This window comes from Acomys russatus, chromosome 11, assembly GCF_903995435.1.
Source record: "Acomys russatus chromosome 11, mAcoRus1.1, whole genome shotgun sequence".
NCBI lineage: Eukaryota > Metazoa > Chordata > Mammalia > Rodentia > Muridae > Acomys > Acomys russatus.
Window position 1 is genome coordinate 3,900,521 of NC_067147.1, and position 61,914 is coordinate 3,962,434.

Here is a 61,914-nt window from a genome sequence, read left to right on the forward strand (position 1 = left end):
GTTGCAGAAACATCAAATTACAGATATAAACAACACTTGACCTGGGTGTCTTTACCTGCTTAGATGTCATGGTTACCAGATGGATAATGGGTAGGAAGGAAGTGGGACTAACCTCCCATTTGCTTCTCCAGCCATGTTCCCAGTGTGCCTTGCTTATTTAATCACTTCCTAGGTCATACTGGAGTCCTCCACTCCAGATCAGCCCATGGTTGTATTTTTTGGGCCGTGTGCTGTGTGGTGACTGTCATAAGGTGAGCAAGATGTGAATCCTATATTTTCTTACAGACTTGGACACAACAGGCCTCTCTGTCTTTCAAGGGGATGGAAGAAACTCCATGGGCATTTTGACAGCTAGTGTGTTCCTTGGATGAGTGTGTGTGTGTGTGTGTGTGTGTGTGTGTGTGTGTGTTGAACTTGATATTTATACACCCTGAGGTCTCTATATATATGGTTTTTCTGAAGGTAGGACTACTCCACACAATAACTCAGTTTCCTCAGGCAGCCTAGCACTTTGCTAGCTCACACAGAGTCAACAGCACCCATCACTCAGTGTGTGGCCGATGATTCCTATGAATCTGCCCTACATAGAACCATCAGTTCCCTCAGAATGCCATGAGATTCGGGAATGGTTGGGTTTTGTCACTTGACTACATAGTTTCCAGCATGAACTTTATAGATGATACCATGTCACAGCACCAGAGGGTTGGGCGCATCTGGCTGTCATATGCCGTAGCTACTTCACTGCTTCATTGGCTCTTCCCATCACTCTCTCACGGCTGTAAGATGGAACCCTGAGGCCCACAGAGTCTCCAAAGCTTCCTCTGACAAGATACTTGGCTTTCTCCCTCATCTGCAAGACAGTCTTCGGAGCTCCTGCCTGGTAGCTCTGATAAGGTCTCAGCATGTGTGAAACATAGAAGAGAGTGCCTGACCTGTTGTACCTGTCCGGTAAGCATCATATATCATCATTGTTGATGTCAGCACAGCAATGAAAATAATAGTAGTGTAGTGGGGCTGATAATTATTACAGTGTGCAGGTGCAGTGTCACTAGCCTGGAAAGAATCTGCAGTGTTCTCAAACCTGCAACACCTTTCCACAGAAACAAAATTACCTGTGACAGAAAAGCCTGCCTGCCCTTGTAAAGTATGAAATCAAAATGAACTGAACACATAAAGTAAGTTACCTGGAGACCGTGTGTAGGAGGCATATATCAAACATAAATAAAATTCATTATCAGACTCAGGTCCAACCTCCAAGGTATCTCACTATGCATATTTAAATATTTAAGGCCCACCCCCAAAGATCAGAAGCCTTAAATAGGTAGCAACATGCAGGTATTTGAGCATTTATAGTGCATTTTCTTATAAGGTGTCAAGTGTGGTGTGCCTTAACAGAGGCAGTGTGGCTTGCCTGAGGAGAAATCCATTTTAGCTTAGAAAGTCTGCATAGTGGTGCTGCCTCTATTGTCTCCACAGATTAAGGGAAAGACATTCTTAGCCTGAAGTCCAGGAACCTTCTAGAAGCAGTGTGACCTGCCTGTCCACCCACTTGCAAAGCAGTCACCCCAGGAGCAGAAGTATTTCCATAATCGCCACGAGAGGGCACCACGGGGCCATAAAGAGGTACCAAGTGGAGTCTTCATTCTATTTTGACAAAGTAAGGCACGATTTTCTCCCTGACCTCCTTGTTTTTCTCTCTCAAGGCTCTTCACCCACGGACTGCTTCTATTTCCTCCTGATGTCATGCTTTTACACTGGCAGGAAATTGTGTTCACTGAAAAGCTGACTGGCCCCCAGTCAGATAACTAAAAGGTTACAAATAACATTGGTAAAGCAAACATTGTTCATGAAAACAAAGATACTAAAACAAAATAAAACAGAGAGCAGAGAACTTTTTGCTTTTTGTTTGTTTGTTTGTCCTCTGTTTGTGTGGAGATACTGTATTCAAAATAAAATGTGCATTTTCCCCATGCTTTTCACTGCAGTTTTAAGCCTGTTCCTCTCCAAGGTCCTTGTGGACAGCCAATGCCAGTGTGTAGGCTCAAACACAGAGTCTGGTGTCTGGCCTCTGTACCGCCCCATCGCCTCTGAGTCTTGCCAAGCTGCTGAGGTGACATCACTGCCAGGATACTAAAGTTCAGATAAAAAGGATCTGAATGTCCAAAAACCAGTTATTTGCTTGAAATAGAAATCGGTCCTGGCTTGCTTGCTTGACAAAAGTCACAATTTTTTTTTTCACATGCATGCCAGTCAAATAGCACGTTCACTTTTGTTTCCAAATGTGAGAATAAAATCTTATTTCAGGGACATCTGTCATCTCTCACAATTACAGTTTAAGTTGTCATTGAGGAAAAATAAGGAAAAGAAGAAGTGCGACCCTGTCCCAGATCCCCAGCAGACCCCAGGACCACAGTTCATGTGAAGGCTCCACATCCCTGCCCAGCCAGAGGATTTGAGGCAAGCAGGCAATGGCTGGAAGCAAGATGAACTGTGTGTCCACACTCCAAACCCAGTCTCCCCCTGCAGCAGGAAATAGTACACAAGAGAAAAGAGAGACAGAAAGGCCAGGTGTTTTGGAGTAAGCGCCTTGGTCACTTGTGCACAGCTCTGAGCACAGTTAGAGTCTGATGGAGACAAAGAAATGCTGCCTCTTTTCCTAGGATGCTTGGAGGCAGAGCTGCATGCACAGCTCAGGATGAGAGCAGGGAGTTCTGCCTCAGAGTCTAAGCCCTCCCACAGGCTAACACCTTGCCTCCTTTAGGAGCTGCCCCTTTCAAGAGTGGTTAGGCAACAGCAGTAAGCTAAGCAGTAGCAGGTGAAAGCCCAGGGAGAGAAACCCAGGGATCTGGGGCCCTTCCTGAATCAGGAGTCTGCTGTGGATAATCAGGGAGCTGTGGGCTTACTGCATTAATGCAGCCAGCAGGATCTCCAGGTGCATTCAGGGTAGGTGAGGGTCAGCATGTGTGCACTCAGTGTCCTAACCTTCAGTGACCCAGAAAAACAAGTTAATTTGGGATCAGACGGCCTTAACCATTGAGCTCCAACATTCAGCAGCATTCGATGTCAGGACATGAGACTGACGTTGTATATTTGTCATCCAAAGAACAGAAATTTTTCATGTTCTTCCCCTTTAAACACATACTGCTCCCACTCACCAGACAAGCATGTGTTGGGGAAAGTTTATAAACAGAAGGCAGGGCCAAGATCTGGGGAAAGGTCAGCTGTGACATGGAGGGAAACCATTGAATCACTGCAGGGTCACACACATGGATAGGAGAAACTCAGCTTGAGCTGTCACCTATAGCATCCCACTCCAGTCTCCCCATCATATCCCTGGCTCACATACATATATCCTGTTTGTCCTTTGTTTACGTTCTCCAGATAGGGCCTAACTATGTAACCAACTTGAGCCAGTAATCCTCCCACCTCAGCATCTCAGACAGTGGGATTACAGGCTGCATTATCACACTCAGCATACACACACACACACACACACACACACACACACACACACACAGTTGGTCTTTATAATGTTCCCCAGTAACATCTCAAGTCATTTTTATGAGCAGGCCATGGTGAAGAGACTGCAGAAAGTGGGTTTTATGGATGACTTAGTCACTACAGAGTAACATAGGGGCTCAGCACCTGTATTTCACCCTCTTTGATTTGCTCATCTCTCTCAGCCACAGGTCCAGTTCAGCTCCAGATGCACAGAGGTGTGTGTGTGTGTGTGTGTGTGTGTGTGTGTGTGTGTATGTGTGTGTGTGTGTGATGCATGTTGGAGCATCTGTGTGTGTGTGTGTGTGTGTGTGTGTGAGAGAGAGAGAGAGAGAGAGAGAGAGAGAGAGAGAGAGAGAGAGAGTAGGCTGTAGGACATATTTGTAGAGTCAGTCCTTTCCTTCTGTCCTACACTGGTTCTGCACTCAGGATGCCAGGCTTGCACATGAGCATCTTTACCCGTTGATTTGTCTTGCCAGCCCCACTTCTTCATCTTTACCATCTTGCTATGTGTTTAATTGCTGAAATGTATTTGTCTGGATAATTTTCAGTTAGCAAATAAAATAATGAGTTTCCTGCCAAGACAGAGCAAGCAATTCCTCAATAGTTCCTGCCTCACAAATATGTCTGTCAGATACATTGGGCCAGAAGGCTGAAGAAGATGCTCCAATGTTATAGAGAGTTTTAGTGACTATTCAGGTAGAAAACTGTCTCTGTCATCTTTTCATTTGGAAAGCTACTAACCTGCACTCCCGGTGTACTCAGATAATCAAGTTTACTCCTTCTCAAGTCTCAGAGGACATTGAAGACCAGGTAGCTTAGTTTAAGAATGAAGCTTAATTGTTTAGGGGTTAAGATATTTTTAGGTCTAGATAGGTGTTCTAAGTTGATAAGGACAATATGTGATGGAGATTGATTTACATTCAGAAATGTAGATACACCATGATAGGAAAGACGTCTTCCTCAAGGCTGTCAAATACAAATAGCCAAAACACTAAGAATGTAACATTTATATAATTCTAATTGTGTCACGGTTCTTCTTGCCTAAAATAATCTACTGTTTGTATGTGTAATAATATAAATGTATATTTACAAAAATATTTTTAGAAGCCAAAAAAAATAAAAACAAAATAATGAGTTTCATAGATGCAAAAATACTAAATAAAATACTTGCAAAACGAATACAGGAGCACATCAAAGATATCATTCATCATGACCAAGTAGGCTTCATTCCAGGCATGCAGGGATGGTTTAATATACGGAAATCCATCAATGTAATCCACCATATAAACAAACTGAAAATAAAAAACCACATGATCATCTCCTTGGATGCAGAGAAAGCATTTGATAAAATTCAACACCCATTCAAGTTTAAAGTTTTAGAGAGATCGGGGATACAAGGCACTTTCCTCAACATAATAAAGGCTATATACAGCAAGCCAATAGCCAAAATCAAAGTAAATGGTGAGATACTCAAGGAAATTCCTCTCAAATCGGGAACAAGGCAAGGCTGCCCACTCTATCCATATCTCTTCAATATAGTACTCGAAGTTCTAGCCAGAGCAATAAGACAACAAAAGGAGATCAAGGGTATCCAAATGGGAAAGGAGGAAGTCAAATTATCCCTTTTTGCAGATGATATGATAGTGTACATAAGTGAACCTCAAAACTCCACCAGAGAACTCCTAAAGCTGATAAACACCTTCAGCAAATTGGCTGGATACAAAATTAACTCAAAAAAGTCTGTAGCCTTCCTATACACAAATGACAAGCTTGCAGAGGAAGAAATTAGGAAAACCACACCCTTCACATTAGCCACAAGCAATATAAAATATCTAGGAGTTACCCTAACTAAGCAAGTGAAGGACTTGTATGAAAAAAATTTCAAAACTCTGAAGAAAGAGATTGAAGATGACCTGAGAAGATGGCGTGATCTTCCTTGCTCATGGATCGGGAGAATTAACATAGTAAAAATGGCCATCCTACCAAAAGCAATCTACAGATTCAATGCAATCCCTATTAAAATAACTACACAATTTTTTAAAGACATTGAAAGTTCAATTCTGAACTTCATATGGAAAAACAAAAAACCCAGAATAGCTAAAACAATCTTGTACAATAAAAGGTGCTCCGGAGGAATCTCCATACCTGATCTCAAACTGTACTATAAAGCAATAGTACTTAAAACAGCATGGTACTGGCACAGCAACAGGCTGGTTGATCAGTGGAATCGAATCGAAGACCCAGATATGAATCCACACACATATGGTCACTTGATTTTTGACAAAGAAGCCAAATCCATTCAATGGAAAAAGGATAGCATCTTCAACAAATGGTGCTGGTCTAACTGGAGGTCTATGTGTAAAAAAATGAAACTGGACCCATATTTGTCACCTTGCACAAAACTCAAATCCAAGTGGATTAAAGACCTCAACATAAAACCAGAGACACTAAGCCACTTAGAAGAAAAAGTGGGAAAGAGCCTGGAACATATTGGCACAGGAGACAACTTCCTGAACAGAACACCAACGGCCCAGGCCTTAATGTCAACCATTAATAAATGGGACCTCATGAGGCTGAGAAGCTTCTGTAAGGCAGGAGACACTGTCAAGAGAACAAAGCGACAGCCTACAGACTGGGAAATAATCTTCACCAACCCTACATCTGACAAAGGTCTAATATCCAAAATATATAAAGAACTCAAGAAATTAAACACCACCAAACCGAATAACCCAATTGAGAAATGGGGCTTGGAACTAAACAGAGAATTCTCAACAGAGGAGTATCAAATGGCTGAGAAACACTTAAAGAAATGCTCAACCTCCTTAGTCATCAGGGAAATGCAAATCAAAACAACTCTGAGATTCCATCTTACACCCATCAGAATGGCTAAGATCAAAAATTCAAGCGACACCACATGCTGGCGAGGATGTGGGGAGAGAGGAACACTCCTTCATTGCTGGTGGGAATGCAAACTAGTACAGCCACTTTGGAAATCTATCTGGTGCTATCTCAGAAAAATGAGAATAGGGCTTCCTCAAGACCCAGCTATTCCACTCCTTGGAATATACCCAGAAGATGCTCCAGCACACAACAAGAAAATTTGCTCAACCATGTTAATAGCAGCCTTATTCATAATAGCCAGAACATGGAGACAGCCTAAGTGTCCCTCAGTAGAAGAGTGGATAAAGAAACTGTGGTACATATACACTATGGAATACTACTCAGCTATTAAAAACAAGGAATTCCCGAAATTTGTGGATAAATGGATTGAGCTAGAAATGATCATAATGAGTGAGTTAACCCAGAAGCAGAAAGAATCAAATGGTATATACTCACTTATATCTGCATACTAGCCCAAGGGGCATGTCCCACGAAAGCCTTCACTTACCAGGAAACTGGGACAGAGGGGAAGGCATCCTATTGGGACTCTAAATGAGAGATGCATGGGAGAACAGCAAAATAAAAGGATCCAGAGGGTCCTAGAAATCTACAAGTAGAACAATATGATAGGCAGATTTGGGCCCAGGGGTCCCGCTCAAACTAAGGCACCAGCCAAGGACAATACAGGAGGTAAACTTTAAACCCCTTCCCAGATCTAGCCAATGGTCAGAATATTCTCCACAGTTGAGTGGAGAGTGTGATACGACTTTCTCACGTACTCTGGTGCCTCACATTTGACCATGTCCCCTGGAGGGGGAGACCTGGTGGCACTCAGAGGAAGGACAGCAAGTAGCCAAGAAGAGACTTGATACCCTATGAGAATATATAGGGGGACGTAATCCCCCTCAGGAACAGTCATAGGGGAGGGGAATAATGGGAAAATGGGAGGGGGGGAGGAATGGGAGGATACAAGGGATGGAATAAACATTGAGATGTAACAAGAATAAATTAATAAAAAAAATAATGAGTTTCATTATGGCATTTTCATGTATGTGTATCTTTACACTTTGCTCACAGTCACCATTGGGAACCCTCTTCTGTCCCCCCTCCTCTGCCTGCTAGTCACCGCTAAAGTACTACCCATTCTGATTTCATGTTGTATATTGTAAAGAATATTAATTCAGAGCATGGCTGTTCTGGCAAGAGATCACATCCAAACATCTCCTAGGTCTGTGTGATCTGACTGGAATATAAACACACTTTTAATTGAGGAGACCGAAGCAAACAGATCTGAGTTCAAACACAGTGTGGTATAGAGCAAGAATCAGGTAAAGAAAGTCTTATGTCTAGGTGTACTGATACATGTCTTAAATCCCAAACAAAGGTAAAATTAGTTGGTAGAAGGAAGCACTCATATTGAAAAGTGATTTCTAATTGAGTGGCAGAAAATGTGATGAATCAGAGAAGATTCAAAGGCTAGGATATGCCCAACTCTCACAAAAGGAGAGGAAGGGAAACTACTTAAGAGTCAGTTTAGGATGTGCAGCCAAGGAGAAGAGGAGAGGCAGAGAGAAAGCTGAGCAGAGTCTTCTGCCGGCCAACGAGCTCCACAGAACCCACTGTGCGCACCACTGAACAGCGGAGCAGAGCCTGCCGCCCGCCTGCACCCTGCTCCCAGTGTCACTATTCTTGAACCCCACAGCGATTTGGACACTGAGACTCACCTTCTAACATGGACTGCTGATTCCAAGATGGCAGCAACAAGGACACAAAGTGTCTGATCTGCAGGGAAGAGACAGCGGAAACTACAGGGAACCACGGACCACCGCAGGAGCTGGATATCGCTGGGTGAGAGGTATCTCACAGTGCAGACCACAGGCCCACTGGCAAGTCTGACTTCCAGAGGCACAGAGGAGGGTAGAAGAGTCCCCACAGCCTGGTCTGACCTCCTGTAAGTCACAGGCACATGAAAGAAGGCAGACCAGTCCCCAGAGCCTGGTCCAGATCCTGCCTACGAGCTGGGAGCTGTGGCATTGCTTGGCAGCCTGAACTTGCTTAATAGGACTGAAATCATCCCGGCAGTGAAGCATCAGAACACCTGGCCTAGGGAAATCTTGAAGAAATGGGTGAACTTGTCCTCAGACTCTCTCCACCCAACACCAGAAGCTACCTCCCAACATGAGAGATGGCAAAATGACTAAAGGCCAGTGTGAAAACATAAACAACAAAAACCAAAACAATATGGCATCTCCAGATCCCAACTATCCCAAAGAAAGCAACCCGGAGAACTCAAACACAATTGAAATACAAGAAAATGACCTCAAATCCTTAGTAATGAAGATGATAATGGAGGAAATTAATAAAATACATAATCAAATGCAGGAAGATGCAGACAAAGAGGTGGAAGACATAAAAAGAGGCCTATAGAGAAGTACTGGAAATTTTTTCAGGAAAATACAAGCAGCCAGATGAAGGAAATCAATAAAACAATTCAAGATCTGAACGCCTATAAAGAGGCATGGAAGAAACTCAGGAATACACAAACAAGCAGATGAAAGAAATCAATAAAAACAGTTCAAGACCTGAAAATGAAAACGGATACAATGATAAAGACACAGACAGAAAAAAAATGGGAATAAGAGAGCCTAGAGAGGAAGGCAAGCAACACAGAGGCGAGTTTCTCTAACAGAATCCAAGAGATGGAGGAACAAATCTTGGGGATAGAAGATACAATCATATATCTAGAAGCAATCATTAAAGAAAACACTAAATCTGACAAATTCCTGACACAAAGCATCCAAGAAATCAAGGACACTATGAAAAGAAAAAACCTGGGCATATAGGCATTGAGGAAAGAGAAGATGCCAGACTCCAAGGCCCAGAAAATAACTTCAACTAAATCATAGAAGAAAATTTCCCCAATTTAAAGAAAGAGATGCTTATAAACATACAAGAGGCCTACAGAACACCAAATAGAATAGACCAGAAAAGAAAGACTTCCCACCACATAATGATAAAAACACAAAATATACAGAAAAAAGAAAAAATAATCAAAGCAGCAAGGGAAAGGGGCCAAGTAGCATATAATGGCAAACCTATCAGGATTATACCCGACTTCTCAGCAGAGACCATAAAAGGCAGAAGGGTCTAGACATAGGCCCTGCAAACCCCTATGGGACCACAGATGCCAGGCCAGACTACTATACCCAGCAAAACTATCAATAACCATTTATGGAGAAAACAAAATATTCCATGACAAAAACAAATTCAAACAGTACCTATCCACAAATCCAGCTTTATAGAAGTTACTAGAAGGAAAACTCCATCTCAAAGGAACAAGCTGCAACCAAAACTACACAGGAAATAGATAACCACACCTTTGCAAAAACACAACCACACAAACTCTCTACTGGAACCAACACCAAAATTAAGGGATTTAACAGTCACTGGTCATCAATATCTCTCAACATCAATGGTCTCAATTCTCCAATAAAAAGACACAGACTAACCAAATGGGTGCATAGACAAGATCCAACATTATTCTGCCTTCAAGAAATACATCTCAGACACAAAGATAGACATTACCTCAGGGTCAAAGGCAGGAAAAAAAATTCCAAGCAAACGGTCATAAGAAGCAAGCTGGGGTAGCCATTTTAATATCTAATATAATAGACTTTAAAGCAAAATTAATCAAAATGGATAAGGAAAGACACTTCATACTCATCAAAGGTAAAGTCAATCAAGATGGCATCACAATTCTGAATATGCTCCCAAATAAAGGGCACCACATTTGTAAAAGAACTATTAATAAAACTTAAACCACACATCGATCTCCACACATTAACAGTGGGAGACTTCAACAGCCCATTTTCACTGAAGGACTGGTCATTGAAACAGAAACTAAGCTGAGAAATAAAAACATTAACCAACATCATGAATCAAATGGATCTAACAGATATCTGCAGAAAGTTTCACCCAAACACAAAAGATTATACCTTCTTCTCAGCACCCCATGGAACCTTCTTCAAATTGATTATATAGTAGGTCACAAAGCAAGGCTCAACAGATACAAGAGGATTGAAATAATACCTTGTATACTATCAGATCACCATGGTCTTAGGCTGCACTTCAACAACAACAGAAATAACAAAAGCCTACACATACATGGAAACTAAACAACTCTCTATTTAATGACACCTGGGTCAGGAAGAAATAAAGAAAGAAATTAAGGACTTCCTGAAATTCAATGAATGAAGGAACAACATACCCAAATTTGTGGGATACATTGAAAGCAGTGCTAAGAGGAAAATTCATAGCACTAAGTGCCTTTAAAAAGAAATTGGAAACATCCCACATAAGCAACTTAATGCCACAGCTGGAAGCCCTAGAAAAAAAGAAGCAGAAACACCTAAGAGGAGTAGACGTCTGGAAATAATCAAACTCAGGGCTGAAATTAACAAATTAGAAACTAAGAAAACAGTCCAAAGAATCAACAAGATAGACAAACTGTTAGCCAAACCAAGTAAAAGGCAGAGAGACAGTATCCAAATCAACAAAATCAGAAATGAAAAGGGAGACATAACAACAGACCCTGAAGAAATACTAAGAATCATAAAGTCCTACTTCAAAGGTATATATGCCACAAAATTTGAAAATCTAAGGGAAATGGATGATTTTCTTTATAAATCAACTTGCCAAAATTAATAAACAGATAAACAAGCTAAATAGTCTCATTTCCCCTATAGAAATAGAAGCAATCATTGATAGTCTCCTAACCAAAAAAAAAGCCCAGGGCAAGATCGTTTCAGTGCAGAATTCTACTAGACCTTCAAGGATGTGCTAATACCAATACTCTGTAAGCTACTCCAAAAGATAGAAATGGATGAAACATTACCAAATTCATTCTATGAGGCCATAGTCACATTGATACCTAAACCTCACAAAGACCCAAGAAAGAAAGAGAATTTCAGACCAATTTCTCTTATGAACATTGATGCAAAAATACTCAATAAAATATGTGCAAAACGAATACCAGAATATATCAAAGATATCATTCACCATGACCAGGTAGGCTTCATTCCAGGCATACAGGGATAGTTTAACATATGGAAATCTATCTATGTAATCCACCATATAAACGAACTGAAAATTTAAAAAACCACATGGTCATCTCCTTAGATAGAGAGAATGCATTCGATAAAACCCAACACCAATTCATGTTTAAAGTTTTGGAGAGATCAGGGATACAAGGCACATACCTCAACATAATAAAGGCTATATACAGCAAGCCAATAGCCAAATCAAATTAAATGGTGAGATACTTAAGGAAATTCCTCTAAAATCAGGGACAGGGCAAGGCTGCCCACTCTCTCTATATCTCTTCAATATAGTACTCGAAGTTCTAGCCAGAGAAATAAGACAACAAAAGGAGATCAAGGGAATCCAAATGGGAAATGAGGAAGTCAAATTATCTCTATTTGCAGATGATACGATAATGTACATAAGTGACCCCTAAAATTCCACCAGATAACTCCTACAGCTGATAAACAGCTTCAACAAAATGGCTGGATACATGATTAACTCAAAAAAGTCAGTATTCTTCCTATATACAAATGACAAACATGCAGAGGAAGAAATTAAGGAAACTACACCCTTCATGAGAGCCGCAAGCAATATAAACTATCTAGGAGTAACTCTAACCAAGTAAGTAAAGGACTTCTTTGAAAAAAGCTTCAGATCTCTGAAGAAAGAGATTGAAGCTGACATCAGAAGATGGAAAGATCTCCCTTGTTCATGGATTGGGAGAATTAACATAGTAAAAATGGCCATCTTACCAAAAGCAATTTACTGATTCAATCCAACCCCTATCAAAATACCTATCCAATTTTTTAAAGGCATTGAAAGATCAATTCTCAACTTCACATGGAAAAACAAAAAACCCAGAATAGCTAAAATAATCATGTACAATAAAAGATCCTCCAGAGGAGTCTCCATACCTGATCTCAAGCTGTCCTATAGAGCAACAGTAATTAAACAGCATGGTACTGGCACAGCAATATGTTGGTTGATCAACGGAATTGAATCAAAGACCCAGAAATGAATCTACACACATATGGTCACTTGAATTTTGACAAAGAAGCCAAATCTATTCAATTGAAAAAGGATAGCATCTTCAACAAATGGTGCTGGTCTAACTGGATGTTTACATGTAGAAAAATGCAAATATATCCATATTTATCGCCATGCACAAAACTCATGTCCAGATGGATTAAAGACCTCAATATAAAACCAGAGACACTAAATCGATTAGAAGAAAAAGTGGGGAAGAGCCTGGAATGCATAGGAGACAACTTACTGAATAGAACACCAACAGCCCAGGCCTTAACATCAACAATCAATAAATGGGACCTTATGAGGCTGAGAGTTTCTGTAAGGCAGAAGACCCTGTCAAAAGAACAAAGTGAAAGCCCACAGACTGAGAAATTATCTTCACCAACCTTACATTTGACAAAGGTCTAATATCCAAAATATATAAAGAACTCAAGAAATTAAACACCACCAAACCCAATAACCCAATTCAGTTCAGTAATGGGGCTCAGAACTAAACAGAGAATTCTCAACAGAGGATTATCGAACAGCTTAGAAACACTTTTTCAAATACTCAACATCTTTAATCATCAGAGAAATGCAAACCAAAATGACTCTGAGATTCCATCTTACACCCATCAGAATGGCTAAGACCAAAAACTCATGTGACAGCACATGCTGTCCAGGATGTGGAGAAAGAGGAACACTCCTTCATTGCTGGTGGAAATGCAAACTAGTACAGCCACTTTGGAAATCTATCTGCTACTATCTCAGAAAACTAAGAATGAGGCTTCCTCAAGACCCAGCTATTTCACTCCTTGGAATATACCCAGAAGATGCTCCACCCCACAACAAGGACATATGTTTAACAATGTTCATATCAGCCTTATTCATAATAGCCAGAGCCTGGAAACAACCTAAATGTCCCTCAGTTGAAGAATGGATAAAGAAACTGTGGTATTTACATAATGGAGTACTACTCAGCTATTTAAAAAAAAAAAAAAAAAAAACAAGGAAATCCCAAAATTTGTGGACAAATGGATGGAACAAGAAATGTGCATACTAAGTGAGTCAACTCAGAAGCAGAAATATTCACATAGTATATACTCACTTATAATTAGACACTAGTCTACGAGGCATGTCCCATGGAAGTCTTCACTTACCCAGAGATTGGGACAGTTGTAAGGATATCCTATTGGGACTCTAGATGAGAGATGTATGGGAGAATGGGGAAATAGAAGGGTCCCAAGGTTCCTAGAAACCTACAAAAAGAACATCATGATGGGTGGATCTGGGCCCAGGGGTTGAGCTCAAACTACTCTACCAAGCAAGGACAATACTTGCAGTAAACATCGAACCTCTTCTCATATCTAGCCAATGGACAAAACATTCTCCACAGCTAAGTGAAGAGCAGGGACTGACTTGGACACGAACTCTGGTGCCCCATATTTGAACACTTCCTCATGGTGGTGAGGCCTGGTGGCACTCAGAGAAAGAATAAGCAGGCTACCAAGATGTGGCTTGATAGCCTATGACAATTTAGTGGGAGAAGAGGTCCCCCTTGACCACAGACCTAGGGCAGGGAAATAGGATGAAAGCAGGAGGGATGGAGGAATGGGAGGATACAAGTGATGGGATAACAATAGAAATGTAATCTGAAGAAATTATATAATTTTTTTAAAGAGGAAGTTTTATCAGGACAGGAATAGAGAGATTGGTTGCAGAGAGAGAACTCAGGTGAAGATAGCACCAGCCATAAAATGAGAAGAAGCCAGAAGATTAGAGCAGATTGCTGAGTTAGTTTGAGGACAAGTGGAGTAGTTCCAGGCTGAGAAAAAGCCATCTATTTCTAAATGACAAGTTTTTCAGACTCATGGTGTATTTCTCAAGTCATTTCTATTGCTTCTGGCCAGCCACTAGCTGAGGAAAGTCAAGGAAGGCTCCTCAGCACCTCAGCACCCCTCCTGCCCAGCCCCATGTAAGTGAAGATGGTGGGCCTGACTGAAGACTCCTTGGCTCTTCCCACAACCAGGTACACAAACCCTGGGTCTGAAGACTCTTACAAAGAAGCAGAGCCTAAGCTTCCTTAGGTGAACTTTGATTGACTTCATGCTCTGTGTTTAAGCTTTGTCTCAGATATGTCTCCTAGGCATCTGTGCCAAGAGACAACTGACACACAACCTCACTCACTGATCCCATTCAACTTAAAAAATCCTTAGCACTTTGGGAAGCTGCATGATGCCTATGTTTTAAACCCCAAGTGCCCAAAAGAAAGCCAGGGTCATGATATGGACACACTGGTGTTGAATATCCTGCCTGGTGTGCTGGAGAACCAGTGTGGATATTAGTTATTTATATTTGTCGAGGATGAATTCCCTAGCCATGGTCAGCAGCTAACAAACCTAGCCAAGGTCAAGGGACAGCAATCCTAGACAAGGCTAAGGGCTACCAATCCTAGACAAAGAAAAGAACTAGCAATCCTAAGCAAGGATAAGGGATAGTAATCCCTAGGCAAAGCTAAGGGCAAGCAAACCTACCCAAGACTAACGGTTAGCAAGCCTGGCCAAGGCTAAGGGTTAGCAATCCAAGCCAAGGTGAAGAAGAATTGAATAAGGGTGAACACAGCAAAGTATTGACCGCTGTTTGGGCAGACATTGTGTGATCATCTCCTTGGTTAGGACAAGGAGACATGCAAAGAATATGTAGGCCTGCCATTGGCTCTGCCTATGGTACACCTCCAGAATTTACCAATCTTGATAGAAACCCTATCAATCTTTGTCCCATTTCTGGCATGAGCCTATAAAAGCAAAGCAAAACAGAAGAAGCTCCCAGCAAGGATCCTGATGGCACCTCTCTCAAGACCCTTCCCCCTCTGAAGCTTCAGTCCTTCCTGCCTTACTCTTCATACACTGGCTCCTGCTTGCTCACCCCTCTCTTTTCATTGTCTTTGTTTCTCATCTACATAAAGTAGCTACAGGAGAGTCACTATCTCAGGTGACCTGAATCGCCTGAGCCTGAATCTCTAGGTCACATTCAGGGGGCAAGAGAGGCCCCATCACTCTCAAAGGTCTGCACAATTACAACCAGGAGCTGGTGTCAGGGCCAGGAGGTCTGGCATACCTTCTGAGATCTAAACTCGTCAATGGTTTTCTGCTGTGGTGACTCAGGGTGTCCAGTCACTTCACGGTTCTGGGCCTCATTTTCACCCTTGATACACTGGGATAGCAGAAACAGAGTGTGAGCACCCTTATCTTTTCCTGCACGGCGTACACAGTCATGAGTACCCTATGGGACCAAGTTCTCAGCACACCTGGGGGCAGCACCATTGTCATCTTTCTTATCTTATCCTGTGTTCTGAGGCTTTTGTTACTCACAGTCAACTGAGGCATTGCATCATCTCACATCAGCATAGATGGACAAGTGTGCTTATCAGATGATAAGGGATTTTGATGAGGAGATTCCATGACCAAATATATATTTATGACTGTACATGTTTGACCTTGTTCTCACTATTGTTAATCTGTTTCAGAGGTATACATTAAATATGTACATCTAGGAAAAGTGTGTCATATATTGAGTTCAGCATTATCCATGGTTTGAGACACTTATCACCAGGTGGTCTTGGACCAACTCCACTAGAGATAATGGGGATTTGTCCCAGTAAATCTGGAACTCATTAATGACACACCCATTGGGGTTCTGTGATGGCTGACCAAACATGACTAAAAGTCAAGGCTGCTTTTTTACAATTAATTCTTAGGAAGAATCCAAATGACTCACTTCTTTATCCCTGGCCTACCACTCAGTCTCCTGTAAAAATTGTGCCATTGTGTGTTTAGTAAATACAAAACTAAAAGACGGTTTGGGGTGCAGGTCTTATGGGCCTGCTGTAAATCTCACTGAAAGGCTGTAAGAAACCCACCAAACTCCTGGAGGTCTAGTCATGATGGTATTACAATGTTCTCAAAAGTCACCATGGCTGTTATAAAATTATCAAAGCAAAGTTACTGCTAAAGATAGTAGACTTCCTGCTACAGAATGAGCTTTCTCCATCTTTAAAATATGAGTCTGTGTTTTCACAAATCCCACATCAAAGCAATCGCCTACAAGCAAGAATATACTCAACTCCAGAACACATGCCGAGTGCTCAAAATTAGGAGGTAGTAATTCCTTTGAGCAAAGGAGTCCTTGTGTCTTTTTTTTTGTTTTGTTTTGTTTTTTGTTGTTTGTTTGTTTATTTTTCTTTTTTTATTAATTTATTCTTGTTGCATCTCAATGTTTATCCCATCCCTTGTATCCTCCCATTCCTCCTCCCCCCTCCATTTTACCATTATTCCCCTCCCTTATGACTGTTCCTGAGGGGGATTACCTCCCCCTATATATTCTCATAGGGTATCAAGTCTCTTCTTGGCTACCTGCTGTCCTTCCTCTGAGTGCCACCAGGTCTCCCCCTCCAGGGGACATGGTCAAATGTGAGGCACCAGAGTACGTGAGAAAGTCATATCACACTCTCCACTCAACTGTGGAGAATATTCTGACCATTGGCTAGATCTGGGAAGGGGTTTAAAGTTTACCTCCTGTATTGTCCTTGGCTGGTGCCTTAGTTTGAGCGGGACCCCTGGGCCCAAATCTGCCTATCATATTGTTCTACTTGTAGATTTCTAGGACCCTCTGGATCCTTTTATTTTGCTATTCTCCCATGCGTCTCTCAATTTGGAGTCCCAATAGGATGCCTTCCCCTCTGGCCCAGTTTCCTGGTAAGTGAAGGCTTTCATGGGACATGCTCCTTGGGCTAGTATGCAGATATAAGTGAGTATATACCATTTGAGTCTTTCTGCTTCTGGGTTAACTCACTCATTATGATCATTTCTAGCTCAATCCATTTATCCACAAATTTCAGGAATTCCTTGTTTTTAGTAGCTGAGTAGTATTCCATAGTGTATATGTACCACAGTTTCTTTATCCACTCTTCTACTGAGGGGCACTTAGGCTGTTTCCATGTTCTGGCTATTATGAATAAGGCTGCTATTAACATGGTTGAGCAAATTTTCTTGTTGTGTGCTGGAGCATCTTCTGGGTATATTCCAAGGAGTGGAATAGCTGGGTCTTGAGGAAGCCCTATTCCCATTTTTCTGAGATAGCACCAGATAGATTTCCAAAGTGGCTGTACTAGTTTGCATTCCCACCAGCAATGAAGGAGTGTTCCTCTCTCCCCACATCCTCGCCAGCATGTGGTGTCAGTTGAGTTTTTGATCTTAGCCATTCTGATGGGTGTAAGATGGAATCTCAGAGTTGTTTTGATTTGCATTTCCCTGATGACTAAGGAGGTTGAGCATTTCTTTAAGTGTTTCTCAGCCATTTGATACTCCTCTGTTGAGAATTCTCTGTATAGTTTTCTTGGATGTTTTGTGTCAGGAGTTTCCAGATTTGGCATTTTCTTTAATGGTTGATTCAATATCTGTGATTGTATCTTCTAGCCCTGAGATTCGTTCTTCCATCTCTTGGATTCTGTTAGAAAAGCTCACCTCTGTGTTGCTCGCCTTCTTCTCTGAGGTCTCACGTTCTCGTTTTTCTTCTGTCTGTGTGTTTATCATTGAATCCATTTTCATTTTCAGATCTTGAACTGATTTTTTTATTTTTTTCATCTGATTTTTTGTATATTCCTGAGTTTCTTCCATTGCCTCTTTATAGGTCTTTAGAGCTTGAACCGTTTTATTTATTTCTTTCATCTGGTTGTTTGCATTTTCCTGCAATTTTTCCAGTTCCACTCTATGTGCTTCTTTTATGTCTCTCACCTGTTTGTCTGCGTCTTCCTGCATTTGATTACGAATTTTATTTGCTTCCTCCATTATCATCCTCATTACTAAGGATTTGAGGTCATTTTCTTGTATTTCCGTTGTATTTGAGTTCTCTGGGTTTTTTGCGTATGCTTTTTCGTTGTCCTTTAGACATCTTGCCGTCTTTGTTTTTGATGAAAGCTTCCAGAGTTGGATGGAGGGTGTCTGACGATAGATTCACTTGTTTTCTCACGATTTCCCTAGGCTGCGAGCTCAAAGCTTCACTGGTGTGGATGTTAGGAGGTTAGCCCTGTTGTTCTGGTCTCTCACAGCCAGTGATCTTCAGCCCCCATGTGCTGTGGATCCTGCGATGGTTCTGGGTCTCTGAATGAGCATTGGGTCAGGCCAAGGTATCCACAGCCTCCTGTGTTCCCTGTCAAGTCCAGCCAGGAACACTGGGCCCGAACCACGGGCTGAACTCAGCTAGATTCTCAGGGCCTGAATCGTCTGCCAAGCTCAGCTAGGGATTCTGGGCCCAAAATGCACACAGGGTCCAGTCAGAATTTTTGGGCTGGGACTACGCACCAAGCTCCGCTAGGGCCTTTTGGCCCAAAGTGCGTGCTGTGGTCAGTTATTGACTCAGGGCCCGAACTGACCACCAATCTCAGCCAGGAATTCTGGATTCAAACTGCACACTGTGTCCAACCAGAGTCTTAGAACTGGTGGAACCGAGCGCTCTGTCCAGCCTGCACCATAGCAGGAGAGCTGTGGCTGCTCTGAGTTAGCGCCAACTGCTCCGCCAGACTGTGTCACTGCAGGGGAGCTGCTGCTGAGCTGAGGTGGCGCCTAGGGTGGAACTGAGTGCTTGGCCCAGCCTGCACCACAGCAGGAGAACTGAGGCTGCTCTGAGTTAGCGCCTGTTTTGGAACCAAGTGCTCCGCCCAGACTGTGTCACAGCAGGGGAGCTGCCTCTGAGCTGAGGTGCTGCCTAGTGTGGAGCTGCGTGCTCAACTAAGCCTGTGCCACAGCAGGGGAGCTGTGGCCGAAGCTGAGTTAGTGCCTCGGGCAGAATTGCTTGCTGGGCTGGGCCAGTACCCGGGACTCTGGGGCCGAACTGTCCGCTGAGTCCAGTCTGGGTCCGAAGGGTCCACACGACCCAAATCCTGCCCTGAGTCCCCTCTCCCGCAGCAACTCCCACCAGCCACCACACCAATCACCTCCACCGGAAGGCTATGAGCTGCAAACCTCAGCCACCGCTGCTGGTGCTGCTGGTGCTGCTGCCTCTGCCGCTGCCACTCCGATCAGAGAAAATCCACGCTCCTCCCGTGTGCAGTGGCACGCATGTCCTCCGCACCCTGGTCCCTCCCGCTGCCGTGGAGCACTCCCGCTGCCGTGATGTTCGGACCTCGGTGTTCCTGGCTCAAAAATCTGTGCAATTCCCTGAATTGTTCACTGGAGCCTCCAAACGCGGTCCACACTGCTCGCTGCCATCTTGGATCCAGGCACACTCGAGTCCTTGTGTCTTATAAAATATACTTTATTTAAAAGTCAATGTGCTAATATAACACATCCACATTTTACCATCCATAGTACATTTCCAATAATTTTAATCAAAAGGAAAATTAAGGTCCGCCCCTAGGTTTCTCAAGCGTTGCTGACAGTTTCCAGGAATCAGCCAGGAGCAAAAACACATGAATGGAGGGGGGAGACAGGGGAGAGCCAGTCAGAGGCATCTCTTGGATGCAACAAACACTTTACTGTGCTTGAGCCAGCAAATCCTCAGGAGGAGTTACAGTTCCCATGGGGCAAAGAGAAATTGAAAGTCATATTTTACAAGTTTGGGCTTAGAGGAACCCTTAGTGAGCTGGCCATGCTGCAGGCATCCAGATGCATCTCTGTGCCTCTCACGCACTCTTGAGGAGGGAAAAAATGTCTTAAAGAGAAACAAAGACGAGTTATAATGATAAACAAAACAAAAACCGAATCTCATGGATGAACCTTGAGGGCACATGAGAGCTCTGTGGTGTGTGAGACAAGTCAGTCATAAGATGAGAAATACTGCACGTGTCTCTCATTGCAGTTCCTAGAATAGTCGGATGCACAGGGGTGGGAAGTGGAGGGATGGTTCCCAGGGGCTCAGAAGGGGGAGGATGGGGAGTCATTAGTTACTGAGAACAGAACTGCAGTTTGCAATGAATGGAAGGTTTTGGAAGAGGATGGTGATGATGATTGTATCAACATGAATGTCTTGAATGACCTTGAGTTGTCCACTTTAAAATGACTAATGGTGAACTTGGTGTTTGCATGTCTTAACATATTTAATTTTTTAATAGAAAATTATTAAACAAAGTAAAGATGTCCAGTGTGCAGTCAGGATGTTAGTGCCAGGATGTTGGGCTGCCTTGCTACATACTCACAACAGGGAGATGGGCTTCCCAGGAGGCCTTCAGCCTTCCCAGCTCTCCCTCCTGCTCCCTGTCCTGCCAGCCTCTCCCATCCTGCTGGTGGCCTAGAAGCGCCTCCTGTCCCCTCCTCAGTAAGGCTCAGTTACTCTGTCACAGTGTGTTTCTCTGCAGTTATCTCCTCCTACCTTCCTGGCTCCCTGTCCTCAGAGAGCCCAGAGTGGGAATCACAAGACCCTGAGCCATGGCCTTAGAGCAGAAACTGCTCTCAGGGGACGATGTTAAGTGGCTGCCCAGAGTTCTAGGGACTCAGCTGTCACCCACACTGTGTGGGCTGGTCCATGACGAGGCTGCCTTGGAGTCACCATGCTCTTCAAACTAAGTCCTCACTCATATTCCTGCAAGAAACCCCATAAACCTGCTGGTTCATCAACCTAGACATATACGGACTGGTTTTCACTGTCTGTGTCCTGGACCCTATGAGGGGCAGGGAGACGTTTTGTTCACCATTCCCCCAAGCTCACATGCGTGGTGTTAACCACAACTTGACAGAGTTGGATTGAACCTGAATTTCCCCAGGTTCAGCCTTGGGAAAAGGAGATGGTGTTTAGCAGCTCAGTTTGGCATTAAAACCCTGGATGAACTGAGCAGTCATAAGTTTCACTCTAAAAGGAGCACACACACTAACAAAGGCTCACATGGATTTACTGGGTTAGGATAGCCTCACACCAGTGCTGTGGTTCACACCTCTCAGATGTTCCTCAGAAATCTAGTGGACAAAGCACCTTCCTTAGTTTGTTTTGACAGATTATCCTTTAATGCTTGGGGCCCATCGGTCCAGGTGACGTGTAAGTGGCTTCCAGGGGCAACATGCTAGTACCATGGTTCATTCTCTGCAGGAGTAGCATGAAGGAGATTCAGACACAGTCTACACTGCCTGAGGACCAGATCCTGGTGGACACTGGACACTCAGAGTCATTGTGCTACTGTCCTGGCTGGCCCTCCCCAAGACTGCCCACTGGGTATTCTCAGATTGCCCAGCCTCCCATCTCAGGTGTGAGACAAGCATCCTGGCCACCAGTTCTGTCACCTTGACCATAATCTGTAAGGCCAAGAGGTGCAGGGGTATAATCACCCCATGTTCAGTAGAATATATGGGTGTTCAGGAGCCATGAAGACAACAGGAGTAATAAAGAATCAGCTATGATTAGAATCTCCCAAAACAACAAACAGAAAAAAAATAAAACGACAGAAAACAACAATGACAAGGGCAAGAACAAAGTCCCTCACTAGCACAAAAGAGTAAGCTGCATGGTAAACAGTTCAAAGAGGATGTAGCTGTGAGCTGCTGCACTCTAACCAGGCTCTGTCAGGAAGCTATGAGCCCTGTGGCAGCATCCCATTTGCCTGCTGTGCAGGTGCAGGGTGTTCGCCTCAGCAGCTCGACTGAGGCAGGGAGATGATATCTTCTAGGTGGCATATGGTACCTCACTTTCTTCCAGAATTTGGTCTTGGCACACTGCGGCTCCTCTGTGAAGTGCCCCTTGCACTGGATGGCCCCATGCTTCTGCCGGACATACTGAATTGACTCAGGCATGGTGCTATAGTCCTTGATCTTCCCCAGTTCAATCAGAATGACCTTCATGCCATCCTGGATGAGGGCATTGTAGACAGCGATTTGTTCTTCTGACATGGTCTTTAGAAAGCCGAAGCTGGATGACTCAGGTGTCATGAGCACAATCAGCCTCCTGCACAGTTTGACGTTTTCATCAATGATGTTGGCCACAGCTGGAATTGAGAAGAAGATTCAGAAGACCCAGCATGAACACAGCAGGGCTTAATGCTACAAGAAACCAGAGGACTGGACACTGGGTAACATCAAGGGACTTTTAAGTAGCAGATGCCCAGATGGATGAACACTTGGTACCCGCTGTTCTGGGCGGGGCTTGTTCTCTGGTCCTCTGCTGTCATCACTCTCCTCTTGTTGAGTCATTTACTGGTTGTGTTATTTCCTGTCATCTCATGTTATGTCTCTTTCCCTGACACTACTTCATGTGCTGTATTCCTAGAGTTGCACAGATTTGCTTGTATGCTAGGTAATGCATATATTTTAAAATCCAGAGCCACAGAGGGGACCCTTCCTTTAGCAGCCCACCTGGTTGGAGACTCCATGTTGGGTTGGGTTTACCAAGAGTGTCAGATACTTGAAACACTGAGCCCTTTGAGTGACAGGATTCCCAGGTAGCTGTTGTTGTGAAACTAGAGTGATGCCTGGACAGCCTGGTGATGCTCGAGCCTTTTATGTAACTTTTTACCAAGTCTTTGTGTATCTCTGCTTATTAATAAAGAAACAGAGAAATGCAAAAAAAATCTGTTTTTAATGAACAAGGAACCTTTCCCTATGTTCTTTACTGCTAGTTAAGCGATCAGGGTTAATATCCCTAATTGTAAAGCCAAATAGCACAACAGATGGTTTCTTAGGGAGAAGAAGGAAGAGACCATCAAGTATTAAGTCTACTTGTTCCATCTGGTCTGTGGTTGCCTCCTGTGATGGGCAGGAAGAGGGTACTATCTCTAAGGACAGGATCTTTTCTAGTTTGCTTACTTTGTATTTCTACTGTATATCTGCCCAGTGTCTAGAGATAGCTAGTACCTATTCTTTCAATAATAATTAAAAACACTTTCCTAGTGAGAAGAAAGTATGTTTTTGCTTTTAGTGTTCAGTTACTTTGCAATTGTAAGACAGGAGAGCAAAGAGGAAAGGGGGTGGAGGATTGTGCAAGCTGAGTCCTGTGATGGTATTTCCATGGCCAGGTCTCTCAAGCCAGGAACATAGTCATCTCTATTTCATCCATGCAAATAATGGTGCTCATCAACTGCCCTAAACCACATGCCTAGTAAACAGCGAAGATAGACGATTGATACATAGATAGATAGATAGGTACATAGATACATAGATGGATACATAGAGATAGATAGATGATAGATAGATAGATGATAAATGATAGAGAGAGAGACACAGGGAGAGAGAGAGACAGACAGACAGACAGGCAGACAGGCAGGCAGGCAGACAGACAGAGAGTTTAGAAAGGAGATGGTGTAATTTGAATAAAAAATATTAAATATTTCCCATGGGCTCCTTTGTTTGAGCATGGGTCCCCAGCTGGTGACACTGTTTCAGATAATGAGATGGGGACCCTGAATACAGAAAGTAAGACATTGGGGTTAGGCTTTCAGGTTTTATACCCTGGCCTTGCTTCCTGTTCTTTCTCTCTCTGCTTCCTATTCAGGTATAAATATGATCAGTGGGCTCCTGACCACCAGGCTGGCCTCTTGCTCTTGCAGCCATGCCCTCCTCACCTCACTGGACTGTAGTCCATTCTACCCTCTTGTATTTTTATCACAGTAACAGAAAAGTGCCTTATTAAGAGGAGGCACTGGTATCAATTGTAGTTTATAAAACCAGATGTAAACATAGTAGTATTTGCATACTCAAATGAGAAACTATACCATAGTTATGCTCAGGGACCATAAAATGGCCACATGACTTTTTTTAGTTTTGACCAAGACTGCTGCTTGTTCCCATGACCAGGGCCACTGTATCCTTATGCTGAAAAGACTCAAAGGACAGAAACCAGGATTCCCTAACGCTGTGTTGTAGCAGTAAGTGTAATGAAGCAAGAACCTAACTTCTGAATATAAGGGTAAAGGGACTAGGAGGCTCTGGGCATAGACTTTTGACAGTTCTATATATTAGGAGAGGAGAGAGGAAAGGAGGTGATGGAAAGAGAGGGGAGGGGAGGGGAGGAGACAGCAGAGGAGAGTTGTCTGCTTGTACATACATTGCCAACTGGGCCTGTATCCCTATTCATCCTGGTTCAGTATCCCCAGTGCTGGCATTACAGGCCTGGCCTCCCCCTTTTATTGTCTACTGCCTCAGTTAAAACATACCTTGCCCAGGGAATTCATCTCTGCCAAATATAAATAACTTATATCCACACTGGTTCTCCAGCACCTCTGGCAGGATCTTCAACACCAGTGTATCCACATCCTGGCCCTGGCTTTCTCGTGGGCTCTTGGGGTATAAGACGTAGGCATCATACAGCTTCCCATCTGAAAGGGAAAAGATTCAAGCTCATGGAATGACTGCACCAGATCCCCCACGTGAACAAAGAGAACCCTGGCTTGCTACGGTGACGCACTGCAGCCTGGGCTCACTGACCTCCACAGGCAACACTGGCTGAGTTGGCATTCAGTGGTACCACACTGCATTCTCACTGCTGAGCTGTGCGAGACATGCCTCATCCTAGCCACACAGGTGGGGCCCTTTCTGCAATTTCTAATGCACCATAAACCTCCCACTACCCATCACAGGCATGAAAATAAGACTTTGGAAGCCAGGACTTACTATTTACAGATGTGGGTTATGGATACCTATGTGAACTATGCCAAGCAAAATAGGCTGAGTCCCTCCTAATCTAGCACACCAGAAAACTCATCATTTAGAAAGAACAATGCCTCAATGTCCACATGCCCATAGTGGACAAGTCCTTCCTGGACAACCAGGAACTCCATTACCATGTCAACCAGGGCAACGAATAACCAGACACACCCTGTGACTGTGCACATGACTCTCATACACAGAATAAAATGGTATACGATATTTAAGTGACAACAGCCAAAAAAGAAAAACTTCTTGTTGTCTGGAGTTCTTGATAAGCAGTGTTCACCAAGGATACCTAAGGACTCTTGGGTGTGAAACCATGGGGAAGAGGAGCAGTGAGTGAGGATCCAAGAGCAGAGGCTAGTGCTGGTGCGAGGGAGAACCCTGCCAGCACAGGGGTTTCAGCCTCCCTGCCCACTGCCCTGCATGGAGCTGCTGCAGAGCTAAGTGAGGTCTTGGACAGGACAGGCCTCCATCAGTTCTCACCAAACATCTAGACAGTGACAATGAGACCTGGGGCAGAGGAAGAGGAATGTCTTGACCACAAGTAGATTCAGCTTTGGAATCACAGGCATGTGCTAAGAGGGGACTGATTTCTGTTTGGAGACAACCAAACCAGAGACAGCTAAAGCTCTTATGTTGCCTTAAAGGACAAGATCATGACTTCAGGAAATAGATAACTTTTCCATATAAAATCTAATGCTAAATATATGACTTTCCAAAGTTCAAGATTTTTCTGAGAGTGAAAGAAAAGAATAAAGAGATGAAGTAATGGAAATCTGGTAAGTTCTTATTTCTTGACTGTTTAAGGATTAAGTCTTCTGGTATAAGGGTTTAGAAGTGTTTAGCCTGGCATTCCTCGGGAAGTGTTGGCTGCCTGGTGCTCCACTTACAGCAAGGAGCATCCTCCTTGGCACATGTAGTTCCTTGCTTGGTTCCCAACTTTATCACTGCACAGGCCCTGGTATCTCTTCTCCCATCATTTCTCATTCTCCTACAACTGCTTCAATAGGAAACAGAAGGAATTACATTTGCCAGATGTTTTCTTTTTTGAGAGAAGGCCAGTTCTCTTTCAAAACAAGGCATCTGAAAAACACAAGTGCTCCTTGGTCTCCAGCTTGCTGTGCTTGGAACAGATGGAGACAGATCTGGGAGCACAAAGTCTCATGTGTTCTGAGAACTCAAAACAAAACAAGGCCCCAAAGTTTATGTCGTCTTCTCTAAGCTTGTTTTCTTTCTAGGATGGAGGCCAAGCCCAGGCGGTGAGTGTGCTTGACCACAGAGTTAGTTGACACCAGCCCTTAGCCTCGGATCTGCAGCAAAGGTATGTTTTGAGGACTTGGTCTCCACATGCATCGGCTTTCCACCACTTTCAAAGATATATTTGCAGTCCACATTTCACCTTTTGTTATAGTCCTTCAGTTTTAAAAAATTATTATTACTTAATTTCATATGTGTGGGTGGTTTGCCTGGATTTTTGTACCTTGTGTGTACAGTGCCCAGGGAAGCCAGAAGAGGGCATCAGACCCCTGGAACTGGGCAGTATAGACAGTTGGCCCTGCAGTGTGGATTCTGGGAATCAAACCAGGCTCCTCTGAAGGAGCAGCTACTGCTGTTAATCACTGAGCCATCTCTCTAGCCCAGGTCCTCTGATGTTTGGAGGACGGCATCAGATAGTAGCACCAAGCACTTCCTGATAAAATGTGAGAAATACACTTGGATCCTTAAATTCTAAGAAGGAAGTTGAAATCAATGGAGGTGATTAATTTCTCAAAGCTGCCCAGAATTTTCTAAGCCAGGCTACCTCTGGTGTGGCCAAAGGCAGTTTTGAATCAGGAAACCCAAGACAGATTTCTCTGTGCCTCATGCCTCATGCCTCGATACGCATGTCAAGTGTATTCTCCGAGCATACTAAGAGTTCTGGTTGATCCTATTTTTTCAGAAATATGCCATGTCTCCACAAGGAAGTGATTTGTAATTCCTGAAGCACTGGGCAGTTTTCTGAAACTGTGTGATGGAACTCACAAACACACACACACACACACACACACACACACACACACACACACCTCACATGTGGGAAACACAAGAAAGAAGGCTTAGGCCTATCTCTGGAAAACCAGCATCAGACTTCAAGGAAACCCACCTTCACCACCCAGAGACACTGACAAGAGATGCCCTGAGGAACACACCCAAAGATAATTGTTGGTCATCCAGCTGAGGCCTGAGTCAGGCTACTCTGGTCATCTACACAACACACAAAGCACAAAAGCCTAATGGAGGCTGTTGTGAACTTCAGAGGTGACCCCTTTCCCAGGCATAGTTACAGGAACAGCAGCGGAGGAAACAGCAGCAGAGAGCAGCAGTTTTGAGATGGTTGCCTCCCAGAATCTGTAGAATTTCTAGTGGTTGTTCTGAGGAAACAAAGCTGATCACTGCTCTCAATATCCAACCTACTCAAAAGTACCATAGGCACTTTATTTCTGTCCCTTCTATTTTCTGTGGATATTTAAACATTCCTTCAATGAAAAGCATCTGTCCAGACCTCTATTTCTGTTTGTAAAACCCACGCAAGTTCATTTTTATAGGCTGATAATTGTGAATATTTACCAGATGTTTCTTCAGTTCTCTCTCCCTCTCTCTCTCTCTCTCTCTCTCTCTCTCGCTCCTCCTCTCTCTCCTCCTCTCTCTCCTCTCTCTCTCTCTCCTCTCTCCTCTCTCTCTCTCTCCTCTCTCTCTCTCTCTCTCTCTCTCTCTTCTCTCTCTCTCTCTGTCTCTCTCTCTCTCTGTCTCTCTGTGTTATGACATTTCAGAGCAGTGTCAAATTCAGGCAGTTGATAGATGAAAGTTGAACTTTAAAAGATGGTTTACATAAGGCCCGTTACTGAGTCACCTCAAGACTGATGTGTCTCCCCCTAGCATGCGTAGAATACCTGAGAAGGGAAGCCGTGTAAAACACAGGATGATTTCACTATAGGAATACGAAGGCCACTTCTTACATAGCACTACTGTAGGCTACTGTAAACTGGGACTCTACAGGAAGCCCTTTGGAAGAAATGAGCCACAGAATGGTCTGTGTTATTTCGCAAGCCACAGAAACATCTCTGGGGAATGGAGAATCCATCCACTTGGCTTTAGCTATGAAAGGAGATTTACCTATAGTGACCAAGCTCTCTCCTCAGTTCTGCCCTTTGTTTCCCCACACACCTGCTGCTTTGCTTCCTACCATTCTATGCTGTGAGCACACTGCACAGAAGTCTCTATGGAATAAGAGCAGCAATGCACACAGCTCTCCACCGATCCAGCCCTGGCTGATCTTTCTAGTCATGCAGAGAGCAGGACACCTAACGGGCCAGCTGTGGAAGCATCTGAGACTGTAGGGAAATACAGAACTCCCTGACTTCCACCTGTCTTGTGAAGGGCCACCATATTGTAACTCACAGGTCAGTTCCCTTGACCCATGTGCAGCAAAGCTCCACTAACAAAGCTACAATAAACTCTGCCGTTTTCATTTCAATGTCCATATTTACTGCACTGTATATGTTCCAGAAAATTTCCTCAAGAGAGTCCAAAGTGTCAGCCAGATTCAGGGTCTACCTCGGAGGCTCATGACAACCTATCAGAGCCATTATCCAGAGCTCTAACAGGGTACTTTGAGTAGATAGAGATGTGAGAATGTTGAAGCACACTGTTTCCAGAAATAAAAATAACAACGAAGAAAAACATGAGGACCCTGGCTGCCTGTCAACTGCAATCTCCAAAGCCAGTGCCCACTGGCTGTGCAGTCTGGGCAGTGCTGATCTCAGGGAGGGTGAGGTCCCCATGTGTCATCTCTGGGGCTCCCCTGTTCTGATGGGGTGAGTCATACTTCCTTCTGGCTCTTGCTGCAGAGCTCAACCTCTGTACCAGGCAGCCTTGCCGGTCTATGTGCACGCCATAACTAAGACAAGGCTGCAGTCGCACTACTGGGAGTCGCAGTGAGTCAGAGGGATGACACCAAGGGAACAGGGGGTGCCAGAACTTCCAGAAAGACCACATGGAATAATACCAGGTACTCTGAGTCAATGCAGAAAGAAGACAAGACACTCCTATCTATGTTAGAAGAAGAAACAAGTGGTGTGGGCTGAGCCCTCTCCTGCCTCAGAGACATCTAAATGGACAGTTGAGAGTCTTGGGTTGTATTGGGATGGCTGGGCAACGGCCATGGCTCCACCTCATCACCAATACTCCTCAAACCCTGGACAAATTGCTGAGGTGTCTATTTAGCATATCAAAGTGAATGCTGGCTGCCAGGTTCTCCCTGCAACCCTCAGTCCCTATTTGTTTTGGGTCCTCCTGGCTCCATGCCCCCAACCATAAGTCTCCAACCCGAGGGCCTGGACTGCCCTTCCTCCATCTGCTCTTCCCCATATGATCCAACCATCTTGGTCACCTGGTCCCTTTGTCTACTCTCTTGGCCACTCTCTTGGCTCAGGCTGCTCCTCTTAGCCTGGCAGGCAGCATCTCTCTCCCTTTCAGTCATGTGTGCTCCCTCCTCACAGGGTTCAGGGCCACACCCACTTGGGACTCTTCTGCATGTCCCTGCCCCTGTCTTCACTCCTCCTCTATGGACAATAAGCTCTTCCACCATCCCAGGAAGCAGTCATGTTCTTTCCTTTTTATTTCTGTTGTTGCTGTTGTTGTGCTTTCACCCATCCCCACTGGGCTACACGTCAGGCTCAGGGCTACTCCTCAGGCTCTGGGCTACTCCTCAGCCTCTGGGCTGCATGTCAGCCTCTGGGCTACATCCCAGCCTCTGCGCTACACCCCAGCCTCTGTGCTACACCCCAGCCTCGGGTTCACACCTCAGCCTCTGGCCTACACCCCAGCCTCTGGATTTCACCCCACCCTCTGGGCTACAGCTCAGCCTCTGGGCTACTCCTCATCCTCTGGGCTACTCCTCAGCCTCTGGGCTACACCTCACCTTCTGGGCTACACCTCAGCTTCTGGGCTACACTTCAGCTTCTAGACTACACCTCAGCCTCTGGGCTACAGGCTGGCTGCTGGGCTATACCTCAGCCTCTGGACTACACCTCAGGCTCTGGGCTACACCTCAGCTTCTGGGCTACACCTCAGACTCTGGGCTCCAACTCAGCCTCGGGTCTACACCTCAGTCTCTGGGCTCCACCTCAGCCTCTGGACTCCACCTCAGTCTCTGGGCTACAGGCTGGCTGCTGGGATCAACCTCAGCCTCTGGACTACACCTCAGACTCTGGGCTTCACCTCAACCTCTGGTCTACACCTCAGCCTTTGGGCTCCACCTCAGCCTCTGGTCTACACCTCAGCCTCTGGCCTACACCTCAGCCATGGGTTACACCTCAGCCTCTGGACTACACCCCAGCCTCTGAGCTACACCTCAGCCTCTGGCCTACACCTCAGCCTCTGGGCTACACCTCAGCCTCTGGGCTACACCCCAGCTTCTGGGCTAAACCTCAGCCTCTGGGCTACACCTCAGCCTCTGGGCTACACCTCAACCTCTTGTCTACACCTCAGCCTCTGGGCTCAACCTCAAACTCTTGTCTAAACCTCAGCCTCGGGGCTCCACCTCAGCCTCTGGGCTCCACCTCAGTCTCTGAGCTATCCCCAGTCCGTGGGCTACACCCCAGCCTCTGGGCTATACCCCAACCTCTGGGCTACACCTCAGCCTCTGGTCTACACGCCAGTCTCTGGGCCACACCTCAATCTCTGGGCTACACCTCAGCCTCTGGGCTACATGCCAGCCTCTGAGCTTCACCTCAGCATCTGGGCTACACCTCAGCCTCTGGTCTACACCTCAGCTTCTGGGCAACACTTCAGACTCTGGTCTACACCTAAGCCCCTGGGCTCCACCTCAGTCTTTGGTCTACACCTCAGCCTCTGGGTTCCACCTCAGCCTCTGGGCTCCACCTCAGCCTCTGGGTTATTCCTCAGCCTCTGGTCTTCACCTCAGCCTCTGGTCTCCACCTCAGCCTCTGGGCTACACCTCAGCCTCTGGTCTACACCCCAGTCTCTGGGCTACACCCCAGCCTCTGTGCTACACCTCAGTTTCTGGGCTACACCTCAGCCTCTGGGCTCCACCTGAACCTCTTGTCTACACCTCAGCTTCTGGCCTACACCTCAGCCTCTGGGCTATAACCCAGCCTCTGGGCTACACCTCAGCCTCTGGGCTATGCCTCAGCCTCTGGGCTATACCTCAGCCTATGGACTACCAATGTTAAGTTGACATTTAATTAAGTACAGTTTGAATTGCAGCATCTGTGTTTATCCAACACGTAGACAATAATTTGTGTGGTGACTTTTTGCCCAAACAGCTGCTTAGAATGGATGGAGTTTCTTTGTGGATCTGCTATCATGAATGTGTCTGGATTATGAGCTCCCTCACTCTATTGCTCTGGTTCAAGAAAAATGTTTGGCCTAAGAATGTATGGGCTTCTTTACTCATCACATATACCAGTTTTGAAGATTACATTTGTCCTTTGTACTAATTTATATAGGAAAATAAGGGGCATCAAAATATATTGAATAGGTTTTTTTCTTGGTGGGTAGAGGCGGTGAGGGCTCACTAAATCACATTCATTCTGACATCAAGTAGTTTTACTTTTACTTGCACTGTGTTACAACCTGAATGGAGAGAAATGCCAGCTCTGGAACACAGGGAGGTATTTCTGTGTCAAAAAACAAAACGAAAAAAATGGTGGCAGGACAGAGCCACCACTAAGCTCCTGCAGAGTGAGCATAAGGCATGGGAAGACAGTTCTGACCTTCAGAGGAGCAATGAAGGACCTGAGCCTCGGGCTCCTGCTGAGGCTCTCCTCCCCCTCAGCAAGCTGACTGCTTCTGCAAGGCTAGAGACAGCTTCTTTCCTTTCCCTTAGCCTATCCCACACCTGCCTTCTTCCCCCTTTCCTCCCACCCTTCCTTCTGCCTCCTTTCCTCCCTCCCTCCATTACTTTCCCTCCCTCCATTACTTTCCCTCCCTCCCTCCCTCCCTTGCTCTCCCACACTATCTCTCTCTGTAGTTAAAATCTCTAATCTCACCCAGCCACCAAGCAGAGAACTCAAATTAAATTCGGTGAATCTCCTTTGAAAGCAAAGTAAGAAAATTACTTCAGGTACCAACTACAGGGTTTACTGTAAAATAGGCTGAGCTTTGGGGGTGTAGTGTACATCATGACTGACAGACTTTGCTCCTGCAGTTATTGCCTTTCTTTGCAGACCCAGAAGATGGACTACTTTCTCAGGCCTCCACATCAAGGAGCAGCTGGCCCACTGCCACCTAGTGGCTGTTTCCTGGGCACTACCCTCCAGCCTATTTGGCAAAGGAGGCTAGCAACAACAGAAAATCATTTCTCTGAAGCACATGAAGACAATGCACACTACATTTTCCAGCCAGAAGAAAGGCTCACTTATAACAATATGAGAAGAGCATTTAAGGACTTTACACAGCTGAGTGGACAGCAACCTTGAGGTCCCTCCCCACAAAGGTCACACACTTACCATCTGGAGCCTGGGCAGTGTAGAAGGTGCCTCTATACCACAGAACAAGGTCAACCTTAAAGCTATTGTAGATGCACAGAACAGACACCACCAGAAGCAGAAAGGCCATCAGACCTCCTATGAGGTAAGCCCGGAAATCTGGAGCTGCAAACGACAGGGAAAAGTCAGTGGCAAAAGGTCAGTTCATCTTCTCTTTGTCTAAGCAGGCGGGAAGCAGCAAAACACTGCTTGACCATGTCTCTAAGTTTCTTTGGAGTATGGGGGTTAGATAAGTTAATTTGGACTGTGACGTTTAGGGACAAATGAGCTCTATGAATACAGGATGCCCTGGGTGCAGACCCAGGAGACACAGGAGTCTGGCTTCAGGGAGACTATTTAAGAGCATGCAGGCCAGGTGTCTTCTTGAGGTATAAGCTGACTGCGTATGGAATGCCCCCCAGGGATTCCCCTGGAGATTCTTCAGACCCTCAGTGCTGAGGAGAGGGACTTGATAAAAATTTTTTAAAAGACCTTTTGCTCCCCTGCCCTGAAACCGGCTATGCTGGCTCAGAGGGCTGAGAGGCCTCATCCACCCTTCCCAGGGCTCCTGAAGTCAGGGCTGGGGTCTGTCTGAGAGTTCCTGGCATGGCATGCATTGCCTGCTCTGCTGTGTGAGTGTGCTGCTGCAGAGTTCTGATGAAAACCCAGTGGGCAGACTGTTGTGAGGAGAAGGGAAGTCCTGTTGCTTCCAGAACAGCTCCTGAGCATCTAGAAGCAGAACCATGCAGCAGCATCCTGCCTGGCCACACCCCACATGGGCGCTGCCAGGAGGGGTGCCTAGGAACGAGGGAAGAGAAAAAGGGAACCCACCGCACCAACCACTTCCTTCATCAGACCATTCAGATTGTCCACTCACCCTGGGAGCAGATGTTGGTGGGTCTGATGGGCGGGGGAGAAGTGTGGGGAGGAGGTGCCTTTGTGTTTGGGTCTACCAGTTTATAAAATCTTCATGAAAGAGCTTATCAAATCCTTCTCAGGCCACACACACAGCAAATCCTGTAGGCCTAAGTCTTCCTGCATGTTGGCGCACATCTTTAGATTTGGTGGCACAACAGAGCATAGAGACAGAAAATACACTTAGTAGCACCCCCACCCCAAATCAGTCCATTCAGTAAGTCCCAGCACATCCCATAGACACTGATCCATAGGCTCCTGTGCAATGGGTCCTGCCCCCTCTGTTTAACCTTTGTCTGCCTTCTCACTATGAGATGGAGTCTCCCTCCTGTCCACCCTCTACTTATCTTTGCCAGCTCTTATCACAGTTGTGTGAGCAACTCCATCACTGCCTTTGGGAGGATCCTGTCTGGCAGATTCAAAGTGTATGATAGCCACCTTGGAATTATAAACCGTGCTATGACTGTTCCATGACTAAGCCCACAGTACGTAAGAGACTCAGAGAACCATCAGCAACCAGAGCATGGTCGACTGTTCTTTTCACTGAGGAGTGACATGCTTGTAAATTTGCTCAAAGATGATGACCTTGAAATCATCTTATTAGCGAAGAAGCTACTAATGAGTAAGGACTTTGAAGTAGAAACAAATGTAAATCTCCGTGCTGATGTGCCAGATACCCTTGTTAAGAATGGGATTTGTCTAGGTTCAAGAGCTGGCTCAGTGATGAAGAGCACTGGCTGTTCTTCCAGAGGACCCAGGTTCAATTCACTGTAACTCCAGTTCCAGGAGATCTGATGCCCTCTTCTGATTTCCATGGACATTGGGCATTCACAGGGTGCACACATGCACCCACAAGTAAAACATACATAAGAATAAAATAAAACTGCTTTTGAACATGGGGTTTGTCATTTGAGGTCATGTAACTGTCATCATAAGCCTTCAGATGAGATGACAGCACAGGATAAATGATGCTTAAAAGACACAGAGGGAAAGGGACTTCCACAGAATGATACATCCCACCCAGACACCTTTCTACTGATCCTTCTCTGGAGGAACCGAGTAAGAATCAAATCTGGAAGTCTCTTCAAAAAAATGAGGAAGTCAAATGAAGAAGCCACCAACAAATAAACCAAATGATTTAGGTTTAGGAGGGTAAGTTTCCTGAGAACTCAAGGCAAACAGAACAACGTATCTATGACCAACCGAAAAGCTGCTGTGTAGGGCTGTGGAGTGGGAAGGTGGCAAAACCAAGATCGATTACCAAGACTTTCCTAGGTATGGTCAAAACCAAGGAGCAAAGAGTCCCCCCTACTCCCACATGACTTGCAGGTGTTCCCTTGTTATTTAGTACCAACATTAACTGCTCTGGGCCTGGACTTGGCCTCAAAAACCCTTGCAAGCATATTGCTTCCAGGTGGTTAGCATGGACAGGCTCTGTACTGGCCATCTTGGGTCTAGGCAACTAAACAAGAACTCAAACCCACACAGTAAGTTAGATTGAAACTTAAACCATGTTAACTGTCCTGGAATTCCCAAAGTACATTCTAGAATGTGCTTTCCTCTTTTCTGTGGGGCTGACCGGACATCACACTCTCTGGCCCAACAAACCAGGCTCTGGTTTTTGTTTTTGTTTTTGTTTTTGTTTTTGTTTTCTATCAAAGCCACTGGAGTGTCTTCAGGTTCTTCTCTGTTCCTTGGCTGAGAAAAACATGTCCTCACTGGATTAAAGTCAACTCCTTAATCATATATGGGCCTTTGGAAGGGTTTTCTTTGCTCTGGTCTGACTATGTTCTGCAGGGCAGACAAAGGACTTGTTAGAAGTGAGTGCAAAGAGATCATTCAGGAAGGCCAAGCATGCCAAACCAAGAGTGTCTGTTCTATCTCACGGGGGTATGGAATAAATGTCATCAATGTCCAGTCAGGAGACAGTGGAGTTTCAGCCATCCTTGGAGAAATGTCTTCTACTAGACTAGAGAAAGTTCTCCAGGCAAGGACATTTTTTGGAAAACTGACACAATCATCCAAAACTACACTAGTACCAACTACAGTAGCCAAGTGTTGTAGTCCTCACTTTATGTCTCTGTTTATAAAATTATGTCACTTGATGCTCTCACGCACTGCTGTATGGGGAGTGAGTATGAGCACATGGAATGACACTGCATCATACAGTAAAGCAGGTGACAGAGCTTGTTTAGTAATTTTACTCTCAAGAAATATATCATAAGGAATGTTCCACGTGGGGTACCATAGCACACACAGAAACTTCCATAGTGCCATAATTTCCCAGTCTGGAAACAATCCAAATTGCCAGATATGTATCCTGCAATTGGTGAAAGGTAGCCTGGCGGTGGCGAAGAATATGTTTCTTGGATTCAGAGGGGAAAAACAGCTGCTTGCTATGTTATCAATGCACTAACGTATCCCAGGCACCTAAAAAGGAACCAAGTCAGAGGAGAAATAACACCATCTAGGATCCTTAATATAAAGCCCCTAAGATGGCAAAAATAAACTATTTTTTGGGAAAATCAACAAATACCACAAAGCAAAAAGGAAAAAAAGAAAAGACTTTCCTGAAATTGGGAGAGGAACAGGTCAATGTAGGAAAGAGATCCGTTGGCAAAGAAGGGTGTGGAGAGTCGTCTGCACCTCACAGTGTTTGTCTGTTGTTCCTAATGCAAATGGTAGTTTCATTTTTATTTCTGTGTATGTGCATTTGGTGTGTATATTATATTTGATAATGAAGTAGAAAATTCAAATTTGTTTTCAAAACATTTTCTGCACAATAGTGACAATGACACAGTTATGATTCTCAACAACTCATCTGAGAACACCCAGGCACAAGTGGTCACACAACACCATGCTAAAAACAGGATCTAAACACAGTTAGTAACTCAGTCCTAGTTTGAAGCACTCCACCATCTAGCTAGGCAGCAGAACACATGGCGGGGGGTAGGTGGGTGGGAGTCAGCAGATATAGCAGGCAGGCATCAGGAAAACTCCACAACCAGACAGGTTAGTCAGCCATTGCCATGAGATAAGGAAATAAAAGGATCGAGAAGACATCAGACTTGGATTGTAAAGTAAATGGAAAAATATGGGGGTATATTTAGCAAAGGCAAGGAAACAAATCTTAAGAGATAAAATGTATTTCTAATTGTTGGGATTGTAGCTGTCCTCTGGTACAGAAGAGGAAATGGTAAGTTGTCATAAAGGAACAGAAAACATAGTTGGATATGGGGAATGTGTCTGCATCTACCTTGAGGTGACAGTTCAAGCCACAGAGAAAAGAAGATGAGGCTAGAGATGAGGCTGTGGAGGCCAAAGCAGCCCTGATGGGCCTTAAAAAAGCTCCAGAGAAGAGCAGCTGGCACAGGTGGCAAAACTCACTCCACTAGTAAAGCCAATGAAGGACAAGCAGATAGTGGACACCGAGGAGCCAAGGTTCCTCTTGCCCAACCCAGCCCCGAGGGGCCCCAAGAGATCAAGACAAGGAAGGGAGTGCTGCCTGTCTACTCACAGTTGATGTAACTAGGAGCAGAGCGAGCTTTGCCCCCAGTCATGAAGGTGAGGGAGGACACATGTACACTCAGAATTACGTACTCTCCTAGACATGTTCCTACTTGTAGCTGCTCTAAGGGAAGTGCTCTAAGGGACACCCCAAGGTCAGAGATCAATAGGAGCAGAGCCACATCGCCCAAGTTTGAGAGAAACATGTCCATTGGGCTTTACCTTGCTGCAGGAGATTAACTTATCATCAATGTATTCTAGTGAATTCATGCCCTCTCTGATGCCTATACAGACAGACAGACAGACACACACACACACACACACACACACACACACTTGCTACATTTCACAGGATATATTGTGCACTCCCCTTGGCATGTTTTGAAGTTCAAGTTACTCTAGAGAGCAGAACTCTCTGCTGTGGAGCATCAAGGTGACAGCAAAGCAGGAGATGGGCACAGAGCTGGGAACCAGAGACTCAGCAGGAGCAGGAGACAGATGGGAAAGGTCATGGTGGGCTGCCTGTGACCACAGTGTGGCCTATTCATGTGTAAAAGTGACAAAGGTAAAAGAAAAAAATGTAAGAGCTCTTTAGATCTTCAAAATGATCAAAGGGAAAAAATAGAGCTCTGTGCAGTTGAAAGGCCTGAGATTTATAGATAATATCACAACACTACAGAGCAAAAAAATTAAAGCTAAACATCTTATTTATATAACAAATTATTTATGATAAAATGAAAGTTGAAAGCCACAGCTAAATGAATGTCAACATTGAGCAACTTATTTTAAAAATTTAGTTTAAAAACTCAATTTTCTGGGGTTTTCGTGCATTAAAATCTCAGTGTCTCTGAAGATGGATCAACCAAAAATATTTTGATAGAATCATAGCTTTATCTCAACACAGCTCAAGACAGAGCCCCATCTTTAACAAAGTGGAGCACCAGGGTCTCTATCTTGTGCCTCTGGATGCCTCCTCCTGAGTACATGACAGCACTTGTCTGTAGCCAGCCTTCTCTGCCCATCATTTTCAGCGCTCTGGGCAGCATGTGACACGTGAGGCATTACCTGGGAGTTTCAGCATGATGTAGGCTACAGACACGCCAGCGTGGCATGTGAAAAGACGGCCATAATCCTCCATCTTCACCTCGAAGAACGTTATGTTCACTGTGTAAAAAATATGATTCCTCTGAGAGACATTGATCCTAGGGAGCAAAGAGTCTGCATTAACACCTGAGCCAGGTACACCCAACAAAGCCATGGCTTATCTCCTGCAAGTACTATGTTTCTTTGCTTGCTTTCCTAGAAATCTCTCCGGGCCATTGTTTTACTCTATGAGTGCTTACAGGAGTGACTCAATGTATAGACATTCTATAGGTGCCAATCTGCATTTTCATCTGAACGGTCATAAGAAAGTGTGGCTCTGCTAGCTACCGTCCATGTGCATTTCTGTTCCCCTAAATTATATCCTAAGTTGTCCATCCAGTGAGCCCCATCACGATCCTTCATCCTGATTTCACTTATACCACAAACCATAGCTCCATCAGCTGTACTGGAGCATCACTGATACACACTGTCTCCCACAGGAAACCCCTCACTGGCCTTTGCTTTGCTAACTCCACACTAAAGGCCAGCAGCTCAGAATATAACTGAATGATATGGGCTGGATTTGCGTAGCAGTTGTGTCATGGATGCTGTTTCTCTAAGGTACAGTTCATGTCTTGCCGATCCCGTTGAAAACATCAGCATCTTGCCTTTGCCAGGACCAGATGCCTAGATAGTGATCGTTAGAAGGCAGAACCAAAGGCAGAAAAGCAAAGGTGGGGCGACTGCCTGTCCATCTAAAGCAGTAGGGACAGCGTATTGCTGTGGATGGAGTAACTCTTGCACCTACTCGATCCCTTCCTGGATGCGCCTGGAGTCTCTGTAGTAGTCATCCACCAGGGTGTTGTTGACTCTCCAGCATCGCAGGTTTGTGTTCCCCTTCGTATCTGTTATGTTGCAGTCCACGATGAGAGTGGAGCCTGAGGAGATCAAGTTTATAAACACTGACTCAAAGGCCCATAGACCCTTCAAGGCCTCAGAGTAGTTGATATCTAGCTAACAAATAAACATGCCTTGCTATGAGCCAGGCATATCCAATGCCCAGAAACATCCCCAGAGGAGTTGATGTCAGTGTCCCTGGTCCCTTTCTGTATAAAAGCCAGGAGCAAGGAGGGACCACTACACACTGTCCAGATGCATCACTTCTGAGGAGAGTTTCCCACAGCGTGAGACATACGTACTACGTCATGCAGCCACATGGACAGTAGCCAACTTCTTTACAGTCTACAGAGTGTCTCTAACACATCTCGCAAGAGTGCTGTGTATCCTTGAAATTATTCATCAAAGAAGAAAAGTGGAAGGGACTCCTGTGTGACAGACAGAGAGCTCAAGTTCAGATGGACTGAGTGATTTGCTATTGCTGGCATGAGCATTGCAAGGGGCCGTAGCCATGAACTCTAGTTCCTTTTTCTCAACCCCAGTGATGGGCTCACCTTCACAGCTGCAGCCCCTGCCCCTACACCCTTTCCCTAACCTTACATCTGCACACGCAGCCCAAACCACATTTAATAAGCCTATATCATCACTTTATCTTGTCTCTCAGTCAAGTAAAGCCAGCTTCACCTTTCAGGAGGAGTTCTCTATTCTATGTGACGTTTTACACTTTATTCTGTTGCATAACATGTTCAATAAACACCATGGGGTGTGGTTAAATCTCAGTGGGTTATAATAAAGTGAACAGCCACCTCATCTTCCCACATGAAGGAAACAGTGTGATTTCAGAATTCCGGAGCTCCCACGTTTCCTTTCCTTCTTTCACATTGCACCAATTGCATATTTATCCCCAGACTCTGCCTTCAATATGGAATATTTGCTTTCAGGGTTCGTCTTTGCTGTTGCATGTGTTTTACATTGGAATATATTACTGCTTACTTATTTCTTCTAAAATCGCTTCATATTCATTTTTGTTGTGTGTGTTTCTGATATTTGCTCGGTGAGTCTTCAAGGAACACCAATGTGTATGTTGCCTGAGGCACACACGAAACACATTCCATGTATGGTACATATATGTGCACATACATGCATGTAATCCATATATGAGAGGCACACATAACTTCTCCAGCATTAGTATTGGCTACATACAATATTCAACCTCACAAGAGTGTGATAGACTGTTTCCTTGAGGGCTGGTTCAGTCTGCGCTCCCCCCCAGCACTGTGTAAGCTTCTTGTTGATTTATATACTCAATAGTACTAGTGACCAGAGCATCTTACTACAGATGTTCACACTCTGAATTTCATTAGTATTTCTCCAGACTGCACATGAGCAAACAGCCACCTTGTATGATTGGGTCATAGTGGTGATATTGATTGACCATGGCTGATTTCCCCTTTTCTAATCAGTCCTATTTTCCTTGTAAATGAGGAAAGGTTTTTAATCACCTATTATAAGCATTTTTCTCTCCTCCAAAGTTTTTAATACATTTAATAAAAAGGAATTTATTTTAAAAGCATCTTATTTATACATTTTTTCTTTTACAACTAGGGTTTTATGTGTCCCAATCTTAAAAAAATATCATTTATTAATTCATATTCATGAAGATTTCCCCCTAGAAACGTTGTTCTAAGTATCATATTCAGGTCTACAATCTACCCAGGATTATTTTATATGATGTGAGGGAGAAGTCAAAATTTATTTTATTCTATAGTACATCTAATAGGAAAGGATTTTTTATTTAAGCAATTTTAGTTTTCTAGCCCAGGTGGTAGTGTGGTAGTACACATCTATAATCCTAGCCCTCAGAGAGATGGAGGCAAGAAGATCAGGAGTTCAAGGCCACCCTGGGAGAATGGAACTCTCCATTTTTTAAGGTCATAATTTATCCTCAGAGATCTACATAATATGCCATTTAAAGGTATTTTTACTATTCTAAAGATTCATTGACAATAAGACAGGTTAACTCCAGGCAACACTCAGCCTACCTCAAAGATGATGAGCATCAAAGAACCTCTTTATGGAGATGGCTTCAAATGTGGCAAACCAGGCACTGGGGAAAATGCCACTGACAGCATTCTGGCTAAAAACGGGCAAGCGTGGTTGAAGGCCGAGTCAATGGACAAACTCTGCCAAGACAGGGTAAGCAAGTCTTCAATAGCTCCTGCCTCACAAATATGTCCATCACATATATATATTTGAGCTGTAAGGTGATGTTTCAGTGTTTAGAGGGTTTTGTGTGATTGTTCAGGCAGCAAACTGTCTCTGCCATTTTTTCCCCTCTTTGGAAGCTGTTAGCCTGTACTTTCTGTTTGCTCAGGTAATATATTTTATTCCTTTTCAAGTCTCTGAAGGTTTGAAGACCAGATAGTTTAGTTTTACAATTAAGCTTAGTTGCTTAGGAATTAAGATGTTTTTAGATGTAGACAGATGTTTTAAGTTGATGGAGATGACATATGATAGATATTGACTTACACTCAGCATTTTAGACTCACCAAGACAGAAAAGATGTTTTCCTCAAGGTTGCCAAATACAAATAGACAAAACGCTATGAATGTAACAGTAATAAAATGTCTGATTGTTTTGTGGTTCTTGCTGTATGTAGTTTATTTTACATATGTGTAATAGTATAAATGTATATATTAAAATATTTTTTAAATATTATAATTTATCTACTTTTCTATAGAGTCTTTATCAAAATCCAAAAGTGTGGTGTATGTGTGTGAATCTATTTCTCCTCATTCTCTTCCATTAATATTTATAGATTGTGTAAGTTTGTTAGCCTATCTATACATCTTTAAATTATTAGCTCCAAGCTGGTTCTTCATCATTTAAAATTCATTGAATCTTATAAAGCCAAGAAACTATTAGAAAGCTATGTAAGAGAACACAGTAATCTTTTTTTTTTAATGCATTGAAATACCCATAGAAAGTCAGTACTTGGTTACTGAAAACTGTTCCTCTGTGTGTACAAGTTTTTAAGGCCATGTTGTATTATGTATTTACATATTCAAAATTGAAATTTCATCCTTACATCTCTCCTGACAAGAAATAAAGCTTTTGCCTTAACATCTGTCTTGATATCAACATCCTTATAGCAATATTATTGGAAAAAGTGTTCTTGGAGCCTCGGGATGGGTGATGGGCTGAGCACCCAACAGGTCAAATATTTGCCAACACTTGATTTTCTACAGTACCTGTGTCCCCAATGAAACAGCCTGGAAGAATCAAACATGCTATTGGATGAATAAAATCCTAACTGAATTAGGACATTGACTGAATCTGAGAAGATTTCTTTTAATAAAGCCTTGATTTAATTGCCTTCTTCTCAGAATGTGCTCAATATCTTTATTTTATTGATAGTATTTCTACATTTAAAATAACTTGTGAGACCCTATTCTGAAACATTGATATTTTTGGGCTTTTCAAAGTAAATTAAGGATATAATGTAGTCATTTCCCCTACTCCGTGAATCTATTTTCCAATATGAGATAATATGACCCAGAAATCCACACTTAGTAGCAATAGTTGCACATTTCAGTAATCGTGTCTGTGTTTTCAATGCCTTTGTATAAACAAATTTGCAGAAGTCAGTGAGACTTACAGAGCTCAGTGCCAGAATGTAACACCACAGTCTCCCGAGCTTAGGCTCTTGGCCTTCACTTTGATACATCCCCTGGTGAGTTCAGGTACCAAGAGTTGTAAGTTAGACATGTAGAGAGGTGTCTTCACCTTGGAGATTTAATGCATCCACTGAAACTAGTGAGTGCAATGAGCTTTACCATGGATCCTGGATGGCTCCAACAGCTCTACTTACCAAGCTGAACTTCAATGGAGTTGTTTCGGGGATATGTGATATTAGGAATCCTTCCTCCAGGCAAGACTTCCTCTGGTAAGAAACCACAACCACAAGAACATGCATTAGAATGACAAAAATTATTCACTCCCAAGAAAAAGAATGTAATGGCATGAAGTTCAGCAACATTGTCAAAAAAAAAAAAAAAAAAAGTCAAAAGCAAGGATGTGACATTTAGGGTGACCAAAATGCTACTGATTTCTGTAAAGCTCAATTCATTATTCATGAGGAGAGGTCATCACCTGCTAGCCAAGGGTCACCACCACTAAATCACACATGTGTCAACTCAGGAGCTCATCACAGTCAACAGCTTTCTCATCATCATCTTCAAATTCTTCATCACACATTCTAACACATTTTACCTTCTGTGTCTTTGCCTCTGAATCATTCATTTTCTATTCTCTACACCGTTTAGACCATCTTACCCATGCACATCTTTTTTTTCTTTTTTTTTTTTATTAATTTATTCTTGTTACATCTCAATGTTTATCCCATTCCTTGTATCCTCCCATTCCTCCCCCCCCCCCATTTTCCCATTATTCCCCTACCCTACCCTATGAGAATATATAGGGGGAGGTAATCCCCCTCAGGAACACCCATGCACATCTTGAATTACCTTCTAAAAGACCGTCTTAACCCCAGAACTCCCTCTGAGTTCCAGACCCACAGAGGTTGTGATCTATACCACTTCTCCTCTTGCGTGACTCATGTTCAACTTGCTAAACACCAAATCTCTCCTATAACTATTTTTTCCTTAAGCTGTTTTGTTTCATTGACTAATGTCACTGTCACTTTCCATTCAGCAACATATGCCCAAAGGCTTAGAGGAAAGAAATGTCCTCAACTCTTCACGTAAAACTAAAAGCATTGTGGCAGCCAGTTATTCAGCCAGTGAATGGATCTGGACCTAGGAGAGAGTGGAGCTCCAAATATAAACAAGATGAGGGGCTGATTCCAGAAAACATCATGAGCAGGAAATCCCAAGAACAGGACAATCACAAAATCAACTATAGTTGGTTTTTTAGTGAAGAGGTAGAAAATGAGAATTGAAGAGCATCCAAAATTCCAGCTCCGAATGGTGCAAGGTAACGCAGGAAGAACCACGAGGGAAGAACAAGGCTGAGATATGACAGAGAATGACAGAGCCTCTGTAATAAAGGGTCCACACTGGAGGAAGCCACGGGAGCAGATAGCCCAAAGTGCAACTGCAGTGAAAAAAAGTTAAGGCTCTTCCTGATAGACTCCAGGTTCAGTTCCCAGAACCCACATGCTGGCTCACAACCATCAGGGATCTGATGCCCTTTCTGTCCTCCTTGCCCCCAAGGCATGCAAGCGATGCACTGGCATATATATATACGCAAACACCATGCATATAAGAGAGAAATAAGCTGAAAGAAAAGGAAAGCTGTATTTCCTTAGGTGCAGTAACAAACACGAAGGCCCAAGAGGAAGAAGCACCAAAAGAGATAGGACTGCTTCATCCACTGTGTGGGAAAGAAGGGACAGGGCTTACGTGGGCACTACAGGGCACAGTTCTGGCCCTGACTATGGTTCTAATGACCTCTGTGGGTGTCGAGAAGTTGCTCCCTTCCTGACCACACAAGATATGCTTGACCTGGATATTTGATGCCTTTATGGCCTCATCTAAGATGCTGCTGTGGATGGTCACATGTTCAAGGACACAGTGCAGGTGACACAGCAGTTAGCAGGGCTATTCATAGAAGGACTGCGCTGACATGGTGCAAACAGTGGGCTGTCTATGAACCCCATCCGTAGACCCTGAACTCTGCAGAAGCAGAGGCCATGGGAGCAGGACCAAGCCTGCAAAGGCCAGCACAATGCTCACAACCGTGGGGGTGTTGTTCACACTATCACCAGGTGCCCAGGAAATTCCTGTTACATGATCCCTTTCCCATGTCCCGCAGCTAAGAGCTTTGAATATTCTGTTTTTAAAGTAGAGAAAAACCAAACTGATTATGCCCATTGTCTCACTCTCTGGCCCTCTGACCTAAAGGAGGCTTGAGGGGCTGCCACCCTTCAGCAAAATGTCCAAAGCCCGGAGCCTGAAGCCACCCAGATCCCATAAAGCTGAGAACCAGGCCGCTGTACCTGAGCACACTTACTACTGCTCACAGCAATGTAATTTCTAATCATGAACTGTCTCCCCGAGTGGGTCAGTCTGGCTGTGCATGCATAGAGCCCGAGGTCCTCCGCGGTAACATTGTTCACAAGAAGCTTTGTACCCAAAGGCGCGTACTGCTTCCCTGCTTCAATCTCTTCACAACCCTAAGGACACACACACAAGAACTGAATGAGTGCTGGTGAATCCTAGAGACTTTGTTACTTAGCATTATCTTATGAACTACAGGGAACCACAACTTCTATACCAGTGGTTCTCAGCCTGTGGGTCACAGCCCCTTTGTGGTTGCATGTCAGATAGTTACATTATGTATAATTTAAAGCAGTAGCAAAATTAGAGTTATGAAGTAGCAACAGAATGCTTTTATGGATGGAGGGTCTCCACAACGTGACGGACTGTATTAAATGGTTGCAGCATTAGAAAGGCTGAGAACAACTTTTCATTATCCTCATGGTCACTTACAACCTAAACCTTAGATATTAATAGTCTAATGAGAAGACAATGCATCATATAAGATAGATAGATAGAAGGATAGATAGATAGATAGATAGATAGATAGATAGATAGATAGATAGATAGACAGACAGGCAGGCAGACAGACAGACAGACAGACAGGTAGATATGGGTGAGTAGGTGGATAGGTCAATGGATGGACAGACAGATGGGCAATAAAATAGTGGGGTTAAAGGGCAATCAGATTAAGGTATTGTGCTAGTCAATTTTTTGTCATTTTGACAAAAGCACATGATATAAACAACAAAGACAAGCTTTAATGTACTTGAGGCTTCAGAAGTTTTTCTCCATCATGTGGAGAAACGTGTGATACAGTCCTGGAGAACACAGCATGGAGGCCAGGAAGTAGATAGAATGCCTGCAGCACCAGGCTGTCTCCTTTTCCTCAGTGTTTCATCTGGAACACAGCCTATGGGATGCCACCACCCCCATCAGGGCAGGCATTTTCCTCTTATCAATCTTCACTGGAAATGCCCTGATGGACACACCCAGAGCTGTTCTTTAAATTCTTACGCATTTCTCCATAAAATCAAGTTGACCATCAACATACAGAGAGAAAAGGGGGTGGACACCCATCACGTGTGTGTGTGTGTGTGTGTGTGTGTGTGTGTGTGTGTGTGTGAATGCATTTCTCCCCACCTTGTATTTTAAAGCAGCAGTTGAGTTTGCTTGGTTGGCCAACAAGCCCCAGGAATCTGCCAGACTCCACAGTGCTACCACACCCATCTTTTCTGTGTGTGTTTATGGGGATCAAACAAGATCCTCATTTTTACAAGACAAACGTCTTATAAACGCCTTTCATGTTCCAAAAACTCACTTCATCAAGTTAGTCACCATCACCTCACGCACCCACTTCCAAACTCTTGCTCAGACCTGTTCCTCTTCCTTTGAGAAGTCCCACTCCACAGAGAGATATTTGGCAAGTTGAGTCCATTTTTTTTTTAATTCAAATATTTCAGTTCCTATCTTTCCCAGCTGCCAAGAGCCACCCTGTTAAGGGAGCTCACTCTGCATGTGAGCTGTCTATGAGGTGATCTGGTATTTGCTAGGTCGTATACCACCATGCATCCCCAAAGTGCTCCCAGCCTCTGACGTGCTGTCAGGAGCCATTGATTTGGGGAAGTCCAGTAGGCATGAGAGATCTCTGGAGATGATCCACTATTTGCATTGTCTGTATTGTGATGTACCCCAGAACTGCTTCCAACCTCTGACTACCCTGTCAATTGTGCATGGCTGCATCTCTCTAAACCCTGGCATTAGGGCCTGGCATGGTGACACATGCCTTTAATACTAGCACCCAGAGAGGCAGAGACAGGTAGATCACTGTGAGTCTACGGCCAGCTTGGTCTACAAAGCGAGTCCAGGACAGCCAGGCCTACATTCATGGCCAGCTCGGTCTACAAAGCAAGTCCAGGACAGCCAAGGTTACACAGAGAACCCCTGTCTCGAAAAACCAAAAGTAAATACATTTGGCATTGGTGTGAACTGTTATTTTCTGGGTACTGACCACCTCTGATTGAACAAACTTCCTACAGTATCTTGTTGAAGATGTACTGTTTGTTATTCAGATGAATTAATCCCTGATTTGGGATTCCTGGTATGATTCAAATAGTTTTAAAAGTTAAAGTCAGTTTATGGCTGCAATAAATACCTTTGTGGACATCCAGATGCCTCACTAAGGATAGCCTTGTATCAGATTTGTGGCTTCAGATAAGCCCCCACTGCAAATGGCACCACGAATCCTGGTATTTCACCATAAATATAGGCAAGTTTGTTTAAACTTCCCATGAACCCAAGTTGGAATAAAACTACCTAGAGATGTCTGAATTTACTCTGTTTCTTAGAATGAAAGACAGATAAAATTTTTGTTCTAAGCTCATAATGAACTAAGAGATATCTGGATAATGTATAGTTAAGTCCATCCTAATTGATAAGTCATCATATACTCTGGTAAGTTTCAGACCCTATTAACCTTAGACCCTGTCAGTCTTCCTCATTCTGAACTCACTATGAACTGACATAATGAATACATAGATAAGAAATGCTTCACTTTAAAACATGTAGCCTGTTGGATTTTAGAATTCATCTGTTTTTGTGATTAATTGTATTCTTTTGACTATGAGGTAATTCCCTTTTCTCAGAAGTATTAGTACGGTCATCACCAATAAACGGTGCTGAAATTGGGAAACTTAACTTGAGTCCACTTCCGTTGTACTGTACTTGTACACATGTGATGGCTGAAGAGTGAAACGGCACAGTAACTCATGTTTCTGCAAGCAAATACACTGTTTCTAAGAAATGTGAACACACTGAGGAAACACTTGTGGGAGCTCCTGTGACTGAAACTAAGCTACCCTGCTCACAGGGAAGCAAGAGAAATGCTGATTTCACCAAATCCAGTTACATACTCAGAACCTGTACAACTGTGCAGATAGGCAAAGGTAGTTCACTCTGTAGGAAAAAAAAAACCTGTTTCTGACAAAGTTGCACAAATGCATCTCAGAAGTGTGCAACTTGTTTCCTGAGTTAGAAAAGGTCGAGAAAGTGTCATTTTGCAAGCACTGTACTTGTACACAAGTGTTGGCTGAAGGGGGGAAACTAGCTACCACAAGAAACCTGGTATTACTGTGTTAGTCCCAAATGGAGACAAACATCAAGGAAAACAAACCAGACACACTTCAGAAGCTCAATACAGCAGGAGGCCATAGTACCTTAAAATATTTCTGTAAATAATATCTCAAAAGCACAATGCAGACATGACTAAAGTTAAGAGCATAGTAAAATCAACAAGCACACAAAGTTACCTTAACACTTCTGTCTAAGTTAAATAGAGGACAGTGAATGGAAAACACATGGCTCGCATAATGCCATCCACAAACCCCAACGTTCAGTGTCTACATTCTCTGCAGTACACAAAAAAGTATGTGCAGAAGTGGAACATGTACTGCTTCAAAAAGCCAGCCTCAAATTTCAAAGTTCTGAGCTTGCATAGAATGTGCCCCTTGTCACCCTGCCTTCTATCACAGACAGACAAGTCGCTTTAAAGAAGCACGCAAACACGCCACATTGGCAAATTAAGCAGCTCTTCTAACACACCCAGAGTCTGAGAGGAAATCACCAGGAAAATCAGAATCACCTGAGCAGGGCACACAGAGAATGATTAATCAAAACTTAGGGAGGTCAACCAAGACACAGTTGAAAAGTAAGCCACAGGCTTAAATCTATGTATTAGAAACTCAGGCTTAATGATAGAAAAGTCTATCTCACACGTTCATAAAACAGTAACATACTGAACCAAAAATCAAATAAAGGCATGGTGAGAACTAGACAAGAACAGAAACTGAGGACACAAACACAAATAAAATAGGATTTGTAAGCTCTGTAGTTAACACTGTGACAACATGAACAAAAATGACAAACTCTTGGAAAGAGCGATGACTAAGAAACAAAAGACAGTAGAGCTGCAAGACATTGGAAATTAAAATCCTATGAATATTATTAAAAAGAAAATAGTATATTTTAATAGTACCATCTGAAGGGATCAAAATCAGCAATTCTAAGTGAGCACGTGTTAACTCTCACAAACAGAGCTGAGTGGGATGAACAAAGACAACTGGACATGTCACTGAAAACTTGTCGTCAGAGGAGTCCACATCCTGAGCAAGGTCACTACTGAACTCCATATGTATGTAACAGAAGAACCAATAGGTTTATTACTTTCCATTTTCCTCTTAAACATTCCTATAATAAAGAAAGCTAAAGTTCCATTCCATTTACTTTACAAGACAGACTGCCAATATATGAAAATCTGACATAGGTACAACACGGGAGCAAAGAGCTCAGAACAGCATCATTCATGATACAAAATCAAAATTCTGGTAAAAAAATTCTAGCAAGTGATATGTGATGGTGTTTACACACCACACGATGGACTCCAGGAATGGAAGAATACTGCGAGAGCCCCAGTGATCTTGCTATTCATGCTGGCTAAAGGAGAACGGCCCTCTAAGCTCATGTGCTTGAATACACAGTGCCCAGTTGATGGACTTATTTTGGAAGAATTAGGAGGTGTGGCCTTGTTGGAGTAAGTGTGTCACTGAGGATGAGCTTGGATGTTTCAAAAGCCTTTTTGTCTTCTCAATTGGTTCTCTCTCTCTCTCTCTCTCTCTCTCTCTCTCTCTCTCTCTCTCTCTCTCTCTCTCTCTCTCTCTCTCTTTGTCTCTCTCCCCCTCTCCCACCCTGTGTGTGTGTGTGTGTGTTTGTGTGTGTGTGTTTGTGTGTGTGTGTGTGTGTGTGTGTACGTGTGTGTCTGTGTCTGTGTTTGCCTCATGTTTCTGGATCAGATGTAGCTCTCAGCTACCTCCGCAGCACCATGCCTGCCTGGGAACTGCCGTGTTTCCCACCATAATGGACTCATCCTCTGGAACTGTAAGTCTAAATTAAATACTTTATTTTATAAGTTGTCTAGGTCATGATGTCTCTTCAGAACAATGAAAGTTTGATGAAAGTCAGAATTGCCTTGAAAAGCATGGAAAAATGACAGGTGGACTGTGAATCTATGTAGAGAAAAGTTAAATTAAATGTGGCTCCAACTAACACTCACAGTTAAAAAAAAAAAAACAACTCCATGAAGTATTGGTGTATCAGTAAAGATGCTTACATCCAAGCCTGAGGACATGAGTTCAGACCCACATGGTCAGGGGAGAGAACTGAGCCCCACAATTTGTTCTGACTTTAACATGCATGCTATGGCATGAACAAGTAATCAGAGAGAGAGAGAGAGAGAGAGAGAGAGAGAGAGAGAGAGAGAGAGAGAGAGATGCAATTACCAACAAACAAACTCAAGGAGCCAACACTATCATTCATGAGGAAATCAGTCTATCATCTGAAAAGCAAGGACCACAAGGAGCAGGGCTGCAGGGAGCTCAGTAGCACAGCCCTTGTTGGGGGTTTTCTTTCCAGCGCCTAGGAATGCAAGGAGAAGAGGACGCTCAGGTCAGTCACACCCTTTGCAATCAGATACAGACACACTAGGGCACTAACATCAGTCCTAGTCTCTAGGGCCTCATTCCTCTGCAGAATGTTCTACAAAACCACATGTGTGTGTGATGCACATAGTGTGCACAAGAAGGTTCACACTAGCGTCACCTCTAACCGGAGCAGCTCAAGAGTCTGACCAGAGTAATGAAGGGCCACACAACAATTCACGTAGACGATTACTTGGAAGTACAGACTGCAGTGTGATGGATTTCACAGGTTTACTCTTGGTCCAAAGAGGCTAAATACAAAATATTGCACACTGATGGTTCAAAGATGAATGCCAGAAACAAGCAAACCTAATGTGAGAGTCCAAATTAGGGAAGTGCTGGTCCTGGGAAATGAGGAAAGCAGAGGGTTTAGCTTTTGCTTGGTTGGTTTTCACTCTTTATAGTAACAGCAGCCGAGTTTGAAGCTCTTGGTAATAGTTAATCTTGACCTTGTGGTAAGTACAATTAAAACCCCGTTAACTTTCTGACAATCCCTGTCCACCTGAATGACATTCTTCTATTTTCTAGTACGTATTTTAAGGTTCAGTGAAAATATTTTAATGTGTGTTTGTTGGTCCCAAGACAAAGAATGTATAAAATATATAAGTTAGCAATAAAACAGGGAGAAATATTAACAGGGAAATACAACCAAAGACATGGGTAGATCTGAAGAGGATTCAGAAATGGACAACAAACTCAACAGACTGTCAATCCATTGGTGACAGAGGGGAAAAACTAAAATGACAAGGCAGCATGTCAGGCTCAGCAAATTGATTTGATTTTTGTTTGTTTGTTTTTGAGACAGAGTCTCTATATATAGCCCTGTTCTGGAATGCTCTATGTAGACCAAGCTAGCCTTGAACTCACAAAGATCTACTTGCCACTGCTTCCCAAGTCAAATTGATTTTTGAAAATTAAAGTTAACATGCAAAGCTATCCTAAGCTTGTAAGAAATTGCCAATAGTCCTACAGAGTCAAATTGATATGAAACTTTGGAAGCAAGTTGTGACATCAGTGAAACAGAATGATTCCTTATTTGCATCTTTGCCATGTAGCAGCTGTAGGGGGGGTGATCAAGCACCCTGAGAGCCTCCCCTCTGTCAGAGGTACATAAGGCAGATGTAAGGACACTCATTTCCTCACGAGGCGGCAAAGAACCCAGGTGAATAGGAAGAGAGAGCCAGCGGGCTTTCAGAGAAGACGAAAGGCTCTGTTTGAAGGACAAGTAGCTCATGTTAGACCAGGTCAGGGAAAGAGAGGAGGAGTGTGGGTCTCTATCCTGAAATGAGGACTAAAAGCGTCTCCACAGCTGTAGGAGAAGCGATGATCAATTATTTGCCAGTATGGATGAAACCTCCAATGAAATGCACCGCTTCCCAGGAAACAATCTTCCACCAAAATTCAGCAAAAGAAAATGTGAGACAGTTGAATAATCCTGTCACTGCAGAGTAAGTGGGGGGAGGGGATGATCAGGTAAAATCTGGAAAGCCATGGTTGTCAACCTGTGTGTCATGACCCGCACAGAAGTCTCATATCAGATACCATGCATATCAGATATTAACATTACAATCCAGAACAGCAGCAAAAATCACAGTTATGGAGGTGAAATGGAAATAATTGTATAGTTGGGAGTCACCACAACAGGAGAAAATTCCATAAAAGAAGTCCATGACCCGAGTAGCTGGGCTGAGGAGCAGGAAGCAGGAGGAGTAGCTGGGCTGAGGAGCAGGAAGCAGGAAGAGTAGCTGGGCTGAGGAGCAGGAAGCAGGAGGAGTAGCTTGGCTGAGGAGCAGGAAGCAGGAGGAGTAGCTGGGCTGAGGAGCAGGAAGCAGGAAGAGTAGCTGGGCTGAGGAGCAGGAAGCAGGAGGAGGGACTGAGCTCCAGAGTCAAGCTGAGCCTTGTCTGTGGAGTCAAAGCCAAGTTACAGTGGAAACAAGATGAAGAAAGATGCGCATGGGAAGATGCGCTGGTCACATGTCAAAGGGAAAGCAGCTAAGATATGAATGTTAATGGTCAGATGCAGCACTATAGGAGGCCATGGTGGGAACTGACGGTGGCAGCCACCTGCTGGGGGCAATGTGTGCTGAGTAACACAGAACAGGGATGGCAGGGAAGATCTTAGGCGTGAGTATGTGTAATTTGTAATTTTCAAAGCAACTTTCTAACAAACCAATGTGAGTGACAAAAGATAACCAGGAGAGCTTAAAAATGGACAACTGGTGGCATAAAGAGGATACAACAATATTACAAAATAACAACAATCATACATTTAAAGTAATTATCAGGATTACTCTCACTTGTTGTCTGAAGCACACCAAAAATCTACCAACTCTGCCTTGAAGAATTAAATTTACTCTTGTTTAAAAAGTGGGTTTTATATAAGGAAAAAGCAATATCAATAGAGGGTGGTGGTGGTGTTCTGTTTGTTTGTTTGTTTGTTTGTTTTTACCTTATACCACTTTATTGAATCCAAAACACAACTGTCTGGAAAGGTCAGATGACACGCCAGACTGCCCGACATTCCAATCGGTAACGTCTGTTGGTACTCGTCTGCTGAATTCATGGGACTCTCCATGGATGAGTTACACCAATGCTTTTTCAAAATGGTTATGTTTATAGCTATTCGGTAACAGCTGTGGGCATTCCTGAAAACAAAACAAACAACAAACAAACCAACAGCAGGTTGAGCCCAGTGAACTCGTAGGCAGTCCTGGAATTCATTGAGTCATTTTCCCATCTTTTCCGATTATTTTCCAGACCCTGTACAACCCCTCTGCCTCATAAGAAGTAATGAGCAGCCCAGAAGCACGCATTACCCTAGGTTAAGTTGCGTTTATGCAGGGTGGACATTGGCATCTCATCCAGCCTGGCCCAGCCTGACTGATGGACACTGTAGGCCTCTTGAACTGTTTCTCTGAAGAGATTCTACAATGTTCACTCTGCACCTCAGCCACAAAAGTCACCTACGCTTATGCATGAAGAAACATCACATAAAACAAAGGATTGGTGAAATATAAAGCACCTGCCTCTGCCACTTATAAAAATATTGAAGGCAGGAAAACCATAGACCACAAACTGTTTCAGATGAGCAGAGACTAACGTATGGATTTGCCATGGGAAAACTAGGACGTAGAGATAGAACATAGTAGGTTGTTGTCAGTCAAGATTGTGTGGAAATTCATAGAATTATGGTCCTTGGCCAAACGTGGGTAAAAGGTGGGTTTGCTGAAGTCCAGAAAAGTTTTACAAACTGAAACAGAGATGGAAGGAGGGAGGGAGGGAAAGAGGGAAGACGAGTGAGGGAGGGAAAGAGGGAAGGTGAGTGAGGGAATGAGGGAGGGAGGGAAGGGGAGACAGACTATGAAAAGAGCACCTTTGTTTGGGACTGTGCCTTCCTACTGACTACAGTGCCTCCCTGCACAACTGTCTCTCTCTCTTGGAGACAGCTCAATTGATTACATCACTCAGAAGGATTATTTGTTGCACAGGGCCTCATGTGGACTCTAGAACACCCCCGGGTTTGCTAACTGCGGGGTTCAATATCTGCTTTAAATGGATTCCTTATGAAGAATCTGAATAAAGCTCTGGATCCACTGGTTGTCAGAAGTCAGTGGGCGTTCCTAGCAATAATATTGATAAACACAATTTTGAGCTGGTCTACCCCGAAACATCATTTGAATTAAAAAGATGCAACTTGTGCTCCAAAAATTATGTACAAATCTGTTTTGCTTTCAAATGTGCTCACTGGAAGCCATCTCATACCAGTTTGAGGACGTCCTGTATTTGTGCCATGTTGCACTTGTCTTTAAGAGCATTCCTCCTGGTGGCTCAATCTATCCTTTTGGTACTTAGGGGCCTATGTAATTAGGAAACTGGTAGAGCCTATATAACATGTCTAAAATACTAAAGGTAACAACACCCCCTTTCTTAGAAGATGTATATAGAAATGGGGAAGGAAACCCACTAATCAGTTCTGCTTTAAATGAAGGACTTACCTTATAACACACTGGTAGATGCCCGAGTCCCCCTGTGCCAAGGGAAGAAACAAAATCCAGGACTGGTCCTGGTGGACTCTAAGCTGCTGGTTGCTGGGCACTGGACTCTTGTTGGGTGTTTTGTACCATATCAGACTGACAGCCCTGTTTGTTACTGGGGGGTATGTGCAATTGAAAGCAAAAGGCTGGCCCTCTGAAATCATCTCATAGTGCACGTCAGCATCCTCGCATGTATCTAGAGGAGAAAAGGAAGGAACGAGAAATACGGTGACAGAAAACTGGTGTCACTGATCATTTCAGGATGTGTCTTGCTCTGGGCAATGTAACATTTTATCTAGGGGCTTGTTCAGTTGAGGACTTTCCCAAACTAGCCCAGTCATTTAAGGACAGGGCTTCCCCAGGCCCCTCCCCATCTGCCCTTCCTCCTCTGCCCTTCCTCCTCTGTCCTCCTCCTCACAGCACAGACACATCCTGGCCATCTTTTCTTCCTGCACTTGCAGTCAGTTAGTGACTTGAATGAAAGGCATCCTCATCTACTGTGGATGGGGGGTTTAAAGCCCATTTCTACCAGGTTAATTTTCCTTAGGTTGTTCTGTCTCTGGCGGCTTTGGACCATAAAATAACCCTTCATATGAAACAGACACCACTAGTAATCCATCCATTCAAGCACTGGAATTGAGTCCACATGAGTCTTTGAGGACTTCTCTGTATCACCTAAGTTAGTCCAAAGCTCCAAAGTGGCACTTAGTGTTGAGCACTTGGGGATGAACTTTTCCTGTTCCCCCATTTTTTTTGGCCTCTGCCTACGAGATCATCTGGAGGAAAGCGTGATTAGCAAAGCTGGGGCTCAGGTGATGCCCCTGAAAGTGAGTGAGTTGCCTAGAGATGAGTGATAGAAGATGCTGCCCAGGAGGCGACAGGCCTCTGGGACCCAAGGACTCACAGAACTTACCTGCTGTCACAATGAGTGGAAGCAGAAAAGACACCCCACAGAGCAGCAAGGATGGCACCCCCATTTTGGGCTACATAGGAAAAAGAAGACATGGGAGAAGTAAGGGGTGTAGCAGGGTGGGGGCCCCTTCCCACACGCCGCGTGGCACAGACTTCTGAAAACCCAGAAAGTGAGATCCCAGCCCAGGTCACTGGCCTTCTGCTCTCCATGAGTTTACTCCACATTGGCCTCACCTTTCCAAGGCTGACCTTGTCCCAGCCACACTCCATGCACTTTGCTGTGCCAGATCTTCAGAAGCCAGGAAACTCACACCAGCCTGTGGAGGGGACCAGTGGGCGGTGGGGGGGGGGGACAAGGGGGGAACGGGACGCAGGGACAGGTTCAAATTTGGTGGCATCTCTTTCCCTCACTTGGACCAAGCCAGGGCCAAGCCATCCAACTGCTGCCAGAGCAGGCTGTGGACCTGCCCCTTATGCACCTGGAATCTGATCCACCTGGGTCTGAGGGGCTCCCTGGAAATCCCAGATTCCTTCCAGCTGACCAGTCTGCACTGGCCCCTCTGGGAAGGGCAAGGCCAGGCAGGAATTGGAGAGGAGGACCGGAGCCTGAAGAGAGCTCAGCCCACTTTCCAGGAGATGTCGCCTAGCTGCCCCAGTGAGGATTGCTGGCTCCCCTCCGCACTCCCCTAGTGATGATGCTGCCCAGGGTGGGGGGTGGGGGACGCTCCACCTGCCTTTGGGGTTGCAGAGTGAAGGCTCTCTGTGAAGAAAAGCAGGAACCCCCGCCAGGAACAGGATCCCAGTCAGACAGCCTGAGCAGTAGGGCTTGGCTGACTCACCTTCCTCAAATGGAGCAGGACAGGAAGAATCCTTCCCTAGAATGGCTTTCAGTCGCGCGTGCGTGCCTGTGTGTGTGTGTGTGTGTGTGTGTGTGTGTGTGTGTGTGTGTGTGTGTGTGTGTTTCTTGCCTGGCATGTTCATCTATCAGGAATGTCTGCTTAAATCTGCTCCAGATCGTCCGTGGGGGTTGGGGGATCAACCTTTCTTTTCCAAACTTTACTTGAGAGGTTCTTACATGCCCAGCACTGCCTAATATGGACTATCGCGTGGAAACTATTCCGTGTGGCTTCTATAGAAAAGCATTAACCCTCAGTCCTCCTGCTAGATCTTCTGTGAAACAGACACCCCGCAGGTTGAGCACCTCTGCAGTCTAAACTTGCCAATAAGCTCTGCTTGCCTGGACCTGTTGCCCTGCCCCAGAGGCACTGGAGACCCCAACACACACACACACACACACACACACACACACACACACACACTGCGCACCGAGAGAAGAGAAAGACAGTAAGTGCTGTCAGCTGTCACCCAGCAGCTTCTTAGCTGAACATTCCTGATGGTCTTTGTGGAATTAGGGACAGTGAGACTAGGGGTCCCAAGCTCACAGAGTTTAGATGGATAGGTGTCCATTGTGCCTTGCCAGAAGCGCTCTGGACCGAAGCCTTACACTTCCGGGACGATCTCTGTGATGATTAAGTATTTTTGATGCATGAAAAATCGATCACTGGGTTTAGATACAGAACAGATTTGATGGTTGTAAGGTTTTCAATAAAAAACAAAACAAAACAAAAACAAAAAAGAAAGCCATGGCGTTAAGCAAACTAATAAACAGAAGAAATAGACACTTCAGGTTCTGCCTATATGGACATTAAACAAAAAGGAAACTCAAACAGGGAAGAGTGACTAGTGGGTAGGTGGAAGAAACCGGTAAGAGGACCCCAATAATGTACAATTAACACAGAACTGATTAAAAATTTAAAAATAAAAATACAAAACTATAACATGTTTGCATGCAGAACCTCCCAGAGAAACTACGGAAGGCACTGAGCAGGTACTTACAGAGGTCGCAAAGCACAACTTCAGGGGCAGAGGAAACCCTGCCGTGGTAGAAATTTAGTGCATTCTGTCTCTTCGCTTGTTCTCTCTGCTTTTCACTGCCATGACTTTCTCTTTACACGCATGTCACATGGTCGTTAATGGCTACGTAATTCCAAACAAGCCGCGTCATGTAAGCAACACACAGAAGGAATCCTCTCCGGGCTCCCTGTGTCTATCCTAACATGCCCAAATCTCTGTCTTAAACTTGGTACTTAGTCTTTCTCGCTCCTCCTCCTCTGTGTGACAGAGGGGGAGGCAGGAGGGAAGGAGAGAGAGAGGATGAGAGACAGAGACAGAGAGACACAGAGAGTTTCCTAAGCACTGTTAAGGTGTTCTTACATAGGTTTTATTAGTCACTATAAAATTTACTACACTATGTACTTATATAACTTACGTTTTCATGGCAGCATATTTGTGGGACTTAAAAAATTGAGGTAGTGTCCATCTTAATACAGGCTTGCTGTTGTAGCGTATCCCATTGACATGAGCATGCGCAGCCATGTGGCATCCCATAGTATGAGCATGCGCAACCTAGAGTCAGTCTTGGTTGCTCCAATTTTATACTTTTCCATTTATTATGAACACTGTTGCTGGGACAGTGCCGGCAACGTCTTCTCACATGTCTGAGAGCAGTTCCGGGACTATTGGGTAAGTGTCCTCATCTGCGTTGGCAAAGCTCTCACTGTTTCTCTAGCGAAGGTTTTCACTGTCTGTTCTTGCCTAACATTAAAGACATCCCTATGTGCCAGATGACAGACATGCTGAGTGTCAGAACCACAGCTTACAGGCACGGGCCTTTCCACAGCTTGCGGTCATTATTTTCTGGTTTTAAGAAAAAGATATTCAACTATTAAGAAGCACACAAAATATCTAATATGAGGAAGAGATAAAAGGAGCATCATAAGTCCCACCTTTTCTCCTGAACAGTGGCCAAGAGGCTCAAGGTAGAAGTCTGGAGAGGAGCTCCCTTGTTTTACTTTTTAAGGTTTATTTTTATTCTTTTTAATTATGTGTGTACATCTGTGTTGGGTATATGCATGTGACTGCAGGTGACCATAGGGTCCAGAAGAGGGTGTCAGATCCCTTGGCGCTGGAATTGCAGGTGCTTCTGAGCTACCTGACATGGGTTCTGGGAACCAAAGTCTGGTTTGCGGCAACAGCCGTTCACACTTTTAATTGCCGAGCCATCTCCTGTAGAATAAAAAACTAGTACAAAATCTCTGAAGGACAGTGTTTAGGGAGTTCCAAAAAACTGAAATGAAGGCAGGGTGACCACCATACAGTAAACGGGGAGCTGGGTAAACAAGGATATGGAATACATGAGGCCAAGAACAACAGTACGATTGCTGAGTTTATTATGGGTAAAATGAAAGGATATTAGAATGTTTCAATCACGAAAATATAATATAATATCACACTTGTTGTTTCAGTGTTACCATTACCACTAAAGATCACCGAAATGGCTGAACACTAAGTGGATTCCATAGGTTTTAAAAACAAGGATCACATAGGAAGGAATGAGGCCGGGATGGGAGAGGAAAAGGAGCAATGTAATAACCATATCTAGGCGATGAGTACAATCTGGTTAGTGCTGCGACAGTGCGTCCCTGGGGCACAGGCAGTGGGGCCTGGACACCAGCAGCCCATTCTTCAATAATGAGGTCCTGAGGGAGAGGACCAGGAGATCAGGAGATGAAGAGGATAGAAGAGAGAAGACAGAGCCTTTGGGATGGGGGATCTGTACAAGCTATGTCTTATACCAAGCAAACGTGTTAGAAATCACAGCATTTTCTATACTATTTCCAGGGAGAAGTGGGACGTTCAGCAGAAGCGATCATGCAATGGGGCAGAGTGAGCAGAAGGCTAATCAAACCATGGCACAAAGGAAACACATTGGTCAAGAACATTATAGACCAAGCATACAATGGCCCTGGAACTGATAGCCGCAGCTCCATACAGTGGGAAGAGCCAGATTCTCAGCATCTGAAGCCACAGCTCCCCTAAGGCCCTGGTCTATGCCAGTGCTGCTCTGCCCGGCATGTTCCTGGTTAGAGAAGTAGCCATGTTCCTCCTCCTTGGCGCATCAGGGAAATCCCAGGTTAATCAGCCAGTCAAGCTCTGAGCTGATGAAGACGCCCTCTTGTTGCTCTTACTGCTTTGATCTATATGCTTGTGACATTTGTTTGCACACTTAAAGCATGTGTTTCCTAAATGTGCACCCCAATAAATCAAGAAATGTCTTGTGAGGAACTCTTAACAAGAGGTAAGGTTGCAGGGCCCCAGTTAGGAAGCTCCTGAAGACTCTGCGAAACAGGTGATGGGACTGGGGTTTGCCGGCAATGGTGGAGCTTAACAGCTGGAGACATATTTTGGGTCTATACCAATGTCCCAGCTTTTTCTCAATTTCAGTCTAACTTATATGAAATTTAGAGAGCCACAAGCCATACTCTGGGTTTAAACCTAAAGTTTAGATATGATTTTTAGAGTGGTAAATGCCTGTTTCTAAATGGGACACTGCCTGGTGCAGTAGCCAGCGCTGTAGAGCCTCGGAAGGCGATGATAGGTAACATGCACACCCATACATGCACATATCCAGGTGTCCTTTGGCTTGTGCTTGAAGGAATACCCACTGCTTCCAAGAGATCCCACTGCAAGCTAAAGTCCCACGAGCAAATCATTTCCCTTTTGTAGAAAAAGGAAGCTGTGCTGTGTGGCTTCAGTTGGTGGCTGTAGTTCCATCCCCTGTGTCCATAGAAAGAGGAAGCTTGTTTTTCGGAAGGCTGTGTATCCAATGTTTCAGTGATTCCTCAATGTCCCTTCTCTTCAGAACAAGAAACCAGAGTTAGCAATACAACCAAGTGATGCTCATGTCCACAGAGCCCACAGCAGATGGCATATTTTGTTTCCACTCAGCACTGTAATTTACTCTGTTCACACAGAGTCCCTAAGTCCTTTCTCACTTTTGATGCTCCTGGATCACATTTCAAACTAGCTTGAGCATATTTCCTTATCAAGAATAAAAGGGCTCACATTTATCCCTCATCAATGTCCTCTGGAGAAAGTGTCTGGTTAGAAAGAACCAGTTATCTGGGAGTTAGTGTACCTGTCTCCTGTCTTGGCATTCTTGCTCATTAATGGAGGCTGGCATGAACTGGGAACGGAGGCTGGCCCAAAGGCCAGGTACTTCTAAGTAAATCTTTCAGGCACATAAATGCTTTAGCTGGGGAAGAAATGGTCAGTTCAAAGGATACTGACTTTGGCTATCAGATTGACACTAACTCCCACATGAGTACTCAGTTCCGCTGAGGCCTGGAGTGGAAGAGAACTGTGCAGTCTCTGTGGTCAGTTAGCCAAGACCCTGAAAAGCTTATGTCCACCTGCAACCACACCAAGTATCACGGAAGGGAACACAACTATTGAAGGTGGTTTGGCCCTGCATATTTAAAAACTGGGAGGGGGGAGCAGTTCTAGATAACCAACAGTAACAGAAAAGCCATCCAATTGGCAGCCTTAATAACAGTTTATAGCTCATTCTTCAAATATAATAACATGAATAAAGATTTGTGCTATTTTTGTTTATATATGGATATGGATGTGTATGTACATAGAGGTGTGTATGTGAGTATGTGTGCATGAGTGTGTGTGTGTGTGTGTGTGTGTGTGTGTGTGTGTGTGTGTGTTTATGCTATAGGGCGACAGGCACATGTGCCAAGTCTCATATATGGAGATGAGAGAACATTGTGAGGTGGGTTCTTTGCTTCCATCTTTACATGGTCCCCAGGGATTGAACTCAGGTCATCTGCTTTGCAGAAAGTCCCTTCAGCTGCAGAGCCCTCCACCTCATGCCCCTCGTTTTTGAAGCAGGATCTCTCATGATATTTTTGTCATTACATAAGCCAGGGGAGCAGCCCCTGGAGTTCCCAGGGGCTCTCCTCTCCCTGCCTCCTTTTTCCCTTAGGAGTGCTGCAATTACATCTGGTTTGCATGACAAACATTTTATCTGCTGAGCAATCTCCCTGACCCCTCTGGTTTTAAAAGCTAGGAAATTAAGCTACATATATGATCTAAGTCACATTTATTGGATAGAAATAAAATATTAATAAATAACTTCAGGTCGTGAGGTTACAGGTGACTTTTTCTTCCTTACTTATTTCAGAAATCTCTGTACTTTTCAAACAAAATTACTTGTATAATTCAAAGTGGGTCTTTCTACTTTATCAAGCAAAGAATATTTCTAATGCAGTCTACTCATAAAAATTGCCATAGCCCAATAGGCTGGTTGATCAGTGGAATCGAATCGAAGACCCAGATATGAATCCACACACATATGGTCACTTGATTTTTGACAAAGAAGCCAAATCCATTCAATGGAAAAAGGATAGCATCTTCAACAAATGGTGCTGGTCTAACTGGATGGC

The 61,914-nt window shown here is 44.1% G+C and overlaps 1 protein-coding gene across 1 annotated transcript; it reads right to left on the reverse strand.

Moving 5' to 3' along the window:
* Positions 1-21,969: 21,969 nt before the first annotated feature.
* Positions 21,970-55,626, reverse strand: LOC127195373 (interleukin-1 receptor-like 2). The gene is made up of 10 exons (XM_051152745.1): positions 55,563-55,626; positions 54,611-54,845; positions 53,065-53,260; positions 45,059-45,221; positions 42,897-42,968; positions 38,937-39,066; positions 38,111-38,247; positions 32,606-32,749; positions 24,599-24,760; positions 21,970-22,435 (listed from the first exon to the last, which is right to left on the reverse strand). The coding sequence occupies exons 1-10, from the start codon at positions 55,624-55,626 to the stop codon at positions 22,017-22,019; spliced, it is 1,722 nt and encodes a 573-aa protein (XP_051008702.1). The 3' UTR covers positions 21,970-22,016.
* Between the last annotated feature and the right edge of the window lie 6,288 nt (positions 55,627-61,914).

Excerpts from the sequence above, each read along its gene's own strand:
- LOC127195373 (XM_051152745.1), bottom strand. The coding sequence starts at position 55,626 with ATGGGGGTGCCATCCTTGCTGCTCTGTGGGGTGTCTTTTCTGCTTCCA. Across the intron at positions 54,846-55,562 it reads TCCACTCATTGTGACAGCAG|ATACATGCGAGGATGCTGAC; the intron begins GTAAGTTCTGTG and ends TTTCTCCTCTAG. Across the intron at positions 39,067-42,896 it reads CTCCATTGAAGTTCAGCTTG|GCTCCACTCTCATCGTGGAC; the intron begins GTAAGTAGAGCT and ends TGATCTCCTCAG.